The sequence below is a fragment of the Pelobates fuscus genome, chromosome 12, assembly GCF_036172605.1.
Source record: "Pelobates fuscus isolate aPelFus1 chromosome 12, aPelFus1.pri, whole genome shotgun sequence".
NCBI classification, from domain to species: domain Eukaryota; kingdom Metazoa; phylum Chordata; class Amphibia; order Anura; family Pelobatidae; genus Pelobates; species Pelobates fuscus.
In genome coordinates, this window is record NC_086328.1 from 19,520,704 (window position 1) to 19,592,792 (window position 72,089).

A 72,089-nucleotide genomic window follows, 5' to 3' on the forward strand; every position below is an offset into this window, starting at 1 on the left:
AGCAGATAGAGACCATCTCAGTGTATACCAGTTATAAAGCAGAGAGGGACCATCTCAGTGTATACCAGTTATAAAGCAGAGAGATACCATCTCAGTGTATACCAGTTATAAAGCAGAGAGAGACCATCTCAGTGTATACCAGTTATAAAGCAGAGATAGGACCATCTCAGTGTATACCAGTTATAAAGCAGAGAGGGGCCATCTCAGTGTATACCAGTTATAAAGCAGAGAGGGACCATCTCAGTGTATACCAGTTATAAGGCAGAGAGGGGCCATCTCAGTGTATACCAGTTATAAAGCAGAGAGGGACCATCTCAGTGTATACCAGTTATAAAGCAGAGAGGGGCCATCTCAGTGTATACCAGTTATAAAGCAGAGAGGGACCATCTCAGTGTATACCAGTTATAAGGCAGAGAGGGGCCATCTCAGTGTATACCAGTTATAAAGCAGAGAGGGACCATCTCAGTGTATACCAGTTATAAGGCAGAGAGGGGCCATCTCAGTGTATACCAGTTATAAAGCAGAGAGGGACCATCTCAGTGTATACCAGTTATAAAGCAGAGAGGGGCCATCTCAGTGTATACCAGTTATAAAGCAGAGAGGGACCATCTCAGTGTATACCAGTTATAAGGCAGAGAGGGGCCATCTCAGTGTATACCAGTTATAAAGCAGAGAGGGACCATCTCAGTGTATACCAGTTATAAAGCAGAGAGGGGCCATCTCAGTGTATACCAGTTATAAAGCAGAGAGGGACCATCTCAGTGTATACCAGTTATAAGGCAGAGAGGGGCCATCTCAGTGTATACCAGTTATAAAGCAGAGAGGGACCATCTCAGTGTATACCAGTTATAAAGCAGAGAGGGGCCATCTCAGTGTATACCAGTTATAAAGCAGAGAGGCACCATCTCAGTGTATACCAGTTATAAAGCAGAGAGGGACCATCTCAGTGTATACCAGTTATAAGGCAGAGAGGGGCCATCTCAGTGTATACCAGTTATAAAGCAGAGAGGGTTCATCTTAGTGTATACCAGTTATAAAGCAGAGAGGGGCCATCTCAGTGTATACCAGTTATAAAGCAGAAAGAGACCATCTCAGTGTATACCAGTTATAAAGCAGAGAGGGGCCATCTCAGTGTATACCAGTTATAAAGCAGAGAGGGACCATCTCAGTGTATACCAGTTATAAGGCAGAGAGGGGCCATCTCAGTGTATACCAGTTATAAAGCAGAGAGGGACCATCTCAGTGTATACCAGTTATAAAGCAGAGAGGGGCCATCTCAGTGTATACCAGTTATAAAGCAGAGAGGCACCATCTCAGTGTATACCAGTTATAAAGCAGAGAGGGACCATCTCAGTGTATACCAGTTATAAGGCAGAGAGGGGCCATCTCAGTGTATACCAGTTATAAAGCAGAAAGGGTTCATCTTAGTGTATACCAGTTATAAAGCAGAGAGGGGCCATCTCAGTGTATACCAGTTATAAAGCAGAAAGAGACCATCTCAGTGTATACCAGTTATAAAGCAGAGAGGGGCCATCTCAGTGTATACCAGTTATAAAGCAGAGAGGGGTCATCTCAGTGTATACCAGTTATAAAGCAGAGTCTGTAAATAACCCTCTTTGTGTATGTTATTTTCTGACCAAACAAGACTTAAAGATGGCTGCCCACATAGATGTCAAGAGATACACTGATAAAAGGCATTTTTCCTAATATATGTTTAAGGTCGTAGGCCTGTATTTGTGGGAGGAGTTCCTATAAAACGCTACTCCTCTCTCCTTACCTTTTCCATGTCACACATGTCATGTGTCCTTAAGGGGTTAAAGGACATGTTCATAACACACAAAGCTATTCAATAACGTGTAAACTGGAATTCTAATCAAGTTTCACAGTTTTTGCCTAAAACAACTGTATTTAGAACATGAAGAATTTGTCCAAATTTGGCTATTATGGACTAGAATTTAAATATGACTTTTAATCAATGCTGCATTCCTAACAGTTTAAGGAATAACTCTATGACCAATTAGAAATGAAAATGCTTGTATGGGTTAACACTGCTGCCCCCTAGTGACCAATATGTTAACTGGTGAATCTGTATTATTTTTGCAATACACATGACATTCACATTAACAAAACAGGCCATTTTGGCTGATACAAATTTTGTTGCAACACTTGATATTGGGACTGGATTTCTACCAGCGTTCCAGTCACAGACATCTGTTTTGAAAAATCTCACTTTGCAGCTAGATTCTGTCTGTGTTACTGTAGAATTCAAAGAGGGTATTTTCATTCATACCACAGTGACCGAGTCAAACCCTATAATCAAATTAAGGATGTAGTTGCAGAACATTTCGGATGCTGCAAAATTGAATTATATTACATAGTGATGTTTAAAGTCAATATTAATTCTGGGCTCCATTTATTTGTAGATAAAAAATAAAACCACGTTGAACAGGGCAGTAAAATGGGGTCATTCATATTTAAATATAATGCCTTTACAGACCGCTTCTGTAAGCTTTTTCCTTTGCAGCAGGATGCCTGCAACCCGTCATAAAACCATACTGTTTCTATTATCTGTAGACTATCGTTAGGGAATAGATTGACAATAAATGTAAATGAGAAAAAAAAAAACAAACAAAAAAAACCCACTATTTGACTGTTCTCATGTTTCTTATTAAACCCAAAATTATTAAAAACAATGGCCTCAATTTAAAAAAAATTGGCTAAGCGTTTCAAATGATTTAATTTTTTTGGGGAAAAAAAAATAAATTCTCAAATTATTTTTATTTTATATATCAAAAATATCATATATAAAGATATCAAGAAATTAAATCACTTGAAAAGTTTATAAATAAAAAAAAGAGTAAATATTTGAAAAGCTTTCACAAAAATATACAGGGCGGGGGCGGGGCCGGGCCGCCGAGCTGAGCGGTCGCAGGACGGCTCGGCTCCTGCAAACAGAGGCATAAATGGCCTGAAAAATCGTGATTCCAGGGGAGAATTACCGGCACAACTGCGACCCTCGACGGAACCGGGCTACCTGGGCTGGGGAGAGGCTTGCTCTCGCAGTTTAAGTCCCTCAGCGGTTGGGGCCCGCTGCAACAGGCGGGACCTATGAGGGCGGTGAGTGAAGCGGACGGCCGCCGCGACACTATCCTGCCCGACAGAGCCCGACAAGCGAGGACTACCTGCGGACCGAGCCCTGTTCCCCCCCCTCTGGACCGGGGGGGTGATCCCGGTCCAAGCCACGCTAAGCTACACAGAAGGCTGAAGAAGCAGTGACATGCAGTCCTGAGACCCGCGCGCAAGATGGCGGAGACCATGTGCGCAGGGCCTGTACTCCAGAGCACAGGACGATCGGCAGCCACCACCTGAGCTTGCACACGGGTAATGAAAGACAGAACCCGCACGTACATCCTGACCTACTTACCACCCAGCGGTTCCTGTGAACCTGGACCAACAAGAAGCCTCCCCACACTTGAGACCCCACAAAGCCTGCTGCACCGCAACTAGCCTGCTCACCGACGGGCAAAACAGACCAAAGAGTCCAACCATGGCCCACCGGAGACAGAACACCGAGGGGATACTGACCCTGCCACGCGGATAGCTTCAACACCAGAGAGACTCACACACAGCGCCAGCAGCTCAGCAGAGCAGCATCGGGTGAGCTCTGCTGAAACTACACAGAGGCTTAGGCTCCGCTTCCAAGCGCCGGAGGGGGCTCCTGAGCAGTGGAACAGAGCGGTCTCTCTGGGCACCGGGCTGTATTTCCCTACTGACTCTCTCTACCTAATCCCTTCTGCAGCTATCAGAGCAAAGACGGGCGATCTACACAGGACTCTCGCTACACAGTTGGCTCTTATGTTTTTTGCTGATTGCATATACCTCTAATCTATGCTAAATAATATGTTTTCACATACCCACTAGCTGGCCCCTAGACAGCATGCAACTGGCGGGGATTTTTTTACACATAATGTAATCTGCTTGTGTGCTCTTCACATACTGCCACTGAACCATAGCCTGCTACTCTGCTGACTGCATGTCACATTAGGATATTCTACATATTTAGTTTTTTTTTTTTTTTTCTTTTTTTTTTTTAACATTCTTTATTTTTGTTTTGCATGAAATCACAGTCTGGCGTGCTGCGCCACAGAAGCTGCAGCCAGCCATCCAGTCAATAACATAGAGTGACATGGTATGAGAAATGCAGTACATTTATCCAAAGTGGTATAAGAGAAAAAGAAAAAAGGAAATTAGCAAATTTAATATTGCAGACATGGAAAGTAAACACATTATGTTTTTAGATTCTAGCCGAACTATTCACATTGTGACTCCAGTGTATTTATAGGGTATCACACATATAAAACCTTTTCGTTTAACGAAGATCGTCTATGTTATGCGGCTGCGTATGCTTTTTATTCTTAAACGACTTAATATGGTGTAACTCACGTCAGTAAGGTGTTTATTGTTAAAAAAGATTGTACATTCTGGCACCTTGTCTAAATTTAGTGAGGCATTCAGGGGCCCTTCGCCTGTGTACAGTGCCTTTCCCCAAGACAGTGGTTCGAACCCCCTGAGTGACCTGCAGAGGTAACTGGTTGATACTCCTTTTCTTATTTGGGACAATTACCGAAGTGGGTCCGACAGTTAAGTGTTCGAGTCGAGAAGTAAATGACAGTTCTCTTTAAGAGCCTAAGAGGGTAACGAAAATTATGACCTACTAAAAGGTTCCTTCTGGACACATTGAAACACCACATTGCAGTTGAACTCTAAAGTGTTCTGAGAACATGTTGGGGTTTGCAGTGCTGAATTGCTAAGCTGCCTAGTAGACAACGCTGCCCCATAATTATGAGTGCACAGTGAACTGTACAAGTTGTAAGACCCTGCCTGGTTCGCCATGGAATGGGGTGCCTCCCCTGTCACCTTATGGGGGCCTGTTCCCAGCACTGGCAATTTACTATGCTGTCGAGATAGCTGGTATGTATATTGGTGCAGGTAGTGCAGGTGTGGGCTTAGGATTTGAAAACAGGGAGCAAAATAAAATAAATATACAAAAATTGAGTCATATTCTCTGGGCTATTTCCTATCATATATTCATAGGCTCAAGTCCTAAGAACGTTTCACTTCGTCTAACAACATGTCTAATACTAGGCAAGTAAATATATAGCAGATGAGTTCAATACATAATGATAGATGCCCATTGAATTCTCTTTGTCAGGTTAGCAGGTATTAAGTAACTAAATTCTACACATATATCTCTGCTCCTAGCAACATGTTAAATAATAGGTACTTTAGTTCATAATTAGCTGTTTCTCGCGGTGGTGTGCTGAAGGAATCAGGAGTGGTTCGTAGGATGATTGAAGCACAAGTTGCAGCGTTCCAAACACCCCCAGTCCATATAGTCTGCCGGTCAATAGGTTTACATCTCAGTCTTTGGGGGGAAGATAATTGATTCTGAGGAGTGATTGCATCTGAGGGCTCTGTCTTGTGTAAACTGTGGGGGTGGGTGTCCGGTTCGATAAGCGTGGTGACTCTTCCTGCCAATATAGTAGCACTGCTTCTGAGCGTAGGCTCCGCCCAGCCTGAAGACCAGGCAATCAATAGTTTTGTGCAGTCAGGGACCCCCCAAAATCAGTGCACTGCTCCCAACTCCTTTTGGGGGTCAGCGTTGTGATCCCGGACTGTTAGAACAGCTTTTAAGTACATTGGTTATCCCTGCCAGCTAGGTCGCCTCGCCCTGGGTTTTCAAGACTGTCAGTATCAGTCGCCAGATCCTTGTATATAGACTCTAACCTGGGCGGGGGTGGGACAGGTTTGCCTTTGGGGTTACCCCGTCCGTTGTGGTTTTCTGTGTGTCCGAGATCCCTAGTTGGGTGTCCGGGAGCTTTAATGCCGCTAAGAATGCGGTAGGGTCCTCTCCCGCCGATACGGTGAGCACTTCATCTCCGCGGGTCACCACCAGGGTTCCCGATAGTCCCCATCGGTATCTCACGCCATTTTCTCTCAGATGCCTGGTGACAACCTGCAGCTTGCGTCGTTCCAGTAGAACCGAGAAGGGTAAGTCATCATAAATCTTAAGATGGTGGTTTTCTACTTGGATCGTAGGTTGTCTCCTGGCTTGGGTTATTATCGCCCCTTTGAGTGATACATCCCGGGTGATTGCAATTATGTCCCTGGGGGCATCTACAGGTGCCGTTGGGGCCTTCCGAATCCTGAACGCGGAGACCAGTGAGGGCTCTCCGTTTTCTCCTGTTATGCCCAGTGTTTCTGCCGCTTTATTTGCGTATCGTAGTAAGGCCTCTGGGCCTACCGTTTCTGGTGCACCGCGAATGCGTATGTTTCGTCTGCGGTGTCGCGCCTCCAGGGAGCCCACGGTGCGTGCTAGCCTCTGCACCTGTTGCGAGAGAGCTTCAACTTGGGAGCTTGTGGCTTTGAGCTGCCCGTCCCTAGCTTCCTCTCGGGTTTCCACCTCCTCGATTCTCCTTGTGATGCTTCCCATCTCAGCTTGCACTGCCGCCAGGTCTGCCTTCCAGACCGCACGTAAGTCTAGTAGGAGTTTTTTTATGTCTCCCTTAGTGGAGGGCGAGGTGTCGGAGTCTGAGTCGGCTTTTCGGTGTACACCACTCGTGGTCTGCGGTCCCCCGGATCTCCCTTCCTCGTGGGAGTCCTCCGACTCGCTGGAACCTTGTGGTTCTTCCAGCGCCATCTTGGGTCGGGCCTGTTGTTGCGGCCTGTCGAATGACCATCGGATGTCTGGCAGGTTAGAGCACTCTGCATGCGCCGTTCTTCTATTTTTTCGGCCCATAACTGACCCGGGAGGGTTAGGGTCGCAGTGGGTTAAGTTGTGTGTTCAGTTTTTGCCTTTCGTCGTGGTTTTTAATCGATTTTAGAGTGGTGGAGGACGGAGCTCTCCACCAGCACGTCTGATCAGGTTCACAGCTGGCCACGCCCCCTCTACATATTTAGTTTATGACCAGACCTAGTAGTATAACCTTAACCTGTTAACACTAACGCACTATTTCTATATATGGATAAGCAATCTCTATGTCATAGTTGGCCGTCATTGTAATATAACTACAACCTGCTGTGTGACTAGTTGAGCTAAGCGCAATCTTAGCCTAGCATTTTATATACTAATGCGACACTTATCAGCTTGTTATCTCTGTAATCTCAAAAAAAAAAAAGTGCATTGTCCATCTACTACCCACTGTAACTTATGTTTAGAATTCAACGTATGGACTGCCGTTGGGGTACCATATGTATGCCTGTACCAATCAAAAGCACTGCAAAAATAAAGAATTAAAAAAAAAAAAAATATATATATACAGGGCGATATCCTTAAAACACATTATTGGCAGAGAAAGAGAGACTTATTTGCTAAAGTGTGAATTGTAAATGTAAAAGTGAAAGTAGATTTTACGCCAAAATGAGTGAATTTCAACACAGTTGACCAGCAGAATTTTACCATGATTATGGCTTAAAAGTTTTTAATTCTCTTTCAAATCTCAGCAATTCACAGTTTAGTAAATAAAAATAATTATAATATAAGAATCAGTTTTTAATGGATATGAAAACATTTCTATTTTTTCCAAGTATCATAACAAGACCTAAGGGACATTTATCTACTGAAAGAGATTTCCCCTCTGTCCTTTTCTGTCCCAATGTCCTGCTTTTGTAGGAGTTTAGTATTCTAAATGTATACCAGAGCGTCAGAACAATAATATAGTAATATGTCTTTAAAGGGACACTCCAGACGTCTAAAAAAACTTTATCTTGCTGAAAAGTTTATGTGTTAAGAGCGTGTCTTCTTTTTATCATTTTAGAAATAGTGCAGGTTTCAGTAGAGGTTTTGTATAAATTATAAATTGTACTGGTTACACCACCTGGCTTTTCAAGCAGACAGCCAGTCCTGTTAGTCTCAGGTTTGTTTAGCTTATTGGCACTGAACTCAAGAGGTAGCAATTGCCCAGAGCACCTGCCTTGCAAAGACTTCTCATTGGGAAGTTTGTGATTGGACAGATGCAGAAAGTCTGGGCGGGGTTAGAAGGGGAGGGCTTGCAAAGGCTGCAGACAAGAGATCTTTATCTTTTGCAAGCTGTTTTTATATATACTCCCAAGGAAACAATGCATAATTCACTGGGGCTGCGTCTACTAAACAGATTTGTATTTATTTTGTATTTGGACAGTGGAGTGTCCCTTTAAATTGCAATAAATATGTTTAGAAATCAGTCTAAATAAATAAGATACATTGTTCTTGTTCTAAATTACATTATAGTTGCATAAACTGTTATTAGGAAATGTCGCTCTTTGTCCATTTGAAATGTTCCGGTTATTCTATAGAGATACTAATGTCCAAGATGGAAAGATATATTAATCATATCTTCTGCTACTGTGGCATTTCTTGAGAGGTAAACCAGCCACAACATTTAGTAATTTCATTAATTGATGTAATCAGCTGAAATGCAAAGGTCAGACTTCAACGCAATTGGTTTTCGTCTTCCACCAACACACTGAATTGCCAGACCTCTTCTCTCTGTAATCAGGCCTAATGTATAAAGTACCCAATACACAAACATTATCATTAAGGATATAACAGAAAGAAAATACTTTGGTGGGGAAGGAAGGAGCTTCCCGTGGTGGTAAGGAACTGAAAGTGGGACTCATTCATATACTAAGAGTGAGTCACTTCTGAAGATTTATTAAGCTAAACCGGTAGGAGCGTCGACCGTCAAATGTAATTTCTACTCCAATCTAAATTAAAGAACAGATATGTTTCACAGGCAAAATAGGATCGCATATACACAGAGAAAATTAATTTGCTAAAAAAAAATATATACAAATATAACAGTAGCACAAGGCTCCAGGAATACGAATATCCCACAAAATAAAAAAATAATTTTAAAAGCTCAATACAAACAAATAAAAGAAAATCTAGGATCATGACTATACATCGCTGAAATCACATGGAAAAATAAATAAATAAAAATCAGTTTTCTTCCAAGTTGACAATCTGTAGCCTGGGACTGGCACGTTTGATATCAATGTGTTCTTGGGAGTATCTTTATTCTTGTTAATTTTTTTAGACTAAAGCACACTTGGTACAATATGGAATATTTCTATGTCCGCAATTCTTCTTCAGGACTCTTGGTGCACATTTAAGGACGCTATCGCCCTTTGCTTGTGAATACTAAGAGATTATTTACTGGTAACCACCTTTGCGGTGACACTTTTGTATTAGTGCTGTAGTAGAAGGGATGAAGTTAGATTGCAAAAAACAAAAAGGATTTTAGTCTCTTTACTTCCCCATATATTCTCCTAGGAGGTGCTACAGGGTTTTGAATAAGGTACCCATTTCATTACACTTCCGCATTATTAGTAAACCTTGGGAAAAAGCCAAAACAGTCAAGGTTAGTAAGTATAAACCTTACTAAAGGAATCTCTTAGCCTTAATTTTATGCTGCAGATCGCTTTCTGTCAGGGCTGTCAGATATTTTGGGGCCCTAAATCTGCCTACAAGGCATGTCACTCATTCCACCATCACCATAAGACCTGACAGAGGAGCACACATACATCCTCCCGGGCTCAGTCTGCAGAAGCATGTGATGGCGTGGGGAGGGAGGCCTTAGATTTTTAGATGTATAGCGACATTCTCTCTCTCTCTATAAATTGAATTACATTTTTTTTGTTTTGCCATATGGGGCCAGGACAGGTTTACTGCCTGCACCCTCCTGATGGCGGCCCTCCTTCCCGTCATTGGAAAAGTGAGGTCAAAATTGATGAAGTGAAGACACTAATGCAAATGGTGTGAGTTTATATATCTAAAAGGTTTTACATCATTATTTCTGTTATAAACATGACTGTAAGTGTTAGAGAACATAATCTAAATCAATTTACTAATGAAAATATCGCTACATATATTTTTTTTATAAAATATTTTACCAGGAAGGATACATTGAGATTTCTCTTGTTTTCAAGTATGTCCTGGGCCCACATAGATCTTCAGACCTGCTCCATGTTAAATTAAAAAAATCACAAAAAAATGGATATTCCTTATTACCTATTGATGTCCAGATGGTAAGCCCTGCTTTAAGTCTCAACTTCCCTATACATTATCCTCCCTTTTAGTGGAATCTGATTTGGATCCTAGAATCCCGGGTTAAAGGGAAACTATAGTGCCAGGAAAGTACTACAACTCCCTATAGTGCTCCCCTATGTCAAGGTGGGGTGGGTTGAAAATAGAGAATTCAATGTTATCCTCGCAGAGAGGTGGATCCCACAAACATATGGTCAAAGATGGATTTGAATGCAAATCAGCCCAGAGAAGGAAATGGCAAAACGGTGTGTCTGTGTGTAAGAATTGTATATTAAACATTAACTACAGTATAATCCTTGGACAGATTCATGTCAAGGAGCCTGATGGATCCCTGTCAGATTATAACAAATAAAACGAAAACAAACATTTACATATAATCCAGATCAGAAATCGAAGTCTGTTCCATATGCAATTTTAGAAACTATTATAACATAAATAGTAAAAGGTGTATTATACTTTAATCATTACAGTGTATAAGATGGGATTTAAATCATATATATTTATTTTAATTTTTTTTTTTTTTTTTTTTTTAAACTAGGAACACTTTTTTTCCCCTCAAACAAATTATGTTTAACAATGAAAGCTAAACAATACCACCAGAACAACTTATCAAAATGGGTTATTTGTGCAAGTTTCTGTGATTTATACATTTTATGTGATAAGAATCCATAATATGCCATTTCAGCTTCCTTCCAATAAGGCATGGATAAGAAATGTTGTGAGCGTGCATGTTCTGCTTGTCTGCATATGTGTACGACTGTGTCGATTTATTCCTCAGGGACAGTCTCAGTCTCCAGTAATAATACAAGGGAACCAATGCTTACAAATTTGCAAAAACAAATAAAAATACATGCACTACAGAGCTACAATTTCATTGTACCAATGGATGATGGGAAAAATGGATTTGCAAGAAATGCCCCGTTGTGCCTTTTCAGGAGGTGGGATGTCAGTGTAGCTTAGAATAAATGTGTGCTGTCAGTGATTTGTTTTATAATTTAACATATACGAATGTGACGTTTACTTAAATTTATCAATACATTTTATTTAATAAATAAAAAATATGAATACCATTTCAGCCTAGGGGTAGAATTTTTTAATGTGGGTTCATAGACCCCTAATTCTTAGACATTTGTGAGCCGTCCATTTTAAAGGATGAGATTTCAGCAAATTGAATGAGGTTCTCACAAGGTTCGATGCATCTACCAGGGCACATAGTTGGCCAATGGTGAGAATATTAAACATTATATTAAGAGCCAAATGACATACGCTTCATTTTAATTCAGGTAAGACTTCCATTAATAATGTATGTTGGAGACACCGATTAAAAGGTCTGTAATGTTAATTAAATAGACCATTCCATAAAGTTTGATTAGATTTTGTCCATTAAAAGTAATATATATGGAGCATTAATAAATGCAGTAATTACATAAGTGCTACAATGAATTTGCTTTTCAGATCTGTTCAATATAAGACAGGTCAGACAAACTAGGATTAATTAAGAATTAGTGACAGAGATATGGCTCTGCTATCATTAATGAGGAGTATTAAAAATCGGCTTGCGTTGTTATTGCTAATTTATGTGTATGCTTAGCTATGTATCTTATATTTAGGTTTTGGGAGTGCCAGCAACTGTGCGATACTATCCTTGCCTCACCCTTTATCAATTCAGATAGACCATGTGCTCCCCATTCCCACTATTTTTCTAATTGGAAATTGGACCCACCCGGAGAAGCTTCTGGATAGCCCTCCTGAAATGCGAAATGGTCCCAAGCACAGCCTGCAAACAATTTACTATAACACACACACACACACACAATATATAAAGCTGGGCATAAATACACAGCCTTCATGGACATATGCCTTACTGCTATAATGTAACATATGTAATACCAGGGTCATTCGTATTGTTCAGCAAGAGAGCCTGATGTTTTGTCAGGGCATGTCCTACCCAAAAAAAATAGCTTAAAAACAAAGAAACTAAAACTCCCTTAATTATGATGGGAATATTGCAACCTGTAACAGAGATTAGACTATTGTGTTTAACTGTTACACAATGTGGGGATGTCAAGTTGGGCCAGGACCCCTTTCTGGATCAATCGCATACTGCTCTCAATTTATAGCAGTGATGGCCAAACAGTTGGTTCCTTGATTTTATACATATCTCATGACGTTTTGACAGACTATATCATGCCGATGCATCATGGGAGTTGTAGTTTGACAACATATGTAGCTCTATCTATTGGCCATTCCATGTTGAGTTTGACCATCTCATACCGAAACCTATTGGAACTTTATAGTTATAAATAGAGATAATACAATTGCATTGCTGCTTATTAGTGGTACTCTTCCATGACATGTCACGATTCCCTTTTATTCCAGAAGTTTGGTCCTTAAGGGGTTAGAGCCATCCCAAACCTTAAAGGAACACTATAGGATTAGGAACACAAACATGTTAAAACACAATCTAGTGCCCCTGCCCTCCCTTACCCGCTAGATATAGTAAACATCTTACCTTTACTCCAGTCTGCTGCTGCTGGCTCTGCCCCTGATCTGGTTGCTTGGCTGACATCATCAGAAGTGATGCTCAAAGGAAAGCATTGGATTGGCTGAGACCGTCAATGAGGCAGATCAGGGGCAGAGCCAGCACAAGCCAAACACAGCCCTGGCCAATCAGCATCTCCTTCTAGAGATGCATTGAATTAATGTATCTATATGAGGAAAGTTCAGTGTGTGTATGCAGAGGGTGGAGACACTGAATATCAGTCACACTGTGCAGCACTGCCCCAGGAAGCACCTCTAGCAGCTGAGGAGTGACCAGTGGAGATATCACTAGGTTGTAATGTAAACTCTAAACAGTGTTTACTTAAAAAAAGCCTGAAGGGAATGATTGTACTCACCAGAACACATACAATAATGTCCCTTTAATGCACATCACCATTTTGGACCAAGCATCCCCATCCTGGCTGGTTATCAAAGACTTGCCGTTATTGGTGTAGCTCCTCTATTTGGGTTGATTGACAGCTGCACTTTTTTTTTTTTTTTTTTTACAAATAAAAGTTAAAAGCAGGTTAAGCAGGTGGAATTTATAGGTCACATGAATCATCACGAGTAAAAGGAAGAAAACGTGTTTTGTGTAAAACAATTTAAAAATAGATGCAAACGATACTGGTACACAGCAAGTACTAGATACAATTACCAGCTGTGACGATACTGGATATCACTGCAAGGGAGAAGTACGAAATGATCTAAGAAAAGGCAAGAATAAAGGATCGAGACAATATAAGATCACATTGTACTCGGGTTACAGGAGGTTTGTAAATGAGGTAATACTGGTAGCTGTGATACGTCTAATACTATGGACGAGGAAAACCTGAAAGAAACGCATATGGCCTATTGAAAACATATGAAAGGAGGGGGGATTCCTCAGTTTCTGCCTTGCAGAGGTAATGGATAATAGAAATATTCTAGCCAGTTAAAGGGACACTTTAGTGTTAGAAATACAAACCTATATTCCAAACGCAATTGTTTATTTGTCAGTAGCATCTTTAAAGAGGAGCACTGGGTACCGTTGGCAAATGCATGGCGCACGCCGTGATCTCCCTTTGCAATGCATTGAGTCTCTATGACAAGCCAGCTCAGAACGACACAAAGCATGCACACAGGGCATCGCGGTGTGCCTCGGCACGAGAGTTGGGAAGGAACAGTCCCAGTACTCCTAGCCAGAGAACTACTGGTGAACTACTTAAACACACTACAACAACTTAAACAAAATTAAGTTGTTATACTGTCTACAGTGTTCCTTTGAAGGGAAAACCTCTAATGAAACCCCGAATGAAAACGTGCGTCTATGTTTTCACTGGGGTATATATAAAACAGCTTGCAAAACCTGCAGTTCTCTTGTCTGTCTTTGCAAACCCTCCCCTCTTAACCCCACCCAGACTTTCTATGACTGTCCAATCAAAGACATCCCAATGCAGCTCAATTAGTAGTCTTTGCAAGGCAGGACAAAACTTGACGGTGGTAGCTCCGCCTCTTGTCAAGTTGTGTCAAGCGAAGGGAAAATATGTAAAACAAAGTAGTTGCTACTTTCTTATGATTAATTTTAACGATGTTGGAATTTAACTGAAATTCCAACAGTCAATATGAGAATTTTTTATGAAATACAATTTTTTGTTTTAAAATTTGTGTTGACATCATTATGGATTCATTGAGCGTGTGACCCCATGGGAATATCAAACAATAATTATGACCGTGGTCTTAAAATGTCCACCTTTCTCCTGCTACTTCCCCTTTTTATGTAAGTTGTTAGTTATTCCTAAGTAGAGGTTACACACAAAGAAATTCGGATCTCTTTGATTTTAATAGCCCTTGGGTATGGCACTTCGTTTAACTGGTTCCTATGCAATCTAATTTTAGTAAGTAAAGTATTGTTGTTTCTCAACATATTATGCCTTTGCGGTCATATATAGAAAACACATAAAAGTCAACCTTTCACATATATAGTTACGTTTTTTTTCAAAACAGAAGCAACGTAAAATACCAGACGTGACTTCCAGTTGTGTCTCAGAAAACTCTAAAACCATTTTCTTTTTCTGAATAGCAAATATGGAAACTTTTTATTCTATAAACTGTGTGTCGAAATAAAGGCTAAAATTGATTTTGTTCTTCCTTATAAATCTGGCAAAACAAATATAATTTTAAAAAAGGTACACTATAGTCAACAGAACTACTACAGGAAAACACAAAAATGGATAAGCGCTAAGGACACAATTGACTAGACTTAGGCAGCAAACACAGGGTATAAGGGAAACCCTCAAACCCTAAAAATAGACAGCATAGAATACAAGAAAAGAGGTTGCGCCAAAAGGTGTAAAACGATAAAATGTAAATTTTAAAAAGTCCACATAACCACAGTTCAAATACCGCAATTCCAGCTGTTTATGGATTTTTGGGGAATGTTGGTTCTTGGTTAAGGTGCTTGCAAATATATGTAGGGAGACACAAAGTGGCATAATAGTGCAGACTGTTTTGGCAGGAAAATAGGACTCACAACAGTAGTATATGAGGTAAAACTCACATGTTATGGAGCTTAAATTAGCTCTAAGTAAGATTGCTTGCAGCTGTACAATCCCCACTGATGGATATAACTTATGAAGTGAATATCTCAATGTGCAGGTAGGCATATGTAAGAAAAAGAAGATATCCATTAGTGCTCACTGTAAACATATGTGATGCAGCACAAAAATGTATTACACTCACATTTGATAGAGCGTTAAGTCACTCAAATATAAGCGAATGGGTGGCATAATCCCCACCAGGTATATGTTGGTAAATAGTTGTCCAGATCTGAAGTAAGGTGTGCCAAGAACAAATACAATTTAAAATTGCATACAAAGTGTAATAAATGATCACAATAAAGGGAATTAAAACCAAATATACTTTAATGCTAAAAAGAATAAAACATAAATGGTACAATATTACACAACGCATTTCACCAATAAAGGCTTTTTGAAAGCCTTTAAAGGAACACTATAGTCACCAGCACAACTACAGCTTACTGCATTTGTTCTGGTGAGTATAATCATTCCTGCAGACACTGAACTTTCCTCATAGAGATGTATTGATTCAACTAATCTCTATGAGGAGATGTTGATTGGGCTGTGTTTGACTTGTGTTGGCTCTGCGCGCTGATCTTCCTCCTTAACAGTCTCAGCCAATCCTATGGGGAAGCATTGTGATTGGCTCAGACCACCACTTCTGATGATGTCAGCATGCAGAAGCAGCAGCTGCAAACTTGAATTCAAGTAAAAATATACTAATTTTAGGGAGCAAAAGGGAGCTAGAGGGTGTTTCTGACCCGGTAGTGTTCCTTTAAGGTGGTAGATCGTGGTAATATAGCCTGTCCCTGAAGGCAGAGCAGTGTAAACACTACATATGCAGTGTTTAACATTAAAGCCCAGTATTACCTCTAGAGGGTGTTACTCAGAGAGACGCAAGAGAGTGAATGCCTAAATTCGGTCCTGGAGATGCTGAATGCTTCCCACAGAGATGCATAAACTCAATGTGTCACTAGGAGGAGCTGCCGATTGGCACAGAGTGGAGATTTGTCATGCATGCGCACTAGACTCCCAATGCTTCCCTATAAATCTCAGATGTCACTAGGAGGAGCTGCCGATTGGCACAGAGTGGAGATTTTTTTCATGCATGCGCACTAGACTCCCAATGCTTCCCTATAAATCTCAGATACAGATGCAGTGTGGCTGCAAAGAGACTGTCTTGCTGAGGGAAATAAGGCGAGTTAAACTTCTTTTTAGAATGCTGATGAGTTGTTTGTGTGTGTTGGAGGGTTAATACTCACAGGCAGGGAGGTTAGATGATTAAGTGTTTCCATTGTATTTCAGTTATAGCTAATTTTAGATTTTTCATCAGAAAAGTAGTAGGGAGATGCCAACAATCGGGAGCCTTTACATTTTATCCCATACCCCCGTATCCAGCACGAGATTAAGGGACTAGGCTTATAGTTGCCAAGACTTTTACAAGAGCTCTCAGCAGATAGATTAGGCGCAGGGTACTCTGTGTATCATAACAACTTTGCATTCATACAATGTTGGTATGGTGCAGTGCATAGACTCACCATTTAACTATTACAATGTGCTTGGATTTTCCCTTGGGAAACAAAACTTCAGATACAATGCATAAATAGTGCATATATAAATAAATCACAAGGTATAAAATCATTATCACGTGAACAAATTAATGATGCATCAAAAAATAATTTATTTTTTTTGTAAGAGAATGAAGATACATTTTATTCCATATAAAGTTCCGATATTTAACTAAACAAGTTATCGTTCAGAACAGAGAAAGATCAACTTAGGAATTCCTAGTTTAAATAAAAAAAATACAGGGGGAAGGGGACCCCACCTCCCGAGAAAAAACTAAACCAAAAATGCCACCCACACAAAACCACGAAAGCCAGGCTCTGCAATGTACTGTTGCTATATGAAAGGGTATTTCCTTTAATGGCTACTTTGCATGCTTTTAGCATTTCAGCCGTATCACATCCCTTTGAAAATGAATATGCACCGGAGAGAAGACATTAATTGTTCCACTCGTTAGATGAGGGTGTGCTGCTTCAGCCCTTTAAATTCTCCATCTTTGCAATCTTATTATAACACTGAAATTTCTTACATTCCAAACATTTTAGGACATCGTAAACTATAGCAGCAGCTTTAATGGTACAGGATATTGTGTGTCATCTAAAAGGAAATAAAAATGTTTTACTTTCACGCGAGTTATTAGTTGTACGAGAGCTTCATCATCACTCAATTCCAGCAGCCCTTGAAACTCCTCCAACAGCCGAAATATACGATATTACCCTCATACGACTTACTGCTTTTTCTCCCAGCTTCCCACATATCTCCATAAAAAGACTCCGCAATGTATCCGAAGCTGCCTTTTGTGCTTTATTATACGGTTACAGGTCTATGCTTCCTTTGCTTTTAAACTTCTTAGCGGACCGCTCGCTTGATCTCATCTGTAGCTTGCTTCCGTAGATGTACGAGATAAATCCGTCAATTTCCATGCTAAAGACGCAGTTTAACTTGGGAACGACTGTTACGAAAAAGCAGAAAAAAAAAAAAAAAGTACCCCATAAATTAGATGGAAGGTTTCCTATTGGGAAAGGCATTGGACAAAGTCTTCAAATTGCATTGATAAATTCTCATTAAGAGGCCAAATATTCTCAAGGTAACTACAAATTAATAGTTCCCTTATGCAGCAGGTATTACAGATCCTGTCCTGTTCGGACTGGTTATATCTTCATATAGGTATCTAAAACAGTTCTACTACAAGAACAGATCTTTGCAACAATCAGTTTGAAATAATATTCTGAATAGATATTTTAATCTAAATGTAGGATAAATAGGAAGACCGGGATAAAATTTATGTAATCACTTAACTGCAATACTATAAAATCATCTTCCCTCCTTTTAGAACGTTTGGACCCCTTGGTGGGAGTATGCTTTTTCTGAATAATTTTGGGTTTAGAACCTATTTTCTAGCTGGTTCATTGTGGTGGTAACCTTACCCTTTGTATCCTCCCTACTTCCTTTTTTCATCCCATATTAAACTTTAAAAATTGTAAGAGTAGATTGTTCCATTTCTCTCATAAAACACACATGGTTTGTTTTGGGCTTATCTCTTCAAATAAGGTGAAAAAAAATAAAATAAAAAGTTGTGACCGTTTTTTTTTTGTTTTTTTAACATGTGTTATGGTCAATTTGGATTTGCGTCACAATATTTTGAAAGGATGCCACAGATTAACTATAAAGTAAATAAAATAAAAAATGTTTTATGAGAGCTTATCAGAATTTGATATTTCCACAGTTGAACCGATTAGCTCAATGCAATCCACTGTATAGGGAAGACAGAATGTTGTGTTTGCTAATGTACACTAAGTATATATGAAAACAAGATTTTGCTGAGACCAAATAAATCTTCCCATAGAGCAGACAGAAAATAACTGTTGTCCATCACCTATACAAGAAGGAATCTAATGGCAAGGCCGACTAAAATGTGTGCCTGCCGAGATACACATGTATATGTCCGTCTGAAAAATCACAAATACACTCTTTAAAAGATTTCTAAGTATAAAGCAAACATCTAAAACCTACATTAATCATACAAAAAAAAATATAAAGCATATACTTCTTATAAGTAATTTACTATTTAATTTGCAAACAGTGAACACTTCTCTTCCCCCCCCCCCCTCCCCGAAGCTTGAAATCTGACATCCAATTACCAATTATTTCACTAAGATGGGGTAAGTCATTTTATAAACAAGATTCCCCACCTGTTATATCTCATAGCTAAACCACACTATACAAAACTTTCATTATGGGTAATCAAGACACACATTACAAGTAAACGTTACGACGGATGCACCTTTTAATTTATCTTCTTTGGTGATTATTTTGAAAACATGTTTCGTTTCCTGTAAGATTATTCCTGTTATACCCACATACGACGGACATTTGGATTTTGATACTGCAGAAATAAAACAAACAAAAATACAGCGGTCACAATATAGTTGTAGTGCAGATCACCATGCTTTTTAGTGCATTAAAAGATGTGAGATATATATATATATATATATACGTATACACACACCCACAAACACACATATACAAATCATATGGCCTACTTACAGGTTTTAGAGAATTATAGAAACAATAGATAAAAACACAAGTTTGGAGTTTCTGAGTGTCAGTATCATAACAGAGTGTATGCAGTGTCATTTCATCATTGTTTATAGTGTTTTGTCATTACATTTTCAGGAAGCAGTGAAAATGATGGCTACGAAGATGTCTCACTAACCTTAGGGATGTCCTACCTCTAGTGATGACATTAACAATAGTGCCAATATTAATGCCGCTACATTCCTGTCTCTCGAACAGTCTCCTTTACCCACTTCAACGTGTAATGAGAGGGGTCTATGACTGCATAGAATCTGTGCGAGCGTCTGTGTACAGGGGCTGGGGGGCTCTATATGCTTTTGTGTTCCCCTCTCACAATGCTCTGATTTTTCTAAAAGAGCTGGATATGCAAGGGAGCATTGACAGTGATCTGCTCCCACAAGAGATGCAGACCACAAGCTCCCACATGTCAATGACAGTGGCAAGAAGTGGGGCAGGTAGATAAAAAAGCTAGTAGAGCTGCAGAGTGCCATGTTTGGACATACCATCTAGGTAAATGAATTTGTCTTATGGTAGCATTGGCCCTGGTTACATAGAGGCTGATATTACTTGTCTATATAAATAAACTCATTTAAAGGAACCAAGTCGTTGTAACTGTTGGTTGCTAGATCAACACATTTGACCGGATGGAGTCTGGTGAAGAAAAGGAAAGAAATTAGATGGAGCCAGGTCCAATCTTCTTCTGTAAGACAGCAACTAGCGAACTCTACCCAGATTTTAATCTGTACTTTCAACCAGTGATGGACCATGAGAATCTGAGCAACATCAGTTACAGGTTAGATGTATATTAAAATCAGTGCAGTGTACAAACCCATTACTAGAGCTCCATGAAGATCAGCCTTCAGTATTCTGCTCTGGATCATCTGCGGCTGCCTAGAACGTAAATAAAACAAAATTCTAAACATCTAGGCTCTCACTCAATGGATGGGCCCAGCAGCAAATCCGTGATCAGACACAGCAATATAGTACTGAGAATGGAACATATGCATATTTATGGTACCTTGTAGTATAGAACGCTTTGCCTGACAAGACTTCATCACTCCCCCACCCAACGTTTATTCTCAGTGCCAGGAGTCTAAAAACACATTGCAATAACCCAGACGCCGAAAAGGAAAAAATAAAAGTAAAACAATGTAAAGTCAAGCTCACCTATCAAGTTTCGTCAAGGTTGTAGTTTGTAGCAGTAAAACTCAAGACATAGAAAGAAAAATTTTAAATTTGAAGGAACAGCAGGGTCTCTGACCACAGGCACGTGACAGGATCAAGGTAAGCTGTCAAACCATTCTTAAAGGGTTTTTTAAAGCAGTTTGACCACTGTTCTGAAGTGGTCATAGTGCTTGAAGTCTGTATGGACACCTTTCAGTATGAAGTTGATGTACCAAGTATGTGCATATTCCCAGCACAGATGCTCATTTAGTGGCTGAGAGCACTCAGCTGACGCTCTTAGCCAATAAACTAGCGGCAGTATCGGCACTCCGCTTCCGGGCCCTGCAGAACCCAGATGCGCGCCACCAATCTCAGAGGAGGCTCAGCGTCCACCAAGACCCAGGCAAGAAGAAAACATTGCAGAACGGTATGTCCCATGACTGGGGAAATGTCACCTGGGTACTCCACCATCATAACTTCTATAGTGACCTGTAGCTGTTTGGATGCTGGAGTAACCCTTTAAACAGTTTACAAATTACTCTGAGTTGCTGCCAGGTGCCTTCTGGCACTATAACCACTGCATTGGACTGCACTGGTTATGGTGCTTAGAATGTTCCTTTAACATAAGCTGTTAAAACTTGAAAACATTTTGCATCTGAAACAGTTAGCAATTTTGATTTCTGTTTTTTGTAATTTTTATAATTTAAATTTAATTTAAATGAGATACTCACGCATCTGCTCGGAATCCGTTACACAATTCCCTCATATACTGTTTCCACAGGTCATGCAGAGGGAGAAACAGGTTGTACCTGCCAATAAGAGAAATACAGGTTAGGATAAAATAAAAATAAATAAATAAATAAAATGGTCCAATGTTGAACACGTTCCAATTGAGCTCACTTTTGATGTTCTGGTTTAATTTCAAAAATTCTCATCTCTCTTTTTTCCTTTGCATTTAAACCTTTGGATTTGCAATGTTTCCTTTTCTTCTTTTTGTAACTGTACTCTAAAACGACTGCCTTCCGCTCCAAGTTCTCCTGCAGGGAATTCTTCTTCAGGTTGGGCATGCTGTGCTTCAGAAACGCATTCACAAAAGCGTCAGCCCTTTTCATGGACGGAAGCTAAAAAAAATAAAAAAAAATTAAGAGCTTTAATTTGAATGTTCGGTAGAGCACAGAGCCAGTAAATAATCAGAAGTATAGGTTAAGGATAGAAGGCTGACACACATTACTACAAAACAGGCACATTCCATTGGTTTGTAATCGATGCCGGGAGCTGCCGAAGTTGAGCTGTCTGTGTTTTATTGTACTGTAACTCATTAAACACTTTCTAACTACGAGTTCAATGGTAACCCAATAGCTTTTCATTACAGACAGTCATGTTTACCTCATCACTTCTATATATGAAAATATTAAGGACCACAAGTTTGTTTTCGTGGCACTATAGTGGTCCTTTAATATTTTCATAGTGTTAATAGGTCCATCCCACCCTCATGGCCCCCCTCCTGCCGGGACTGAAGTGGGAGGAAGGGGTTAAAATCTTACCTTTCTCCAGCGCTGGGGACTCTCCTCCTCCTTCCGATGTCAATCGACTGAATGCGCATGCGCAGCAAGAGCCACGTGTGCGCATTCAGTCAGTCCACAGGAAAGCATTTCTCAATGCTGGCGTCTTCTCACAGCGCTTTTCACTGTGGCGTCTTCTCACAGTGAAAAGCGCGGAAGCGCCTCTAGCGGCTGTAAATGAGACAGCCACTAGAGGCTGGATTAACCCTAATGTAAACATAGCAGTTTCTCTGAAACTGCTATGTTTACAGCAGGCAGGGTTAACCCTAGATAGACCTGGCACCCAGACCACTTCATTAAGCTGAAGTGGTCCGGTGCCTATAGTGTTTTTTTTAAGTTACAGCATCTTCATGCAAAAGCAGAGGGATGATGACCGAATACGTTTCACACTCTCAGACCTGCTTTCGCTACAGATCCCCTTAATTCCATTATTGTTTTTCAATAAAGCAGACTTTATATCAGGGCTTGACAAATTTGCTTGGAATCTAGGAGCCATCTAGAAAAGTTAGGAGCCTGAGAAATCAACACCAAAAATACAATTCTTAAAGGGACACTATAGTCACCAGAACCACTACAGCTTAATGCAGTTGTTATGAAGTCTATATCCTGTCCCTGAACGCTTTTCAATGTAAACACTGACTTTTCAGACAAAAGGCAGTGTTTACATTGCTGCCTGGTAACACCTCTAACAACAGTCACTCAGACGGCTTCTAGAGGTGCTTCCTGGGTCAGTGCTTCACAATGTGCAGCACCTACATTAATGGTCCCTATAGAGATGCATCGATTCAATGCACCTCTATGAGAAAATAAACGGGCATGGTGGCATTTTGCCGTGCAATAGTCTTCCAATGCTTTCCTATGTGGAAGCATTGGATTAGCTGAGATCATCAAAAAAGAAGGAAAAAAAAATAAAAAAAGGTGAGTAAAAACACCTTTGCCATGTGATTGGAGGGTAGACACACTCACAGACATACAGACCAACTCACTCACAAGTAATTACCCAATTTAAATCCACCCAGCATCCTTACTTCTGGAGAGCTGGAGTGGATAGACTTTCCCTGGGGTCCAGTGGGGCTGCTGTCATCTCCCTCTCGCGCACTGTTTAGTGAGACGGGATGACCTCATAACCCGGCTCCCGGCGTCACTGCAAGACGCGCGAGGGAGCAGAGCAGGGAGATTACAGCTCCCTCACCGCGGCATTAAGTCATCCATCTGCCCGCCTCCCTCTGCTCAACGTTACCCGGCTGCCCCCTCTGTCAGCCGCCTGCCTCCCTCTCACAGCTCTCCATGGGCTAGCCGCCCCCCTCCCTCAGCAATACATGAGCCGGCCTCCCTCCCTTACCTCTCAAAGAGCTGGCCAGCCGCCTCCCTCAGTGATTCGACTGTGCGCCTCTGCTCTCAGGCAGCCGGTGACCTTGGGGGCTGAACAGGCTCACATATTCCAGGCGCCAGGACAAATTTCCTGGTCACCATGGCGACCTGGGGTTTGACAAGCCCTGCTTTATATGAATACAAGAACACTGTGCACAGAAGTGGAATTCTCTCATTTGGTCACATCGAGTCACAATGAGGCCGTATATGCTGCAGTCTCCCGACTTCGGTCTGCTAAGTGAGCCATTGAGTAATTAGGGCTCTAGAAGAGAACTGCCAGTCGTGATTTATACTACTTGCCTCTGGACTGACTCTTGTTGATATCCGTGGTTATAATGCATTTACCTAGGCAGGTTTACTTTAAAATGATCTAGAGCAAAGTCTGGTGGATAACGTACCCAGGGTTATATCAAGACCTTGCTCCATAAACACCCTGCCAATCCAAGGGTGTTTTTTTTTTTTTTTTTAAATGGGAAAAAAGCAACAAGCTTGCAAGAAATACTACTATCTCGTCTAGTTCTTACACAGCTCAACTCACCTCTACTCCAAGATCCTTGGCCTCATTAGGAGGCAACCTCTTGTAGATTAAATCTGAGGGAAAGAAAAAAAAACATTTTTTTTTTAATAAACACACTTTACAAAAGAAAAAAAGTGCACGTTGAGTTTTTCAAGATTAAGTATCTATAGACATCGTCTGAGCTCCATCAGCCAAATCAGGCCCACTCTAGCAGGAGAAGCTGGATTGCGCTGTAGAGTAATGCGAATCAATGCGGGATTACGCTTACTGGCTGACCGTGCACAGCCGATGCCATTAGCCAATAACTCGTCTCAACAAAAACATACGGTTTCTCCAGCTAGGGAAGAAAATATGCAGCTCAGGTACCTGTTGGGACAGAGTGTTCCTTTAAGCAGTTAATTGCCATTAATAAAAAAAATAAAAATAATAAATATCAATAATTAGGATCCAAATCAGTATAGAATACATAGGATAAGAGAACCAAGTCTATCAAGTTGGACCATCCACACGTCAGCTTTTGCAGTTCATCCAAAAAGAAAAAAACCCGCTCACCACAGTTTAAAGCCATTTCCAACAAATATTACACAAATTCATCTTGACCTTTTCTACATGTCTCAACTAAATCGGATTAAAAAAAAAGAAAAAGAAAAAGAAAAGAAAACTGAACACTTTAAGCAAATGATTTCACATCCTTGTAAATAATTCCCTGTCCCTCCGCAACTTACAATGTCAGATCGGGAAACAAAACAAAAAACCTTTCTGTACTTTGTCTGTTACACATTGTACATCAGCGGTTTTCTTTAAGGTGAGAAATTGCTGCAGCAAAAATCAGCCTGAATGTATTCATTTTAATAGTGTATTGGATAATAAACGACTCTAAATAAGTTGTTAGCGGATGTCATAGTATAACTTCACTTTTCCAGTAACAATTCAGAACTGGTCTCTATTAATACCAGGTTGGCTCCTTGTACAAGTGTGTGTGTGTTTCTGTTAGCGAGTGTGTGTGTGTGTTTCTGTTAGCGAGTGTGTGTGTGTGTTTCTGTTAGCGAGTGTGTGTGTGTGTTTCTGTTAGCGAGTGTGTGTGTGTGTGTTTCTGTTAGCGAGTGTGTGTGTGTGTTTCTGTTAGCGAGTGTGTGTGTGTTTCTGTTAGCGAGAGTGTGTGTGTGTTTCTGTTAGCGAGTGTGTGTGTGTGTTTCTGTTAGCGAGTGTGTGTGTGTTTCTGTTAGCGAGTGTGTGTGTGTTTCTGTTAGCGAGTGTGTGTGTTTCTGTTAGCGAGTGTGTGTGTGTTTCTGTTAGCGAGTGTGTGTGTGTTTCTGTTAGCGAGTGTGTGTGTTTCTGTTAGCGAGTGTGTGTGTGTTTCTGTTAGCGAGTGTGTGTTTCTGTTAGCGAGTGTATGCGTATCTGTCAGTGAATGTGTGTGTGTGTGTGTGTGTATTTAGAATGCGGGGCGGGGGGAAAGGTTGGGTGGGGGTGGCGCGGGGGGGGGGGGGGGGGCTTGGGCGCCTGAGTTTTGTCCTGCCTAGGGCAGCACAAAACCAGGATACACCACTGGATATGGTAACATGCATTCTGGGAATTGTAGTTGATCAATATCTGTTGTATAGCCACATATAAAAAGGTATCGGAAGGTTTATGCAAAGAGAAACTTACGGTTACACTACAGTTTTGAGCCCACGATAAATTGAATACATTTAACTGATAAAATCTACCCTTCTGACACTTTATAAAAATGTTTAATGGTGTTACGGTTCAGATGCATCAATCTCCATTTAATATACATGGTTACATATGTACAATTTCTTACAGAATATTTATAGAGATATGAGCTGTTTATGGCAATTTATTTTTACTGTGAGCCTCCAAATTTATAGAACATATTAGCTTTTTTTTTATTGCTTGTTATAGTGAATAATATGCACAGATTTTTTTTATTGTAAAGCCAAGTGATGCTGAACATTTTCTACTGTATTTTCAACTATTTTAAGTTATGTTTATTTGATTTTGCCATCCGGTTTCCTGGGCATTTAGCATTCCTGCTACTACTAAACATTGCTTGTCTTTTATTTTCTGTTACTATTCCCCCCCCCCCCCCCTCTTTAGCATGAATCAGTAAATATTGTATTACACAACACAAAACAGTTTAGTTTGCAGTTATATATTTCGAAACATAAAACCAGTTTGATGCACTGGTATATACTAAAGTAGCCTTTGCTATAGTATGAGCCCTGCTTAAAGGGACACTAAGCATCAAAGCAACTTGAAGCTTAAAGTGATCCTATAAGGTTAAAAGGTCCCGCCCTCCCACTGGACACTTACCTTAAGCCAGCGTCGGGCTCCCATAGGAAAGCATTACTCAATGTTTTCCTATGGAAATCTTTTTTATTTGACGCTGGACTCCGTGAGGTCGTCTAGCGTCATTTCAGTGCGATTTACTCACTGAGAATCGCAGAAGCGGCCTCTAGTGGCTGTCAGGGCGACAGCCACTAGAGGCTGGATTATTCCTGCAATGTAAACATAGTAGTTTCTCTGAAACTGCTGTATTTTCAGCTGCAGCGTTAAAACTAGGGGGATCTGGCACCCAGACCACTTCATTGAGCTGAAGTGGTCTGGGTGCTTATAGTGGTCTTTTAATGAAGTAGTTTGAGTGCATAGATCGGGGGGGGGGGGGGGGAGCCTGTGGTCTTTCTGCTTCATTACCTGCCCTTTATGCATTAAATCACTTTGTTTAGGGAGCCCTAGGCACGCCTATCTGGCTGTGACACATCGACTCCATAAAAGAAAAAAAAAAAAAGAAAAACAATTGATTAATATTTACAGCACACAGTGTTTAATTTAGAAACGTCTATCTCTTGCTCTGTTGATTTAACGTGAAGCACAAACATGAGGCTGTTGCAAGCTATAGCAGGAAATAAACACAGCATGAGATGAGAACTTCAAATTCTATGCAATAAGGGAATTAAAAATCTTGTAACTCTCTTTCAGGAAGTAAATTGTAAGTCTAAGCCGGAGAGCTGTGGCTAGGGCTGAATAATGTACGTGATTTAAAAGGGAGCCTCCAGAGACAATAAAATCTTTATTGGAATAAAGTTGTTACGATGTGAGAAGCTCCCAGGCGCCGGCATACCTTCAGGGGTCAAACTGCTTAACAGTGTCTTCAGTCAGGAGACTGTCAGCTCTGACACTACACTTTTTTCACACCGTTCTGTGAATGGAAAGCTACGGATAAGCTGAGAGCATCAGCTGAGACTCTAAACCTATCAGGGGCGCCCCGTCCGATAGCTCCTGATTGAATCAAATGGAAGTGGTGGGGCAGAGTTTGGGGGTTAAACGGTTTCTTAACATTTTAAGCGCTGAAGTTAAGCCAGTGCCTTGGACCTGCTCACAACACAACTACTCCATTCCAATTAAGTTGTTATGGTGCCCAGAGTGTACCTTTAAAGGACCACTATAGTGTCAGGAAAACATACTCGTTTTCCTGGCACTATAGTGCCCTGAGGGTGCCCACACCCGCCGAGCTGGATGCAAAGGAAGGGGTTAAACACTCACCTTTCTCCAGCGCCAGGCTCCCTCGGTGCTGGAGAATCTCCTCCCTCTTCTTCCGTCATCGGCTGAATGCGAATGCGCGGCAAGAGCCGCGCGCGCATTCAGCCAGTCTCATAGGAAAGCACCTCTAGCGGCTGTCAATGAGACAGCCACTAGAGGCTGGATTAACCCTAAAGTAAACATAGCAGTTTCTCTGAAACAGCTATGTTTACAGCAGAAAGGGTTAATCCTAGGTGGACCTGGCACCCAGACCACTTAATTAAGCTGAAGTGGTCTGGGGGCCTATAGTGGTCCTTTAACTCCTAAATGGCAGATAATTGAGCAATTAGACTGCAGGGTCATGAGCGATACACTAAGACTGCTTTGTTAAACCTAAGTGGTTTTGGTTATTAAAGTGACACTATAGACACCAAGACCACTTTGTCTCATTGAAGTGGTCTGGGTGCACTGTTCCCTTAACCCTGCAGTTTTGTGTATAGGTTCCCTTAAGCAGTTTTGTGTATAGGTTATGCCTCTGAAGTATCCCATCACTATAGTGTTCTTTTAAAGCAGGCTTCCCCAAAATCCGGCCCTCCAGATGTTGCTGAACTACAACTCCCATGATTGTATGAATGAAAGATAGGCTGAGAATCATGGGAGTTGTAGTTCAGCAACATCTGAGGGGGCCAGTTTGATGTGTACTTTTTGGGGCGGGCCTAACCTTCATGGCTGCCAGACGTTTAAGTGAGCTCCTCACATAAGAAGTGTGAAACACGACATTAGAGCGAGGTGATATCCCCAAACACTGCCCAAAAGGCCTAAGCACCTACAACTAGCAACTGGGGAATGCTTTGCAGTGACTTCTTCATAACCCGAGGCCGGTTTAAGCTTTTGAGGCCTACTCACCCAGCAGGCCCCACGGAGTGGAGAGCTGGCCGGTCTCCCAGCCTGGGACTGCACGTGGGATACAGCTACCCAGTTTACACCCCCCCCCTCTGGACCGGTGTGGGATATCCGGTTCCCACTGGAGGACAAGCTAACGAACACCCGCAAGCACCATAGAGAATACACGCACAGTGGCAGCAAAACCTTGTAGCAATGTCAAAATGGCCGGCGCACAGACAGAGCTCACAGTACTAGATTAGGAGGTCAAGTTCCTAGCCACCTTTGACAGGATCTGCACAGAATTCTGGGCACGGGTCGAAACCTGCACGGAACCTCCGCAACTCCATAAACAAGCTGATGTACAGACTCTAGCCGCGGCAAGCCCGACCGCTTGCCCCACTTCCAAGTCACAGCTCGGGCTGGCACAAAATGCCCACCCACAGACACTCCTCACTGCACAGATTGGTGTCACTGGTGCACTCATCCGTCTTCCGAGCTCGTTTGGAGAAAATATCTCCTCCGCCGTCCATACAACCAGGGGGATAACCGGAATCTGGAGAACCCCTGGGCCCACGATCCTGAAGATGGGATCAATGAAGACAAGGCAAGAGCCCCTGCTAAAGCCTTGGGCCGTAGACGAGTGACATTCAGGACACACAGACCCATGAGATGATCACTCCACACTGTCTATGCAACTGGGAGATGCTTGGGAGTGGATGGTGCCCTGGACTCAGAGGACATCTCAGAGGAGCAAAGTGGACTTGCATCGGTAAATGGTGCGAGTAGGTAGCCCTCCCATATTTGGTCTAGAGGGGGACTCTTTGGGGTGGCCAGCCAGCAACATCGGCTAACTCACTGATTCTACCTACCTGCTGCCCCCACGCTAATACCAGTACGAATGCACCTGCCTACTACTCTACCTACCCACTTGGACTCACGCCAGCCTAGCCGCTCAGGGGGATCGGCTGTTCCGGCCTTACACCTGGACTCCCACCAGGCGTTTGTCTTTGTCTTAGTTGTTCTTGTTAGATGCCCGGTGGATATTAGCTCTCTCTCGTATGCCCTTACAGCCACCACCAGTTTAAAGCTAATTTAAAGAGTTGGTAGCTTCAGTGGATACTATTTTAGGCTACACAAGCGACTCTTACCCCACGACAGCTACTCTCAAAGCCTACTGTAGCTTATAATTCATAACGTTTACTAGTGAGCTACACTTAACCTGTTTAGAGTACTGCTAGATAGCCTAGATACCTTAGTTTGCGTAACATAAACCGGTCACAAATCTGCAAGTACCTAGCATGTATTAATCTTGTTCAAAACAAACAGTATACAATATTTATTTAGCTAGTATTTATAATTTAAAAATGAGGTATTACCAAACAACTGTGAAATACCAGGTCATATATGTGCCCAACGCTATGAATACTTTTCCTTTCTGTACCGTTATATTTTTGCCTCTTTCCTCTAAGTAGAATATGTATACTAAGCCATATCAAAGAAATATTTTTAGTTTGAAAGTATTTTATCAGGAAGAATTGCAGGGTCTTTCTATTTAATAATCGTCAAAATGCAGCCAAATGGAGCTTGGCTGTGCAATATAGTATGTTTCCATACCTCCCAACATCCTGGGCTGCAGAGTCAGGACGGAGAGAGCGGGTCCCTGAGGTGGTGTCACCCGTGACACCAAAAAACTAAATTGGGACAGAATCCCAAAATTGGTACAGTTGGGTGTCTTGAGTTTCAGCTAAAAGTTTTCCATGTCAGCTAGTCACAACGTGCTAATTTGGTTACTTCAGATGTATTTCCATTCAGCATATCAATTTGCTAATTACCAATTATTTCAACCAAATTTTCTGAATTGGCTTCATCCAATACCCCTGACAGAGCACGAGATTACTTCCATAAATTACTAGAGTTGTATCAAACCCTGTAACAATATCTCAAACCTAAACACCCCTCAACCCTGTTCTTATCATAATTTTTTTTTTTTTAAATTTGGTTACAGTTAAAAGGGCACTTAAGGTTTCTAAAGTCTTCCTTGTCCACATTTATAAAAACAAAAAGCAGATTTCAAGAGAAATTTGCACATTTATGGATTAATTATGGAACAGCCAGGAGGGCTTCCTGATTCATTCTGCACAATCTCTCCAGCAAAAGTGAAATGAAGCATTCTGTTGGGTGATCTCCACATTTGTTCAAACACTGACAGTCCCCATTTAAAGGAGTACTCCCTTCCGTGTGCTGTGGAGTGCCCGGACACTGCCCATTGTGAGTAGTCAAACCGTTTTGAACTCCCTGCCCCCACTACAGGTTTTGTGCATGAGCCAAGAGCTCAGCCCTGACACTCTCAGCCAATAGGCTAGCCCTAAATTGCAATCCTGAGCTCAGGTAAGCCAACATAAGGAGTTTCTGTCTCTTCAATTGGAGAAAGGGTGCAATTCCTAGCAGCCTAGGAGGCGGGCCGGGGTGGTGGTGGAGCCAAACGCTACTCTGGCCAGTCAGCATCTCCTCATGGAAATGCATTGAATCTATGCATCTCTAGGAGGAAAGTTCAGTATCTGCATGCAGAGTGTGGAGACACTGAATGTCAGTCACATTTTGCAGCACTGCCCCAGGAAGCACCTCTAGCAGCCATCTGAGGAGTGGCCAGTGGAGGTATCCCTAGGCTGCAATGTAAACATTGCCTTTTCTCTTAAAACAGTGTTTACTGCAAAAAGCCTGAAGAGACTGATTCTACTCACCAGAACAAAATAAATTAAGCTGTAGTTGTTTTGGTGACTGTAGTGTCTATTTAAGTTCAGAAACACCTCCAGGGGTGGGGCCTGACAGCCAAGATGGCCAGGCGTGTCTCACACTAGCTCTTGCTGATCTGATCTAAACTCTTTGTTTCTGTGCACACAAACCTGCATTTCAAACACAAAACCCTTTTCATAGGTGCTTAGAACTGGCAGCAGATCAACAGAGCTACTTAGATCGCCCGGCTCATGCCTGTACCGCATCTGTAGCATGCCTTGCCTTGCGGCCTTCTGAAGTGGCTGTCCTGAAAGCCGAGAGAAGCGGCCAATCTCCTGGCCCAGGGACAGCACCAAATTTCAGCTCGTGGTGGCCCCGTTACCCCCCTCCCGTTGGGTTGGCGGGGGATATCCCGGTCCCCACTGGGGCAGCTTAAACCACCACTGACCTCGAGCAAAACACTGCGGAGTTGACCGCGTGGGGGAGTCAAGATGGCCGCTGCACGTCTGCACCCTCACGTTACAACAAGCTCTGGAGATCAGGAGTGGAGATAGTAGTCCAAGGCAAAGTTTGACGCGCTCTGCTCAAAATTTTGGCACCGCCTGCACAGCAACCCCCCAACTTTTGTGGCACCAACAGTTACTGAAGCGACTCCTCGCTCTCGCACCGGGTTGGAGACTCCTTTGATACTTACCCCTCCAGGCACTTCACCAACGCCCACAGCTGCACCAGCTTCCCGTCATTCTTCTGGGCCGGGGGCCCGCCTGGAAAGTCAGCCAGGCTGCTGGTTATATACCCTAAGGGGCAACCGAGCTAAGAGGACCTGGCGGGCACAAGATTCAGCCTCTCACAGAAGGTGGATCTATGGACACGGGGCACTGGACCCTTTTCAAGCCCGGATGGCCTACTCCACTTTCTGAAGCATGGCAAATTGCAGAATATACACAGCACTTGGGCGGAGGGGGAGTATGACAGTCCTGAAGAAGACCAGTACTTTCAAGCCTGGACTATCAGTGGCATAGGGTGATATGCTATTAGGGCATCCAGGGCGGCATCGTAACACGCTCCTGTTTCCAGTACTCAGAGCGGTTCCTCACACGTTTGCCTTCTGTTTTATTTGTAACATGTAACCTCACGTTTCTTTTCTAGCCTGTCCAGTGGTCTTATTAATCCCTTTCATTGCCAGCACGTACAGCCTGTAGTTTTGAGCACTCATTCGTTCTCTGGCATGTCTCTTCTCACTATGCCAACACACTTACGTATTAATCTTGTTTCGTACATTAACCTGAAAATGTACAGTTCATGCCTATCTTTTCACATTTCTACCATAACAATTGTGCATGCCCTTGCTATTACCCCTAATGTACTGTGGGATGCTATGCCTGAGGGTTGCTGTTGGGGTACCTCAAGGTTGTATGTAATAACCTTATGCACTGCAAAAAAAAAAAGGAAAAATAAACACCTCCAAAATGATAAACAGCCAGGGAGGTTTGTTTCTTCCTTTCGTTACCTTGTGAGCCAACATAAATGGCAGACGCAATCTAGTTTAGTGAATCTTCCTTCTCCCACATTTCTCCTCAAAGACCTCACATCAGAACAGTGTTCTTCTTGAATGCTGTTTTAATGTGTGCATGCACAGTGACAGATTCACAGGCTACTCAATGATAAGCCTCTGGTTATTTTTTTTATTTATTTATTTAATTTTTTCTTGAAACTTTCACTTTATTTTAAACTTTGACCAATAATTGCTTCAGTTTTATAAAGATAAGTATAGCTCTTGCTTTTTGTTTTATTCTTTTTTTTTTTTAATTCTTTATTTTTGACAGTGCAGTGAGATGTATACACATTTCAAAAGGCATGAATATATATATTACTAGACATACATTCAAGTAAGGTAAAGAGTTATTCATACTGCACTGTTTTTTTTTAAATAAGTCAAGAAGAACATAGTATAGGACAAACGTGTGAGGGTCTCAGCCAGCCTGACAGCGTTTGGGGGTCATAGTCGTGTGCAGTGAGTGGATGGGTCTGAGATTGAGGCAGCTAGGCTCCCTATGCGTCAGCTAGGCGTGAGAGAGAGTGAGTGACACGTCAATGAGTATAAGGCCATCTATGTGGGCAGTTTAATGAATAAAATAAAAAAACGAAACAAAATGGTTTCAGAACGGGTGTCATTTATGGTGTCATTTATTAGGACCCTAGGGTACTTATGCGTTGTCTCTGATGTGGGTCGATTAGTTCCCTGTCAGGGGTAACCTCCCTCCTGTTTCCCGTATGCAGTTGCTTACTGTTCTGAAGCATGGCGCTAGGGTAGTGTGTGGGAGGTGGGGGAGGGGGGGGGTTGCTTCGCGCATGGTGCGGTCATGTTTAGCAGAGCAGAGGGTGTGGGTGTTAGTATGTGCCAACTTGCTGCAGGTAATAGTTATGTCGGTCTTAGCATATTGACCATTAAAAACAAAGGTAACACATTAAACTTAAATAAAATGAGTAAACAACATGTTGAACTTGATCAGCCAAGGAACAGAGTACTTTCATGTGGCCTGGCAGGGCAGGTGTCTGAGCGTCTATCGGTGTTGGGGTTGGAAGTGACCCGATAGTCCTTCAAGGAAGGGCAGCCAGATGGGCTTTTACGCTCAGGTCAGTTGCTCCAGCCCTGGGCGTCTTGTCGTGCGGGGTATGAATTCCTCGATGGCAGAGGGGTCTAAGTGAGTCAGTCCCGTACCTGCCACACTCTTCGTTCCTGTGATACCAAGCTTGCCCATGAAAGCGTCCAGTTCTGCATAGCTCCGTGCCTTATAGGCAGTGTTTAGGTGGGTGAACATCAGTTGTCTAGGTGTACCCCAGTGGTATGGAATATTCTGCGATTGAAGGAGCTGTAGAAGCGGCCTCAGGGACCTGCGCCATGCAATGGTGTTCCGGGTGAGGTCTGGGAATGTCGTCAAAGATGAGCCTTCAAAACATAATGGGGTCTTTCCCTTTATGGCTTGGAGCAGGAGGGCCTTATCCGACATGGATTGAAAACGGATGATAAGGTCTGCGGTTGCGGACATGGGCGCTGTGGGAGGTTTCGGTAGACGGAACAGGCCATCTAATCTCACCGTTTTTGCTTGCTTGGGTGGCAGCAATGTGCTGAACAGCCTGCGGATGTAATGTGGTAAGTCCGCCAGGTCGATCGAGTCTGGAACGCCGCGGAGTTTGAGGTTGTATCGCCGTTTTTGGTCTTCCATGGCATCCATTCTATCTGTGGTAAGTAATTGTAGTTTGGAAATTTCAGCTATTTGGTTCTCTACCACCGTGAGTCTGGAGTCCTGTGTGCTTGTTGTGGCCTCTAGGAGTGTGATCCGTGAGGTGGCCTTTTCAACCGCCGTTTTAAAGTCCGCCATGTCCGCTGCAATGTTTGTTCGCAGCTCGGCAAGCATGTCCTTGAGCTGGGCGGCAGTTACCGGCTCGGTTGAGGCTTGTTGAGGGATCGTGGGGTATCTCCTCTCCCATATCGAACGGGTTATCTCCCGATGAGTAAGAGGTCTCGTCTCCCTCCAGCGCCATCTTGTTCCAAGCGGCCCTCTGGGCACCCCGCAGTAGTTCGCCTATGTCTCGGCTTGTTGGGGATCGATCACCCTTGGGTTTTTTATTCTTCCGACCCATATTCCTTACTGCACCTCTGATGACTGGTTTTGCCGGAAAAAATCGCCCTTTTCACTGAGTTTTGTCAGTTTTGAGGCTGATTGTGCTCGGAGCTCGGGGAAAACGTGTCCGCTCTGTTCCTCAGCTGGCTCCGCCCCTGGTTATTTTTTAATGAAGAGACTGAGAGTGTCTAGTCTACTGAGGAAGAATGGGATAGCTTGCAAAGCCTGCAGTCTTGAACTGCAACTTTTGAAAGCCTTTAAAAAAAAAAAATAAAAAAAAAATTATATATATATATATATATATATATATATATATATTTAAATGCATGCGTGTATTAATTTGGGAGTATATCTACTAAAATAGTTTTTTTAAACGTGGATTGCATTGTGGTATAGTCTTTTAATAAACTATATCAATTAATATCTTTATTAACAGGCAAATCCTGTACTTACTAATAACTGGGAGCTTCTTAACCCCTTAAGGACACATGACATGTCATGATTCCCTTTTATTCCAGAAGTTTGGTCCTTAAGGGGTTAAAGGACATGAACCTCGGTTACTTGGCTAAGGAAAGTGCCAACATATTCAACTTTCATAATAAAAATATAAATCAAATTAAAAAGAGAAACACAACTAACTGGTTTTTGAAAACACAAACATTGTGTCCATCCCAGTCCACTGTGCACATACATATTTTTAAATTCATTAATGTGCAGGGTAAAATACTTTTGTGCATTTAGTAATTATCTCAGCTTCTGCACAACATCTTGCCATTAGGACACTCACTGACTTAGTGAATGCAATCAGCTTTTAAATCAAACAGGATTAATGCCCATGGACCTGCACACTACACATTACTGTCCAAGACTTACAAAGGGAGATAAGTCACAAACAATCATTTAGAGATGTACCTCAATTTATGGAACACAAGAGGAATCATGCTCAATAATTTACATATAATTACTCACCAGACATCTTCTTTACAGTAAAAATCAAAAAAGTCCAGCACACCTCCCTTCAAAGGGTCAGCACTTCAACTTTATTGGGTCATATACACAGAAAATCTCCCTGCTGTAACATGTGCAGCTGCAATGTTGTCCGGTTCCTACTGATGACATCACTTGGGGGGCGTCGCACTCTAATGACATCTTCGACAGTGTCCATGGAAACCTGTATCAGTCTTTGAAACCTTGTAATAGTGAGAAACCAACCCTTTCATCAATGGCAGTTGAGAACTACGAATCCCTTGACACTGTGCGCTCAGAGATCTGGCAAAGCATCATGGGATTTGTAGTTTACAGCCATTGGAGAGCCAAATACCACACTTTTCTGCTGTTATTCAATAAACACAAAATAAAAACAACCTTACTAATAATTCTCACACATTTTAAAGTGTCAGAAAAAAATAATAGTATTACATGCAGGTAATAAATATTAAATACCTCCCAATTGTCCCTATTTGGGTGGGACAGTCCCTAATTTGAGCCCTAATTCCCCTGTCTCTCTATTCTGTGCGCTTCCTTTCTTGGAGCTCCATGTTGTTGATGTGTCTGAGTGTATGACAGAGTTCAACAGCAATAATACTTCAAGTAACGTGTCTCTAAATTGCAGTAAACGTGTTTAGAAATCAGTGTGTATAATAAGACATTAATTTCTAAAATGTCTCAGAACAGCCCCGCCGGTGATGACACTCCCTCACAACCTGAAAATTGAAGCGAATCTATAGTGTTAGGAATACAAATTTTTAGTGTGCGATCGATACATGCGCAGCACAGCGCCTATATCAGGCAGGTACATTTTAGCACTTTAATGTGAGTTGGGTATCAGTGGTGACACTGTTGGCACAAATATAGAAAGACCTTCAATCAGAGAGCTGTGTCTTTACCATAGAACATACATTAGTTCACAAAAATAATTATATTGGGAAGTGAATATAGTAAAACAAGAAAAAAAAAATCTGAAAATAGGAAAGCTATAAGATATAGAAGGAGAATTTATAGAATGGAGTTAATGAGAGAAATGTAAGGAAAAGGAAAACATGCACATATTCCATTAGCCCCGTTTTATGCCCCCAATTCAACATGTTGAATGTCTCAGATTGAGGCTTCAGTCACCACTGCACTGCTTCTGATTCCTCTAGTTCCTGGAGTCTGTAGGTATTATACAGAGAGCAGCACTATACAGGGAGCACTGACTGTCCAAGCTTATTATACACGCAGACCTGTATTATACAGAGATGTGAATGAACAAAAATGGAATACAGCTGAATGATACAGAGAGCCGCACTATACAGGGAGCACGGAATGTCCTGGTATATTATACACAAAATGACCTGTATTATACAGAGAGCAACACTATACAGGGAGCACGGACTGTCCAAGCTTATTATACACGCAGTCGCAGACCTGTATTATACAGCGAGCAGCACTATACAGGGAGCACTGACTGTCCCAGGATATTATACAGAGAGCAGCACTATACAGGGAGCACTGACTGTCCCGGGATATTATACACACAATGACCTGTATTATACAGAGAGCAGCACTATACAGGGAGCTCTGACTGTCCCAGAATATTATACACACAGACCTGTTTTATGCAGAGAGTAGCACTATACAGGGAGCACGGACTGTCCCAGCTTATTATACACGCAGACCTGTATTATACAGAGAGCAGCACTATACAGGGAGCACTGACTGTCCCGGTATATTATTCATACAGACCTGTATTATACAGAGAGCAGCACTATACAGGGAGCTCTGACTGTCCCAGAATATTATACACACAGACCTGTATTATACAGAGAGCAGCACTATACAGGGAGCTCTGACTGTCCCAGAATATTATACACACAGGCCTGTTTTATGCAGAGAGCAGCACTATACAGGGAGCACTGACTGACCCAGAATATTATACACACAGGCCTGTTTTATGCAGAGAGCAGCACTATACAGGGAGCACTGACTGTCGCGGAATATTATACACACAGACCTGTATTATACAGAGAGCAGCACTATACAGGGAGCACTGACTGTCGCGGAATATTATACACACAGACCTGTATTATACAGAGAGCCGCACTATACAGGGAGCACTGACTGTCGCAGAATATTATACACGCAGACCTGTATTATACAGAGAGCCGCACTATACAGGGAGCACTGACTGTCGCGGAATATTATACACACAGACCTGTATTATACAGAGAGCAGCACTATACAGGGAGCACTGACTGTCGCGGAATATTATACACACAGACCTGTATTATACAGAGAGCCACACTATACAGGGAGCACGGACTGTCACAGGATATTATACACGCAGACCTGTATTATACAGAGAGCCGCACTATACAGGGAGCACTGACTGTCGCGGAATATTATACACACAGACCTGTATTATACAGAGAGCAGCACTATACAGGGAGCACTGACTGTCGCGGAATATTATACACACAGACCTGTATTATACAGAGAGCAGCACTATACAGGGAGCACTGACTGTCGCGGAATATTATACACACAGACCTGTATTATACAGAGAGCCACACTATACAGGGAGCACTGACTGTCACAGGATATTATACACGCAGACCTGTATTATACAGAGAGCCGCACTATACAGGGAGCACTGACTGTCGCGGAATATTATACACACAGACCTGTATTATACAGAGAGCAGCACTATACAGGGAGCACTGACTGTCGCGGAATATTATACACACAGACCTGTATTATACAGAGAGCCGCACTATACAGGGAGCACTGACTGTCGCAGAATATTATACACGCAGACCTGTATTATACAGAGAGCCGCACTATACAGGGAGCACTGACTGTCGCGGAATATTATACACACAGACCTGTATTATACAGAGAGCAGCACTATACAGGGAGCACTGACTGTCGCGGAATATTATACACACAGACCTGTATTATACAGAGAGCCGCACTATACAGGGAGCACTGACTGTCGCAGAATATTATACACGCAGACCTGTATTATACAGAGAGCCGCACTATACAGGGAGCACTGACTGTCGCGGAATATTATACACACAGACCTGTATTATACAGAGAGCAGCACTATACAGGGAGCACTGACTGTCGCGGAATATTATACACGCAGACCCGTATTATACAGAGAGACGCACTATACAGGGAGCACTGACTGTCGCGGAATATTATACACACAGACCTGTATTATACAGAGAGCAGCACTATACAGGGAGCACTGACTGTACCATGCTATTATACACACAGGCCTGTATAATACAGAGAGCCGCACTATACAGGTAGCACTGCTTATTCTGGGATATTTTACAGACACAGACCTGTATTATACAGAGAGCAGTACTATACAGGGAGCACTGGCTGTCCAGGGTTTTTATACACACAGACCTGTATTATACAGAGAGCAGCACTATACAGGGAGCACTGACTGTCCCAGAATATTATACACACAGACCTGTATTATACAGAGAGCAGCACTATACAGGGAGCTCTGACTGTACCATGCTATTATACACACAGACCTGTATAATACAGAGAGCCGCACTATACAGGTAGCACTGCTTATTCTGGGATATTATACAGACACAGACCTGTATTATACAGAGAGCCGCACTATACAGGTAGCACTGCTTATTCTGGGATATTTTACAGACACAGACCTGTATTATACAGAGAGCGGTACTATACAGGGAGCACTGGCTGTCCAGGGTTTTTATACACACAGACCTGTATTATACAGAGAGCAGCACTATACAGGCAGTGGTGTATCCTGGTTTTGTGCTGCCCTAGGCAGGACAAAACTCAGGCGCCCCACCTCCCCGCGCCACCCCCACCCAACCTTTCCCCCCGCCCCGCATTCTAAATACACACACACACATTCACTGACAGATACACTAGCTAACAGAAACACACACTCGCTAACAGAAACACACACACACCAACAGACACACTCACACTCAGTAACAGACAAACATACTCACTAACAGACACACACTAACAGACACACACTCACTCACAAGCAGACACACACTCACTCACTAGCAGACACACACTCACTCACTAACATACACACACACTCACAGGCAAACACACACACTAACAGACACACACAGTCACACACTAACAGACACACACACACTAACAGACACACACACTAACAGACACACACACACACACACTAACAGACACACACAGTCACACACTAACAGACACACACACACTAACAGACACACACACTAACATACACACACACTAATAGACACAAACACTAACAGACACACACACTGACACACACACTAACAGACACACACTAACAGACACAAACACTAACAGACACACACACTGACACACACACACTAACAGACACAGACACACACTAACAGACACACACACTAACAGACACACACACTAACAGACACAGACACACACTAACAGACACACACACTAACAGACACACACACTAACAGATGTTAACACATGTTTTTTAAATTTATTTTTAACACATTTAAAAAAAAAAAAAAATTTAACACATTATTTTTTTATTTATTTTACCTTTGGGAATGCTGGGGAGGGGGGGTGTCTCTTCCTCCCTGGTGGTCCAGTGGCTGCTGGGCGAGCGGGCGGCACTGCCTGGCGGGCGGCCGGCTGGCCGGCCGGCGAGGGAGCAGTTCCCCTGAGCTGTCTGCTCAGCTCCCTCGCGCGCCTCAGAGTGAGTCTGGGAGCCGGAATATGACGTCATATTCCGGCTCCGCCTCCCAGCCTCACTCTGCGGCTGGCGAGGGAGCTGAGCAGACAGCTCAGGGGAAGTGCTCCCTCGCCGGCCGGCCGCCCGCCCGATCGCCCAGCAGCCCGCCGGCATGTCTGTTAGCCGCAAAGCTAACAAGACATTTGCCTTGGGCATTTGGGGGCGGCTTTTTTTGCCGCCCCCTGGAAAATGCCGCCCAAGGCAAATGCCTTGTTTGCCTCGCGGCTAATACGCCCCTGTATACAGGGAGCACTGACTGTCCCAGAATATTATACACACAGACCTGTATTATACAGAGAGCAGCACTATACATGGAGCTCTGACTGTACCATGCTATTATACACACAGACCTGTATAATACAGAGAGCCGCACTATACAGGTAGCACTACTTATTCTGGGATATTTTACAGACACAGACCTGTATTATACAGAGAGCAGTACTATACAGGGAGCACTGGCTGTCCAGGGTTTTTATACACACAGACCTATATTATACAGAGAGCAGTACTATACAGGGAGCACTGGCTGTCCAGGGTTTTTATACACACAGGCCTATATTATACAGAGAGCAGCACTATACAGGGAGCATTGACACAACCCGGCAAGTTAAGCTGATGCTGGAGAAAAGGTGAATAATTAATTAATTTTGAAATGTATTTAATTTTGTTTACTTTACATGGGGGCATAATTGATAAGAGGTATCAGGGGTATAGCGTTAGGAATACAAATATGTTCATATGAATCCCAGATGATCAGCTTCAATTCTCTGATCTGCCTCCTGTTGCATCTGAATGTTGCATATTGCAAGTCAGCAATCTTCACGCACTACCCATCAGGATAAAGAAGCGATATCTGGACACAAAATATGGCAAGTCTGGCAAACTTAGGTGGAAAAAAACATTTCAAGTGACTATCTACCTTACTGCCTACCTTTAGTATGTTCCAAATATTGATTGCTGGATACTCTGAAAATTTCCCAGATTAAAATCTTTAGTTTTGTACAATAATCACCATCATTGCAGCTACATACCACGTGCGCTTATATAGCAGCTGTGATTACATATAATCCAAATTAACGTACATAATGTAAAAAAAAGTATAGCTCGTTAACCAGTTAATTTAATTTTATAACAACAGGAGATATGTAATTTAAGCTACCACTTGCATTAATGTAAGTCATTACCTCAGCTAATAAAAATATGAAGTACATTTTCTTATATATGTGAGTCTGTGAGTACAATAACAGAAAATATAGATAGAAAAGGCTATTTCTCTTTGTAATAAATAAATTTTAAAGAAACATACTTATGGCGCAACTGTATATTTTAGTGTTCTATTAAGCAATTCTTTTGATTTACCGCTTTATGATGCATTATGGGGATGGCGCTTTTAACTTAAATATCCTAAAAAGCCATTGTTTGCTGCAATTCCTCAGAATCATCAAGGAAATGGAGTATTCAAAGCCAATCCCAGTACACCCGATATTTGAAGGAGGATTGCAGTGCGTGGTTTAAAACGTCAGGGAAATTATAATAATTATTATTTTATTTTTTTATTATTTATATAGCGCCATCAGATTCCGTAGCGCTGTATAATGGATATACACCAAGATGGCTCTGGACACATAGAATATTTTCCAAGCATTTTTTCCAATATTTGTGTAAAGGTATTTTAATAGCACCTATTTCAGAATCAGAATATGGGGATTTAATCACACTATATGGACATATTAAGAATAATCCCAAATATTATATCTTTTATATTATTATTATTATTATTTTTTTTAAATCCTTTCAAACATTTCATAAAACAAATAACATAAAATCGTAAAGCTTTTGGTGCAGGCTGCTGGAGATAGTTTTGTACTTATAATACTTCTGAGGGGTTGTTGAGCAATTTTTGAAAAGGAAGTATCTCGCAATCGTGAGAAGCATTTTTGGTTATATGTCCTACATCGCACCACAAGCTATTTGTGTTTCAGTATGAGACATGGTGCAATGTGGTCTTTATACGCCATATCTCGTACTGGAAGTTCTAGGAGGCCGGGAATGTGGGCCCGTCACGTGTTTATAGTATGACGTCTGTGACATATACAGAGAGGTTTGTTTATGTTTCCACGGATTTATTTTAGACGAAGGAGGAAGTGAAAAGTGCAAAGGAGAACCGTTTCCCACAGATATCTGAGAGCACCAGTTCCACTTTTAAATAACATCACTTTTGTCAAGATATTGAGGTATTGAACTACATTTCCCAGAATGCTGTTCCAGTCTTAAAGCATCTTCGTAGGTGAAGTGCTGTAGTCCGCTCACACATTAGGTGTAATGTGCAAAATTAGGCTTTACATTTTTATTTTTTTTTAAATTGTATTTGTGCAGAACACATATAAAGATCAATGTGGAAAAACATCCCCACATTATTTTGTAATACAGAACAAAAAAGTCACTCAGGATAGTTATAAGCCGTGCTCTGAAAGAAAGGCCTCAAAAAACTGCAAATTATGGCAATTGTCCCAAAGTTCATTGTATAGTTTGCTGAAAAGTACACTCTAGGGACCACAACCAATTATAATTACAATTATTTATATATCTCCAACATATTCTGCAGCGCTGTATTCCAATACCTAGATAAGACAAACATTTAATTATAACAAAATACGTATGATACGAGAAAAGTAGGTGAAAAGGACTCTGTCCAAACAAGTTTACAATCTAAAGGCTACTACAACAAGCTGTAGTGGTTGTGGTGGCGAGAGTTCCCAGGCGCAGTTTGGCATTAATCTGTCAGACTATTGAGAAGAGTTCCACACATATTTTGCTGTGTCAGACACCCGCGGCTCTTTCAGACTGAGTTAATCTGATAGGTGTAGGTGTAAACTTCCATATTATCAAACCAACTGGCTCTAGTTTTTGTTCTATTAATCTTCAAAAATGTTTTTTTTTTTTTGCTCCAAAAATATCTGTGGATTTAGATTTCTGTATGTTTTAGGCTCATTCATCCTGGTAAAATATTTTAGAAATAAATAAAGTAAATAAATCATCTAAAGCCCATTTGAAAAGTAGAAAGCTGAGAATGAATCTACAACTCCCAGAGGTCTGTGCTATGTCATAATACATTATTTATGGGACAGGCTCAGGGGCGGACTGACTGGTCGGGCACTTCGGACATGGGCCGAGGGCCCGGCCGGAGAGGGGCCCGCCGCCAGGGCCGCCATCAGGGGGCCCGGCGGCAGGGCCGGATTGCACCACCGCGGCCGCGGCATCTGGGGTCTGTGCACTTAGGTGCCACCGGGTGGCCGGTCCGGTGGCACAGTGAGGGGGCCGGCCGCGGTAGATGCTGGAGCCGCCGGGTGGCAGCCTCGCCGGTCCGGCGGCACTCCTGTCACTAACGCTGAGGACGGAAGGAGGGAGGAGCATTTCTCTCTCTCTCATGCTCCCTTGCGGTTCCCACAATTCCCAGCACAGGATGTGGGAACCGCAAGGGAACATGAGAGAGAGACATGTTCCTCCCTCCTTCCGTCCTCAGCATTACTGACAGGACAGGAGTGCCTCCGGACCGGCGAGGCTGCCACCCGGCAGCTCCAGCATGTACCGCGGCCGGCCCCCTCTGACTTCTGTTGGTAAATGGGAGGGGGGTAATAAAACAGAGAGGGGGAATAGATAGAGGCAGGGGGAAGAGGGAAGAAACAGACAGTGGGAAAATAGAGAGACAGGGGGAGGGGAAGGAAAGAGACAGAGGGGGTGGGGAGAGAGTGACACAGGGAAAGGAGCGAGAAAGAGACGGGGGAAGAGTGCGACACAGGGGGAGAAAGAGGGGGAATAGAGAGATGGTGGAGGGGGGAGAAAGAGACAGAGGGGACGAGAGACACAGGGAGAAAGGAGAGAGACACACAAGGGGAGGGGGAGAAAGAGGCAGAGGGGGAAGAGAGACTGGGAAGGAGAGGGGAGACATGGACACAGAGGAGCAGTGAGGGGGAGAAAGAAACATACAGAGGGACTGGGGGAGACAAAAAGGCACACAGAGGGGCTGTATATATCATTGGTGGATCCCCCCAGCTGATCTCTCTCCCCGGTCTGCAGGCACCGTGCGGGCAGCCGGCAGGGGAGGGAAGAAGAGAGGACCCGGGAGATTAGCCTGCAGCTCCTCTGGGTCCTTCTCACGCGAGCACAGAGCGTTGCCGCGGCACCATAACCTGGCACCATAACCACTACACAGAGCAGCAGTGGTTATTGTGCATGGATTATTTCTTTAAATCTACAAGTGCCCCCGTAGCCAGCAAGCACACAGGCCAGCCAGCCCACAGGCCAACCAGGCCAGCAGCCAGCCCACAGGCCACCAGTTAGCCAGCCCACAGGCCAGCCAGGCCAGCCAGGCCAGCAGCCAGCCACAGGCCAGTAGCCAGCCCACAGACCTACAGCAAGCCACAGGCTTACAGCCAGCAAGCCCACAGCCTGCCAGTCATAGCCAGCAAGCCACAGCCTGCCAGCCGCAGCCAGCAAGCCACAGCCTGCCAGCCGCAGCCAGCAAGCCCACAGCCTACTGGCCGCAGCCAGCAAGCCCACAGCCTGCCGGCAGTAGCCAGCAAGCCCACAGTCTGCCGGCAGTAGCCAGCAACCCCACAGCCTGCCGGCAGTAGCCAGCAAGCCCACAGCCTGCCGGCAGTAGCCAGCAAGCCCAGAGCCTGCCGGGAAGCCACAACCTGCCAGCCGCAGCCAGCAAGCCCACAGCCTTCCAGCAAGCCCACAGACTGCCAGCCAGCAACAGTAATTAAGGAAAGAGGAGCCAACTTGGCCTCGGTATCAGCAAGCTATGTTGTGTTGCTATATTGTAAATAGGAACCAGAGTGTTGGAGATACCCCCCTCCAGGCCCCCATTAGACTCCAATGTAGTAGGCCTGGAGTAGATTCTTTCTAACACTCTCTCAGGGCCGTCTTTAATTTTGATTGGACCCTGGGCAAGCATTTACTTGGGCCCCCCTGACTACATATAGATACGCACAAATACACTACCTGACACACACACGCAGATACACACTGACTGCATATAGATACACACAAGAACATACAGATACACACAGACTACAAATAGATACACTAACACACACATACAAACACTGGCATACATGCAGATACAAAGGTACACACACTGACTTCATATAGATACACCGACACACACACTGACACACAGATACACAACCTGACACACATGCAGATATACAGATACAAACACTGACACATACAGATACACACACAAACACAAATGGACAACATACAGATACAGAGACACATTCTGACAGACTTACTGACACAGACAGCCATACTGAAACACACATACACAAAGACATACTGAACCACACAGACACTGATGGACTCACACACACAGACATACAGATACACTGACAGACATACTGGCACATATACACACAGACAGATGGACATACTGAAACATACATACACTGACAGACATATTGACAAACACAGACATACAGAACCACAAGGACACTGACAGACTCACACATAGACATACAGACATTCTGGCACACATACAGACAGACATACTGAAACACACACACAGACACACTGACAGACTCACACACACACACACACAGACAGACATACTGACACACACACACACACACACACACAGACATACTGACACACTGACAGACTCACACACAGACATACTGACACACTGACAGACTCTCTCACACACACACACACACATACATACTGACAGACACACACACAAACAGACATACTGACACACTGACAGACTCACACACACACACATACACACACAGACATACTGACACACTGACAGACTCTCTCACACACACTGACAGACGCACACACACACACAGGCATACTGACAGACACACACACACACACACACACACACAGACATACTGACACACTGACAGACTCTCTCTCTCTCTCTCACACACACACACACACACACACACAGACATACTGACAGACTCACACACACACACACCCACCCACACACACAGACATACTGACACACTGACAGACATACACACATACACTGACAGACATGCACACATACATACATACATACATACTGAAGCACACAGACACTGACAGACTCACACACACAGACATACAGATACACTGACAGACATACTGGCACACTAACATATACACACTGACCAACTCTCTCTCTCTCTCACACACACACACACACACACACACACACACACACACACACACACACACACACACACACAGACACAGACATACTGACACACTGACAGACTCTCACACACACACAGACACAGACATACTGACAGACTCACACACACATACAGACATACTGACACACTGACAGACACACACACACACACACACACACACATACTGACACACTGACAGACTCTCACACACACACACAGACATACTGACACACTGACAGACTCACACACAGACATACTGACACACTGACAGGCACACACACACACACACACACACACACACACAGACATACTGACAGACATACACACATACATACATACATACTGAAGCACATAGACACTGACAGACACACACACAGACATACAGATACACTGACAGACATACTGGCACACTAACACATACACACACTCAGATACTCATGCAAAATGTCATAACCACCCTCCAGTTTCTTACCTTTTCCTGGAGGGTGGCTTCCCTGGGGTCCAGTGGGCTGGCTGGGGTGGCTGGGAGTTAAGCTCTTCCAGGATGGCCCCCTCCGGAACAGCTTCTTCCTCCCGCGCGGCTCCTGTTTCTGTGGGAGGAAGTGATTTGCGGCTGTCACTTCCTCCCAGTCGGCTGCCGGAAAGCAAGGGCCCGGTCGCGCTGTTAAAGCGCCACAGCGCCCGACCGGGCCCCTGCTGACATAGGCCCACCGGGTGGCCCTAAGTGCATGGGCCACCCGATGGGCCCCCATAGTTTGCGGGCAGAGGGCAAACGGAGCAGCTGTCTTGGGCCCCCCAGCAGGGACAGGGCCCGGGGCAGCTGCCCCGTTTGCCCCGCGTTGAAGATGGCCCTGCACTCTCTAAAGGACACTGAGATAGCCTATGCTAGAAAGACCTCCCCTCCATGGCACATTAGCCCTCAATTGTAGTCTCTAATGGGGCCTGGAGGTGACTGTTTCCAGCAGATGCTATCTAATGGACGCTGAAATGGCCTCTGCTAGATAGACCCCCTTCCAAGCCTATTAGACTCCATTGTAGTCTCTAATGGGGCCTGGAGGGGATTCTTTCTAACACACTCTCTAAAGGACACTGAGATAGCCTCTGCTAGAAAGACCCCCCTCCATGGCCCATTAGCCCTCAATTGTAGTCTCTACTGGGGCCTCAAAGGGAATTATTGCACTTTTGTTCCTTGTGTCTAAAGATTGTGTAGGGTGTGGCTGGAGGCAGGACAAGAGTGGGGCTTGCTGCAGAGCATGGGTGGGGCCTGTAAGGGGGCCCTTGATTTATTTTGCCCGTGGCCCCTGAGGGTTCTCAGTGTGCCCCTGGACAGGCTCAGCAATGCTACAGGCAGTTGAGTGTATGGCTCTTTAAGCAGCATTCTGATCGGTGATAGTTGACTGCAGAAGCTGCACAGATGATGTTTTGCAGCAAATCAGTATCTTTTTTAATTTTTCACTTTATTTATTGTTATCTGTATAACACAGATAAGGATTAAATAGGGATAATAATGAGGATAGGTCAAATCCAGCAGGAAATTTCACTAGATTTTTGAATATAGAATTTTTCACTAGAATAGTTTCATTCCATTAGTATCTCAACTCAGGAAGATTATATACTAAAATTGCTATAATATTTGCATTGGTCTCGCTGCCTCATTGTGTTGCCTAATTTGCTGGGTACTCTTCGAAATTCTCCCACGTGTGTTCTGTACAGAACTCATAATAACATAAGAGGCATTGCCCACAGTCTTAATGTAAAATAGAAGATAGGGGGCGTGGCTGACCGCCGGACAAGATGGCCGCATAAGGACTTGCTCCGGCACAGAGCTCCAACAACCAAGCTTCCAAAGGCATAAATAACAGAAAACAACAACCCCTGCGGGGATGTCTACTCACAGAACGAAGAAATCGGTCACAAAACCGGACAAAATAAATTTCTTTGGCCACAAAACGCAATCTTCGCGGGCGGCATCACCACGAGGCGCTCAAGATGGCGGAGAGGACTCAGACACGAGCCTCACCATGGCGGAGAACACACACACGGAACACATCACCAAAAGCTTCTTAGCACAAGCCCTGGATATACAGTCCAACAAACTGATAGCCTCCTGGCAAAAAACGGCTGACAGGCTATCGAAAGAACTGCAGGACATAGGAACTCGTACGTCGCAATTAGAAGACAAAATGGGGGACCTCGCTACCACCCAAAACAACACAGATGATCAGGTCAGGCGCCTAGAAGGGAAAGTGGAAATGCTGGAAGCACGGATGGCTGACGCGGAGGACAGAGCACGAAGAAACAACATCAGGCTCCGGGGGGTGCCCGAGTCGGTACAACAAGCGGACCTCCAGGCCTACGCAAGAGGCCTGATGAAGGCCTACGCGCCGGATATCCCGGCTGATATGTTATTAATAGACCGCATTCATCGCATCCCCAAGCCTGCCTACTTACCTGACACCACGCCGCGAGACGTGCTGTTCCGCGCTCACTATTTCCACATCAAGGAATTAGTTCTCAAGGCGAGCCGCAATCGAGAACACGCGCACGAAGATTTTCCCACAGTTAAAATTTTCAACGATCTGTCTGCAGCTACACTGAAACGGAGACGAGCCTTCCAACCGATGGCAGAAGCGCTACGGAAACATGGAACTAGGTACCGGTGGGGATACCCGACCAAAATGCTGGTCCAACATGGCGGGGGATTCAAACCTGTCCTCTCTCCAGAGGAGGGCATCAACCTATTAAAAGAATGGAACATTCCCTTTTCACCCGCCGAAAAAACCTCACAACCCAAGAAGAAAACTGATGAGGAGTGGACCAAGGTCCGCAAATGACTCTTTCAACGAATGGGACATTAATCGCAAGTATTATTCGCCACACACAACAACAACGCAACACCACACACCTTTACACATATATTCAATAACAACTACACATAGCCTACTTACAGCAATTTTTACATCCTCATGCATACTGACACGGCAAAGGTATAGGAATACGGCGGTTGACTCAGTTACTGAGCCGCGGAGCACACGGGGATCTACCTACCCCAGCCACAGAACTCATTCCAGAGACTAAAGATAAACGGACTGGCTACGGCAATCAGGCTCAGATAGGATGATAGTAATGATGTGACATTATTGTAATAACATGTTATGTGATGCTCTGGTCTGGTCTTCAAACACAGGCCACTGGGCCGCAAGCGAGCTCGGAGTCTCGCAATGAAAGGCCAACATGACAAATACTGTGACATAGTGTTCTCCAAGGTATAACCCGGGCCGTGGTCCACAACAACAACATGGGTCTTGACTATGGGGGGATACCAGTCATTGCTAGATGGCGGAGCGTGACTGACGAAGCAGGCTAGCATCGCCCCTATGCAGGGCCATAAGGGCTGTGCATACGGGCCATGGGCCGGGCAGAGGCTACGCGACGCACTAATGGAGCAAGGCTACTTCTGGGAATAGCCCCGGACCCACAAGACCCAAAAAAAAACGGCGATATATGATGGTTCAAACCAAATAACCTCTCTGAATGGGGAAACAAAACAATGATAGACGTTCTCTAGAATTTCCCTTAAATCACGCCTTTAAGCAATAACACATACACAATAAGGAGCTCGACAGCCACTTATGGGAGAGATGGAAAACTCCCGTCCTCGAGGTGTGGATTGTCCACATCATACCCTCCTAGGAGGAATTCATGTATATACCACCCAAGTTTTTTCACCCTGGTTCCTTTCCCCTTTTCCCACTGAACCCCAGGAGAGTATAGCCTCACTAGAGATGCACAAACTTCCCGCAAACGATCACCACCAAGCTTACAAAAAGGTACACACACTAGGTCCGCAGTGGGCTTTTACCCAGCAGCTCAAATCATACCAATGTCTATAACGATACGAACCCATAACACCCGAGGACTAAATCACCCGCATAAACGTCGCATTCTCTTAGAAGCAGCAAAGCGAGATAAAATAGACATACTGTGTGTCCAGGAGACGCATTTTGTGAAAAACAGGGTCCCTAACTTTGGGCTCCGAGACTTCCCAACTCAGTTTCATGCCACGCATACCTCCAAGTCCAAGGGAGTATCATTTCTTGTACACACCTCCTTGACGTTCGAGCTTCTAAAAGTCAGCAAAGATACACAGGGGAGATATATAATCCTGCACTGCATGATAAACAATACGGAATATATCTTTGTAGGCATATACAGCCCAAATACAAACCAAAAGCAATTCCTACAAAAAATTCTGAATAAACTCCCTCAGCAGACACAGGGGGATATGGTCATATGTGGAGACCTAAACCACGTACTAGACCCTTATATGGATAAAACTTACACAGATACCCTCCACCGACAACATGCAAAAACCACACAGAGCACAGCGATAAATAAACTACTAGCAGAACGCAACTTACGTGATGCATGGCGTTCACTACACCCTATGGATAAGGAATTTACTTATTATTCACAGGTCCACAAATCATTCTCAAGAATAGACCATATCCTGGTATCAGGAACGTTGACTTCAAGAATCACCCAATGCACCATTGGGGACATAGTGTGGTCCGACCATGCACCACTCACGATGACGCTGAGAGGCTCCTTCCCCCACAGGGGCGGAGCACCTTGGCGTCTGAACGACGCTCTACTACACGATCCCATTTTCTTGACCCAAATGACCCAAGATCTGGAATTATACTTTCAGACCAACGACACCCCGGACATATCCCCCACCTCCCTGTGGCAGGCACATAAACCAACAATTAGAGGAATAATAATAAGCAGAGCCTCATACATCAGACGAAAATCCAACGCAGAATACATAACATTACTGCGTACTATTCGGAATGCCACAACTGCACATACAGTAAATCCAGACGCAACCCACCTTGCGACAATTGCGCAAGCCACGCAACGTTTAAACGACATACAAATAGCCAAAACATCACACACTCTGCAACGCCTAAAAATGAGACAATACACACAGGGCAATAGAGCGGGGAAGGCACTGGCAGCAATGCTGCGGAAACAGCAGGCTCAGTCCAAAATCCCTTACCTAATCACCAGTAAAGGAGGGAAAATATACAATCCCCAGGATATTAATGATGAAATGGCCAAATTCTACCACACCTTATATAATCTAAAACAGGATGACGGCACACATCAACCCACGGACACTGAAATAGAGGACTTCTTAGACCCCATACACCTGCCAACACTAACTCAGCAACAAAAACAAACGATCCAATCACCGGTAACTATTCACGAAATACAACAAACAATAGCTGCTCTCCCGACCGGGAAATCCCCGGGGCCAGACGGCCTAACAAACCATTACTACAAAACATTCACCAGCATACTAGCCCCCCGCCTGGCCCCAGTCTACAACCATATTATAACTACAGGCAAGATACCAAAAGAAATGCTCACGGCACATGTAGTAACACTCCCCAAACCAGGGAAACCCCCAAATAAAAGTCAAAACTTGCGCCCAATCTCGCTCCTCAACACGGACACGAAAATTTTAGCCAAGATATTCGCCAACAGACTGTCCGCAACCATTCCCACACTAGTGCATGCGGACCAAGTAGGCTTTGTGAGTGGTCGCCAGGGAGCGGATGGGGTGAGGAAGGTACTGGACTTGCTGGGTGGGCTGCGTGGAGGAGGTACGCCTAGTGTATTAGTATCACTGGATGCTGAGAAGGCATTTGATCGTCTCCACTGGCCCTTCCTCCACGCGGTCCTAGGGAGGTTTGGATTCCCCCCGCAGTTCACGACTCTCATCAAGGCATTATATTCAAGCCCCTCGGCCCAGGTGGTAAATGGTGGCTTTTCCTCAGCCAACTTTACCATATCCAATGGCTCACGACAAGGCTGCCCCCTGTCCCCAATACTGTACATCCTGGCCCTGGAACCCCTTACACACTTGATCAGGAACAACCCCCAAATACAGGGAATCAAAGTTAGAAACACAGAACACAAAATAACGTTATTTGCAGATGACATCCTCCTCACGCTACAGAACCCCCAAAATTCGTTACCTGCACTACACCACCTAATCCGCCAATATGGCAACTGCTCGTATTACAAATTGAATATCTCCAAAACACAAGCAATGGGCATAAACATTCCACAACCGGAGCTGGGCACTCTTAAAAAGATGTTCGCATACGAATGGCGAACGGATAATCTCAAATTCCTAGGGGTAGCAATAACAAAAACGTTAGCAGGCATACACAAAGCCAACTACAACCCGCTACTCATAGAACTCAAAAACCTCATACACAGTTGGAAGGGGAAATTTGTCTCTTGGGCGGGTAGAATAGCTGCTGCAAAAATGCTGCTTCTTCCAAGACTACAATACTTATTCAGAACTATCCCACTAGCGGTCCCTACCAGTTACCTACGCGAAGCGCAATCAGTAATCAACTCATTTATTTGGAATGGTACAAAACCGAGGATTGCCAAATCTACCCTTTATAAAACGTTCCCATTGGGAGGTATGGGCCTACCGAACTTAACCAACTATTATAAAGCAGCCGTCATAGGCCAAGTGTTAGCTACTAGTGGTGACCCCAATCCCCCACAATGGGTGCAAATAGAAGCAGCCTATACTAATGGCTTCACACTACCGACCCTGGCCTGGATGTCTAGGAAATTTAGGCCTAAACATAAGGATACCCTTCCCACAACACAGCTTACGCTACAAACTTGGGACAAATTCGGGGATGCACATCTCCTGAAAGGGGGCGTCTCCCTAGCAATGCCTTTGGCATCGGTGTCTTTAGCAATACCAGGCTTCAACATCAGGCTGTGGCACAGCCACAATATCACACATCTTTTTCACATATATCAGGGCCCCACACTGAAACCATTTGCGGAACTTCAAAAACAATATAAACTACCAGACACAGCACAATTTTCGCACAGACAGCTTTTGTCATGGTTTAGGACCCAAACAATATGCTCGTACAACAGTGTAAATGGTCTACAGCTGACGGAGGTAGAAAAAATATGTCTTAAACTGAGACCACGGAGAAAACTGATTTCCACGGTCTATGCCATGCTTAGCGCCAACGAAGGTCCTCATGTCCCCACGTTTATAAAAGCTTGGAACCGAGAACTCAGAGTCCACATCACTGAGGGCCAATGGGGCCAAATACTCCGGGCACATAAGAATCTTTCCCTGTGCACTTCCCATATGGAAATAATGCGCAAAATTCTGTACAGGTGGTACATGGTACCAGTAAGGCTTAACAAAGGTAACCCCACCATACCGGACTCATGTTGGCGCTGCATGGGGGACAAAGGAACCATGCTCCACATATGGTGGTCTTGCCCAATAATGCAGCAATATTGGACAGACGTAATCCATGTAATACAGGCTTGCACAGGAGTCCTCCTCCAGCGAACCCCAGAAGTTTTCCTGTTGCAACTATTTCCAAATGGCCTCACAAAAGCCCACCAATATCTTATTTATCAAATCATAGTTGCAGCCCTCCAAACGATTAGCAGACACTGGCGGGACCCATGCCCACCAAAAATAGCCAAATGCATTGCTGCGATAGAACTCTCAAAACTATACGAAAAAATGGCAAGGAGTACCGCACAACCGAAGCCAGCCATAACTATAGCTTGGGAACTATGGGAGAAATACCTCGCCACCTCACAGGGCTGAAACCCTGAGCTAGCAATATGCAAATCCACCCATCAATACGAGACAAAAACGCAACTCCATCAGCTGTGACCATAAGTACGTAGCTCTAGCCACATAGCAACCAGATGAATGTAATTACTGAGAGTAACATAAGGTAACCACGCAACCTACACTAAATGTGATTCTACAATTTGCAATGACAACTACGCAACAAATGTCAAGTTTCTGGTGAACACAACTTTACCCCTAAACTCTCCTTTCCCCCCCCCTCCCCTCTCTCCTACCTTCCCTTCATTAACACGTTATTGTTAACAAAAGTTAAAGTATCAACTTGTTCGAAAAGCACAAAATATATTGTAAGAATTGCGCAACAACTGAACAAAATTGTCATTACGTGAATTGATGCCTTGTTGTACTAAACACTGCAATGCATGTTGATATTATAAAATGCAAATAAAAAAAATAAAAAATAAAAAATAGAAGATAGGGGACTGTGAAATATCTCACCAATTAGTAAGGTACAAAAGCAGCCACGGAAACGTAGCCATGTCCTAATTACTGTTAAAGCCCAGTGCTGAAAAACAGAATTAATGGAGCACAGTGATTAGGATTTATTACGCCGAGTGAAGTGTACTTGGAGTGGGCGATTTCACGCAAAGAAAGCAAGGGTCTAATCACATATATTCTCAATAGTAGGAACTAGTCTCATTTGCCTTCCTACCATCGAAACATGTTGCGTTATTGTGTACACACAGAGTTTGAATCTGAAGAGGCACTTAGTGGTTTTAAATACAAAGAATCCATTCATTCAATTAGGATTGGGGAGCGGAAATACATTTCTTCTGAGTAGGCTGAGAACCTATTTGTAGTTTTACTTAAGAACAAGTGAAAATAACACCGCCGAACGAAATCCTGCAATTGCCACCACTTTATTTTGTTTGTTTTTCTTAATGAGAATTGAAACTGTACATATTTATTGATTTAGAAACAATGTACCCAGTATGGTACATGGGACAACAACGTCACAAATGGAACATGGCAAAACAAATTGGTACAAATAATGCTAACGGCAATGCTTCAACTTGTGTTGATACAAAAAGAGCACGTTTAGAAATGTTCATATATATATATATATATATATATATATATATATATATGAAACATGGGGTGTATTTATTGTATATATATATATATATATAAATATATGCTCCACTAGATGAGCTTTTTAATGCTTATAAAGTTTATAGAATTATTAATCCCAGGGAAAGTGTAAGGTTTTTAGTTACAAAATATTATACATTGCATAAAACTACCGCTGCTTGCAATGCACCCTCATTTTGACAGGTAACCTAATGCATGCTCCTAAATAATGAATAGGGTCTATGGAATATCTGTCCATAAAGACTCGTAGCAAATCTAGGTTTTTAAGGAATGGTTTGTTCCCTCTCCATTTGGAGGAATAAGAGAGAAGTTGCTCAAACTGTCCTTGGCCTCTCCCATCCCCTGACGCATAGGGCAGGGGACAATATAAAGGTGAGGAATGATTTGCAGAACCCCTGAATAATAAGAATACGAAATGTACTGCCTTACTTCTCTTCCCTCAACCCATGTGCAGGTTTGTAACTATAAGCCAATATCTCGCCCCAGAACGCAAATATATTGGGATAATATAATAACAGTGCTGATTCTATCTCAATTTGCTTAGCTGTCATTCCGAACAGAAGGGGTAATGGGGAAAAAAAGAGCTCGGTGCAAACGGGCTCTACTTAAAACGTAATTCAAAAAGGTTTTATAGTACAGAAAAAGCCATTGCGTTTTTGTTAGCGGTTGGCTGTAGTGGCTGCCTTAGAGTTAATGAGATCTGATGCTTCCTTGAATCAGTGACAGTCCTGCCACAGACACCAGGATAAGAAAGATTGTTATATGAGGTTATAAATAATTCTTTTATATCTACTTCTGTTTTTTATATCGAGTGTCTAAAACACCCTTACATAATACAATATTAGAGAGTACGTACAAACCTGGATTGTGATATTATGGCCTTGTATAAGGTGGCATGTAGTTAACATCATTACTCTAAATCTATCAACATTGTTTGCAATAATAATAATAATAATAATAATTATTATTATTATTGCCATTTATATTGCGCCAACAGATTCCGTTGCACTTTACACTATTATGATAGGGAGGATTTAACTATAAATAGGACAATTACAAGAAAACTTACAGGAACAATAGGTTAAAGAGGACCCTGCTCAAACAAGCTTACAGTATATAGGAACGAGCTTACAGTCTATAAGGTGGGGTACAAAACACATTAGGATAATATATCAACATCCTCACTTTTTTGCAAAGTTAAACCCGGAATAATTGTTTATAAATGTTTATGGTTAAAATGGTATTTTACTTAAATATGCAAATTACTTTTAATAATACATTTTAATTAGTATTGTTTTATCTAAAGCTCAACCAGCAACTTTTTCTAAAGTGGAAATTAAAAATGTCTATGCTTGACGTTATAGAGCGTGCTTATTTTAGTAAAAACGATTAATTTTCATGGTTTTGTTAAATAGCTAGCAGAAGTGTATATAAAATCAAAGTACCTCTGCCGAATTAAATGGGCAATGGAGTATATTAAATTATCTGTGTTCACAGTTTTTCTGCTTCTTATAAGAACACTCATGCCTGTTGCTGAAAGCTTGGGAAGTTGGGTACAGAGTAACTTAATTAAGGCTAACCTGAGATTTTGTGCAGGGAGAGTGCCTGAGATGTTATACAAATCACTGGATTGTGGAAGCTAATTTGCATGAAATGCCATGTTGTGCCTTCTTAGAATGTAGTTGTAATAGGATTGAAAATGTTATTACTAACATCTAAACAAAAAAGGTATAATAATTTATCATTAAATAAGATGCACAATTAATAACTTTTTTATTCGTTGGATTAAACAAAAATAAAACAAACTCATAAACACAGTCAATTCATAACTTCTTTATTTCCCTTTTCTATCCCTTACTTTTTGCCGTTATACAGTGTCATGACTTAAACATAGAAGGCATTCCCAAATCTATCATTACGATCCACTAAAAGCTGGAAATTGATGGAGATTTTTGCAGCCAGCTTTGCCGGTTTGTAGCTGCGGGAGTGTATCTTCTTGGTTTGGCCAACAACCTGAATTAGCAGACTCACCTTACTTTAGATAATGTATATTGCTCACTCTCAGTATCCTTCGAATGCAGGGGAAACGGCTCTCACACAGCTACTTAAACCAAGCAGGAAAAAAGCAAACATATTGATAAATACGTTGCAAACCTATAATTTGCGTGCCTTTGCCATGTGTGGTCAAATAAATGATATATAAAATATTCATATATTATCATTTTATCAAACTTCGTCCCTGAAGATATCATAGGAATTGCAGAGCATGGGATTGTTTTCTGTACCAAAAATGGTGATATGTATCTTTAATTTTGTACATCTTGTAAGTGCGTTTATTTGTTAAAGTTGTAATACTTTTTAAAAGGTACACAACACACTATATATTGTTTTCCTTTTATTTCTACGCACATGAACAGAGAAGGTTATACCCTTATGTGGGAGACATGCTCTCTCTTTCTACAATTTTCTGAGTGCAATATAAAACACACTAAACCAGCAGGGTACACAATATTATTTAACGGATGCTTCCATTTTATGTCTGTAGATCTTTTGCTTTTTAATATTGGATTTTATTGGACAGACTTTATTACGTAAAAAACGGTAATCGTTCCTTTTTCATTTTTGCTCCCACTGGTCGGTGGATGGATAACAGGTCTTTGATAACAAATTTATGGTATTAATTATAGTTGGAGACAGACTGTATATCTGCTGTTCTGTCTTCTTTTCTTGCTAATGAACTAGACCAACCTACTCAATCATTTATTAAATTAGAGCGTGAGCTCTATTGACAAGACCCCCTCGTTCCTGTATGCCTAAAGCTGTTTTATTTTCACAAGGCTCAGCAGAAGACGTTGTTGCTTTATATGTGGAATAATTATATTATATAATAGCTATTTTATCTCTCTCTATATCTTCTGAAATGCGGTATACAGATTAAATAACAGCATTACAATGGAACCTTCAGTACGACCTTTCGTCACATTCAATGCCAGAAGAAAATATTTCTCAATATATCTATCACTGAAAAATGTTTAACATAGATGTAAGGGTTTAGGTAGTGTTGAAACAGACTTATTTACTATCCTATATTGACTGCTGTAGTCTCATAATCATACTTTTCATATGAGAATGTGCAGCACTGTATGCAATAAATCTCTCAGCACTGTGTCGTGGTTTTAAGCAAGCAAGCAAGCAAGCTGTAAAACGAAAATTATACTGCATCGTCTTATTTTTTTCTGAGAAGCCCATAGCTCCTCACCTTATTTCATATTGGAAGAATGTATTTCTAAATTCACCAAACTCACCTGTCTTTTCTTATGTTGACTATCAATACACACATCTACCATTGCTAAGTCCATATTATCAGATATAAGTGTGTAATAGGCATATTTACCAAAAAATAAGTTGGGTACATACTGTGTATTCAGAAACAGTAGCATAAACATGGTCTGTAATCTCCAAAGGCCTCGTACCTTTAATAAGGCTCCTCTGATGATCATCATGTGTACAGGGCCGGACTGGGGATTCCAAAGCAGCCCTGGAAAAAAAATCTATGCCAGCCCCATAAGTCATGGCGCCATGTATTGTCGCATGTAATATGTAAGGCTATGTCTTGCCACCCTAGATGATTGATATATATACAGTTGCAAGAAAAAGTATGTGAACCCTTTGGAATGATATGGATTTCTGCACAAATTGGTCATAAAATGTGATCTGATCATCATCCAAGTCACAACAATAGACAATCACAGTCTGTTTAAACTAATAACACACAAAGCATGAAATGTTGCCATGTTTTTATTGAACACACCATGTAAACGATCACAGTGCAGGTGGAAAAAGTATGTGAACCCTTGGATTTAATAACTGGTTAAACCTCCTTTGGCAGCAATAACTTCAACCAAACGTTTCCTGTAGTTGCAGATCCGACGTGCACAACGGTCAGGAGTAATTCTTGACCATTCCTCTTTACAGAACTGTTTCAGTTCAGCAATATTCTTGGGATGTCTGGTGTGAATCGCTTTCTTGAGGTCATGCCACAGCATCTCAATCGGGTTGAGGTCAGGACTCCAACTGGGCCACTTCAGAAGGCGTATTTTCTTCTGTTTAAGTCATTCTGTTGTTGATTTACTTCTATGCTTTGGGTCACTGTCCTGTTGCAACACCCATCTTCTGTTAAGCTTCAGCTGGTAGACAGATGGCCTTAAGTTCTCCTGCAAAATGTCTTGATAAACTTGGGAATTAATTTTTCCTTCAATGATAGCAATCCGTCCAGGCCCTGACGCAGCAAAGCAGCCCCAAACCATAATGCCCCCACCACCATACTTCAAGTTGGGATGAGGTTTTGATGTTGGTGTGCTGTGGCTCTTTTTCGCCAAACATAGTTTTGTGTGTTTCGTCCAAACAACTCAACTATGGTTTCATCTGTCCACAGAATATTTTGCCAGTACTGCTGTGGAACATCCAGGTGCTCTTGTGCAAACTGTAAACGTGCAGCAATGTTTTGTTTGGACAGCAGTGACTTCCTCTGTGGTATCGTCCCATGAATCCATTCTTGTTTAGTGTTTTATGTATTGTAGATTCGCTAACAGGGATGTTAGCATTTGCCAGTGACTTTTGTAAGTCTTTAGCTGACACTCTAGGTCTAGGATTCTTCTTCAACTCATTGAGCAGTCTGTGCTCTTGCAGTCATCTAGTCATCCTAGGGAGAGTAGCAGTAGTGCTGAACTTTCTCCATTTATAGACAATTTGTCTTACCGTGGACTGATGAACAGCAAGGCTTTTGGAGATACTTTTATAACCCTTTCCAGCTTTATGCAAGTCAACAATTCTTAATCGTAGGTCTTCTGAGAGCTCTTTTGTGCGAGGCATCATTCACATCAGGCAATGCTTCTTGTGAAAAGCAATCCCAGAACTGGTGTGTGTTTTTTATAGGGCAGGGCAGCTGTAACCAACACCTCCAATCTCATCTCATTGATTGGACTCCAGTTGGCTGACATCTCACTCCAATTAGCTCTTGGAGATGTCATTAGTCTAGGGGTTCACATACTTTTTCCACCTGCACTGTCAATGTTTACATGGTGTGTTCAATAAAAACATGGCAACATTTAATTCTTTGTGTGTTATTAGTTTAAGCAGACTGTGCAGAAATCCATATCATTCCAAAGGGTTCACATACTTTTTCTTGCAACTGTATATATATATATATATATATATATATATATATATATATATATATATATATTGCTTTTTCCAATATAAAATATTGGTCCTTTCAGAGTAACATTTTTAATTATACAGTAAGCATACTCACATGCAGACACAGACAATCTCACTGACACAAGCTGATTGATACACAGCCTCATAGACAAACAATCTCACTGATATACATAAGGTTATTGACATAAAAACACAAGCTCACTCAGTAGCAGGCACACACACACACACACACACACACACACACACACAAGCAAGCCCACTCACTAGCAGGCGCGCACACACACACACACACAGCTTAATGTAGTGTCTGGTGTCTATAGCCTGTCCCTGCAGGCTTTTCAATGTAAACACTGACTTTTTAGAGAAAAGGCAGTGTTTACATTGCTTCCTAGTGACAGACACTCAGACGGTCACTAGAAGTGCTTTCTGTGTCAGTGCGGATTGGCTGAGATCATCAAGCTTGATGATCTCAGCCATAGAGGCAGGGCCAGTCAAGGGGAGACCAGCACGACGTGGGGGAAAAAAAAGGTGAGTAAAAACACACATACATACACACATACACATACCATGACAGACACACACCTTAAAAAGACACACCATAACACAGACAGACCATGACACAAACACACACACACACTGTGACACAGACCCACATTACATGACACAGACACACACACACACCATGACACACACACCACGACACAGAGAGACCGTGACACAGACACACACACACACACCATGACACAGACAGACACACACACACAATGACACAGACAGACACACACACACCATGACACAGACAGACACACACACCATGACACAGACACACACACATACACTCACACTGACACACATCATTTCTACCTTTGTGCTGGCGGCCGCATGGGGAGCTCAGTCTGATGGTGGCCGCATGGGGGAGCTGGCTGTTCTGGTGGGCCGTCGGCACCTGGGGCCAGGCAGGCAGCTGGCTCACCTGCGGCCGCAGAGGGAGCTCTTTTGGCGGCCGCAGGGGGAGCTCTTTTGGCGGCCGCAGGGGGAGCTCTTTTGGCGGCCGCAGGGGGAGCTCTTTTGGCGGCCGCAGACGGAGCTGGCTGTTTTGCCTCTGCTCCCCCGTGTCAGGATCGGGACAGGGATCCAACACGCAGAGTACAAACAGTAGCCAGATACGTATACCGGACCTTAGAATGGCCGGACTAACGTAAGTAGTACAGTATAGAATGGTCAAAGACAAGCCGAGGTCGAGGGTAACAGAAGACAGGTAAGCGAGAGACAAGCCGAATCAAGGGTAACAGAGATAAGCAGAGTAAGGTAAACAAGCCGGGTCAAAACCAAAAGGGATAATAGAATACACAAGCACTGAGTGACTAGAACAAGCTAGAACCACGACAGGGCATTGAGCTAATGAAAGAAGCTCTGTTAAATACCCTGTTCAGAGCAGTAACCACGCCTCCGAGGCGTCCTGATTGGTCCTGCAGCAATTGAGTGACAGGTCGTTCCGGAGGAGTGTCCTGATGACAACTTCCTGCCTAGATGCTGTAAAAGGCAGTCACTCCCTCGCGGCCGGCCTTGCATGACCGGATAAACCGTGGGAAAGGGAGCCATCAGGCCGTCTGGATGGAGGAACAGCTAAGTCTCTACCTCTTTCGGAGGTAGAGACCGCAGGTACCCTGACAGTACCCCCCCTCTCAGATACGCCCACCGGGCGGAATACACCAGGGCGAGAAGGGAATTGAGAGTGAAACGCCCTGCGGAGACGGGGAGCATGCACCTCCTCCTGAGGTACCCAACTTCTCTCCTCAGGACCATAACCCTTCCAATCGACCAGATATTGCAGTTTCCCCCGGGAGATTCGAGAATCAACGATGGAATTGACCTCATACTCCTCCTGACCCTCCACCTGAACTGAGCGGGGAGGGGCGATCGTGGAGGAGAACCTGTTACATATTAATGGTTTTAGCAAGGAAACATGAAATGAATTAGGAATGCGTAAGGAATTAGGCAACGCTAAACGATACGCAACTGGGTTAATTTGAGACAGTACCCTGTAAGGTCCAATATATCGAGGAGCAAACTTCATGGACGGCACTTTTAACCGAATGTTTCTAGTACTTAACCATACTCTATCGCCTGGAACAAACACCGGTGCTGCCCTTCTACGTTTGTCAGCGTGTTTTTTAACCAGCGTAGAATTGTGCAGAAGGATTTGTCGAGTTTGATCCCACAACTCTCTTAAATTGGCAACATGAACATCCACCGACGGTATCCCTTGAGAAGAAGACTCCGAAGGAAGGATGGAAGGATGAAAGCCATAATTCAAGAAAAAAGGGCTAGAATGCGTAGAATCACAAATGAGATTGTTATGTGCAAACTCCGCCCAAGGAATCAAACTGACCCAATCGTCCTGGTGTTCTGAAACGAAACAACGTAAATATTGTTCAACTTTTTGGTTAGTGCGTTCAGCAGCTCCATTGGACTGAGGATGATAGGCAGAGGAGAAATTCAATTTGATGCCTAGTTGGGAGCAGAATGATCTCCAAAAACGTGAAACAAATTGGCAGCCTCTGTCAGAGACAATTTGGGAAGGTATCCCATGCAAACGGAAAATCTCCCTGGCGAATATCTCCGCTAATTCGGGCGAAGATGGGAGTTTAGGTAAGGGAATGAAGTGAGCCATTTTAGTAAATCTGTCTACCACAGTGAGGATGACAGTCTGCTTTTTAGAGATAGGCAAATCAACAATGAAGTCCATTGCCAGGCAGGACCAAGGCTTTTCAGGAACCTCTAAAGGGTGCAGAAATCCGCATGGAAGCGAATGGGGTAGCTTGGTCTTGGTACAAACTTCACATGCCCCGATGAATTCTTTAATATCCTTGCGTAAGTCAGGCCACCAAAAATCTTTAGAGACCAGCGCATAAGTCTTGCGGATGCCAGGATGCCCAGCCACCTTGCTGTTATGGAAACAGCGTAGCACCTCCAGTTGGAGAGCGGCAGGAACGAAGTGTCGATCCCCAGGAGTCTGTTTGGGTGCCAAATGCTGAAACTTCATGATCTCAGAAAGCAATGGAGAGTGAATCCTGAGATTCATGTTCGCGATGATATTCCCCTTAGGAACTATGGAGGACAGAAGTGGTTCAGTTATAGTGGATGGTTCATATTGACGAGACAAAGCATCGGCTTTAGAGTTCTTAGAACCAGGTCTATACGTAAGTACATAATTAAAGTGAGTGAGGAACAAAGCCCAGCGAGCCTGCCTGGCGGACAAGCGCTTAGCCTCCCCAATATAAGACAAGTTCTTATGATCCGTTAGGATAGTAACAGGGTGTAGTGTCCCTTCCAGTAAATGTCTCCACTCCTTTAAAGCCTTAATGACCGCTAACAGTTCCCTCTCCCCGATGTCATATCTGCTCTCAGGCCCAGAAAATTTTTTGGAGAAGAAACCACAAGGGTGTAACGGTTTATCCACCCCTAACCTTTGAGACAGAACAGCCCCAACTCCTGTCTCAGAAGCATCGACCTCGAGCAAGAAAGGCAGAGTCGTATCAGGATGAACTAGAATGGGAGCTGAGGCAAAAAGGTCCTTGAGAGTCTTAAAAGCACCAAGAGCTTCCTCAGACCAGAACTTAGTATCAGCCCCTTGTTTGGTCATATTGGTAATAGGCGCAATGATAGAGGAGTAACCCTTAATGAAGCGCCTATAGTAGTTGGAAAAACCAATAAACCTTTGGATAGCCTTGAGTCCTTTGGGCAAAGGCCAGTCTAAAATAGATTGGAGTTTACCAGGATCCATTTTAAAACCTTCCCCAGAAATCACGTACCCAAGAAAGTCTACCTGAGACTGATCAAAACTGCACTTTTCCAATTTGCAGTATAGACCATGTTGCAGAAGTTTGTGTAACACCTTTCTGACCTGTCTATGGTGAGTCTCAATCTCCTTAGAGTGTATTAGTATGTCGTCCAGGTAAACAATAACACAATCATGCTGAAACTCCCTAAGTACCTCATTAATCAACTCTTGAAATACTGCAGGAGCATTGCATAGTCCAAATGGCATAAAAGTGTATTCGTAATGGCCATACCGGGTATTGAATGCCGTCATCCACTCGTGACCTTGCTGGATTCTCACCAAATTGTAAGCCCCTCTGAGATCTAACTTGGTGAAGATTTTGGAGCCCTTAAGACGATCAAATAACTCGGTAATCAGTGGGATAGGATAGGCATTTCTGACAGTTATTTTATTCAAGCCTCGGTAATCGATACAAGGTCTCAGCGTGCCATCCTTCTTCTTAATGAAAAAGAACCCCGCCCCGGCCGGAGAAGAAGACCTCCTGATGAATCCCTTTTCTAAATTCTCCTGAATATACTCCTCTAGAACCGAGTTTTCCTGAACAGACAAAGGATATACATGGCCCCTCGGAGGCATAGTCCCGGGTAGAAGCTTAATTTTACAGTCAAATGACCTGTGTGGTGGCAAAGAATCGGCATTCTTCTTGTCAAACACTGCCCTTAAGTCTAGGTAAAGGTCTGGTATTTGTCTTTCTGTGGACTGAGTAGGATTCTCCTGTATGTTAATATTAGCTAATGGAGAAACTTTGCACAGACACCAATCCTGGCAGCCCTGGCCCCACGAGAGTATCTCCCCTAACTCCCAATCAATAATAGGGTTATGTTCTTTCAACCATGGGTACCCCAGAACTATGGGAACGGAAGGAGACGAAATGAGCAGAAGAGATAAATTCTCCACGTGTAGGATACCAACATTTAACTCAATGGGTATGGTCTCACGAAAGATGTCTAGTACAGGGTCTAATAGTGGTCTACCATCTATGGCCTCAACGGCCAAGGGTGTCTCCCTTAGCTGGGATGGGAAATTGTTTTTACTAGCAAAGGCTTGGTCGATAAAATTCTCAGCAGCACCAGAATCTATCAAAGCCATAGCCCTTACTACTTCCCCCCCGCAAGTTAAGGAAACTGGTAGCAGAAGCCTGTGATCTTTATAATTAGGAGTAGAGGACAAAATAGAAACACCCAAGGCCTGTCCTCTAGAGAGACTTAGGTGCGAGCGTTTCCCGGGCGGTTAGAACAGTTCGAGAGTAAATGACCCTTAGCTCCACAATACATACACAAACCCTCTCTTCTCCTGTACTGTCTTTCCTCCTCAGAGAGGCGGGTATACCCTATCTGCATAGGTTTAGGAAGCAAAGATACCGTGGAGTCAGGACTTGGAAAAGCGGGGGCTAACCTAAAAGAAGGTCTCCGGTTCCTCTCTCGAGTGTTCTGTCTCTCTCTTAAACGTTCATCTATACGAGAGATGAACGAAATTAAATCCTCTAAATTCTCAGGGAGTTCTCTGGTAGCAACCTCATCAAGGATTACTTCAGATAAGCCATTCAAAAATACATCCATATACGCCTGCTCATTCCACTTGACCTCTGACGCCAGAGACCTGAACTCTAGTGCATAATCCACCAGTGTTTGGTTCTCCTGTCTCAGACGCAACAGTAATCTGGCTGCATTAACCTTTCTACCTGGAGGGTCAAATGTTCTTCTAAAAGCAGCTACAAAGGCGTTATAGTTATAAACTAATGGGTTATCGTTCTCCCATAATGGGTTGGCCCATCTCAGAGCTTTCTCAATAAGTAGGGTGATAATAAATCCTACCTTTGCCCTATCTGTAGGATAAGAGCGAGGTTGCAATTCAAAATGGATACTAATTTGGTTTAAGAAACCACGACACTTCTCAGGAGCCCCACCATAGCGTACTGGGGGGGTAATGCGAGAAGAAGCACCCACTGTGGCTACCTCTAGACCTGAACCGACAGGAGAAACAGAGGTATTACGTATCTCCTCTGGTGGGTTATTGGCACGAGATAATAGAGCCTGTAGCGCAAGCGCCATCTGATCCATTCTGTGATCCATGGCTTCAAACCTAGGATCAGGAGAGGCAAGCTGACTGTTTGTACTCGCAGGATCCATTGGCCCTGTCGTAATGTCAGGATCGGGACAGGGATCCAACACGCAGAGTACAAACAGTAGCCAGATACGTATACCGGACCTTAGAATGGCCGGACTAACGTAAGTAGTGATGTGGGATTATTAAAAATCTTTATTGTACTTGTATTGAATTATTGCACTAACTCCATTTTAACTTTATACTGTGACAATCCTCCATTTTGTCCTCCTAACCTGACTTCTTCAATCCTCCATTTTGTCCTCATAACCTAACTTGTTCATTTTAAAACTACCTTACATGACAGAATTTCCCAGCACATCTAATACAATAGACAAAGACTGTATTTTCTATAAAGACATGATTAACACAGGAATTGCTGACTTTTCCTTAAACCTGCAACATAGTATAATTTGAAGGCCATGAGAACACAGTAGTAATGAAATGTTCTATTCATAAGAGACCTTGCACCTGGCCACGAGGCCTGAGATCACCGACCGTGTAAAATGACGCCCAAGACCCCCTTGTCCCCCACCCGTGTCCAGAACAATCCCACCTCTTGGTGGGTGGACACGGGACTAACCACTTAGTTTTTGAGCCAATTAATAATATTGATAGGTGGACACTAATCCCGACACTTAACAATTAATCCAATTAATGATGTTTATTTGCTGATATTCTAATAATCAATAATGACGTCAAATGTCTCTTAAAAGGACCTGCGCGTCCGCTTTTTAATCACTTGCCAATAAATTTTCTCGAAGTTACTTTAACCTGAACCTTGTGTGTCAGACTTAATTACTTCAGCGTATATACGCAATTCAATTTTATTAATTTGGACAGGAACAGATAGACATTTAAACATTTTGGTTTACTGCTAAAAAGTACCATAACAACTTGGCGCCCAACGTGGGGCATCGGGCTATGTCCGGCCGGTGAGCCGTCCTAAGGAAGACAAGGGTGGACGGAGGAATCCAGGGGGAAGGAAAGGAGATTGATCACCTCCAGGTACACGGTAGAGACTTCTGCAGAGCCACCGGTATGTTCCGGCCCCTTTGATTGACCCGTCCACGTGTCTGTGACTGCTTCCCGGGAGGACATCAAAGACAGGTAATATCTTGCCCGGTGCCTCGTTACTCACTTGTTTACCTGCATTTTAGTCTATCTGTTGCCTGGGTGTGTTTGAATTGTTTGCCTGTTTCCCCATTTTGAGATAAAGGGGGGGGTGGACCTGCAGGGGATTTGCCTGGGGTTCTGTCTTGCTTGTTTTCCCCTTTTTGGGATAAAGGGGGGTGGACCTGAGGGGACTTGCCTGGGTCTTCAGTATATCTGTCTATCTGTTTGTATTTTACCCCTTTTGGGATAAAGGGGGGTGGACCTGAGGGGATTTGCCTGGGTCTCCTGTTGCCTGTTTTACCCCTTTTAGGAACCACGGTGCTGTGGTTGTAGGGAAAAAGGGGGGTTGACCTGTGGATGTGTTCCTGGGGGGTCATCTTTTCCTGTTTAACTCTTTTAGGAGCCTCGTGGCTGGGGCTGTAGGGAAAAAGAGGTGTGTTGGATCTGTGGAGATTGTGTAGACTCATAGTTTCCTGGGGATCCTTCTTGTGTCACTTTGATAGCCTAGCTAGCTTCTCTGTGCATGTTACTCTGCTTGCAGAGTGGTGGTACCCTCCAGCTTTGAGCGCTGAGCTGGAGCCATTCCAATTTTTTCTTATTTGTGGTGGATGAATTCGGGCAGGCATTGCTGTTTTCATCGCCACGGAGTAGTGAGACTTATAAAGTGGGTTTTCATAGGGGCACTACAAGGGTGAGGGTAGCGCAGACACCATTAGTGGGCTGCTGTGTCGAGGGAGGCTGGCGGAATTCGGACCGGTGTCAGTTGTTTTCCGCGGCTGCAGGTAGTGGAGACACTACGGGGTTGAGGGAGGTGACTTTGGAGTAAGCACACGAGTAAAGGAAAGGAATTACTGTTGATTTCATTTGAACTGTGATGCATGCACTGTATTTCAACTGTATTGTTGTCTTGTATGTTTAATGAGGAGTCTCATGAACTCCTGTGTCTGTCTCTAAGGATTTTTCCTTGCCTTTCATCTTTTCTACACTTTCTATATTATTATACTATCCACTCCCATTCCTCTTAAAAGAGAAGTGATTGGTCACACACTTCTCACCTCGCTCCAATCCGTGTCTACCACCCCGGGTAGGCGGATTCAGTGACTGGTCTACGTTTTGGGAAGACGCACCTGAGAAAGTCCCACGGTTCTCGGGTGGCAGTCGAGCATTGTAGACGTTCTTGTTCAGTTTTCTCTCCCTCTCTCTATATCTAGGACGCTGGTATAGGGGTAAAGGGACTATGGGACAGGATTTAGATAAGCCCAGCAAGGGCTGGTTAGCATGTGATTTAGTAGAGAACAGAGAGGGTGAAGAGATGGTTAAGGGTGTTGAAAAGATTGCAAAAGTATGTAAAATTGCTGTACCGACATGTGGAAGATTGCAACCAGAAAGTTGGCGCAAGTTACTGGCAGAAATGAAAGGCAAGCTTACAGATAATGGCTTATTAAAGACTGCTGAGGCATGGTACAGAGTAGCGAAGGCTATTCAGTTAGAAGGTTGGGTTGAGGAAGAGATAAATCACAAAGGTGTGAAATTGTTTGTGTATCATAAGAATTGTGTTGCTGGGGTTTACCCTCAGCCAGCGCCCCAAAATGGCGCCCAGGGGATGTCTATCCCCAAGGTTCAGTCAGCAGTAGGTGATAGCCAGCTGACTATGTTCCCTACTCCCGATCCTCCCGAATCCCATCCCATCACCTCCCCTGTCTGCCCGGTCCTGAATTCTGACGGATCTTTCTTTACCCCTTCCCCGTCTCTAACAGTCCCATCATCCTCATCCATCCCCACGCTCCCTTCCATGCCTAATCCTAACATCTCATCTGCCATTTCCTCCCTACAAACCCTCTCCATGGCTAATCCCCTCCCGTCAGCATCCGCCCAACTAACCACCCCTCCCTCCCTTGCTACGACTCCTCTTTCTGCATCCATCCCTACCAATCCCGTCCTGTCTCCTCCCATAACCAGCTCCGCCCCAGTCCAATATCCTACCTCCTTAAATGTACCTACCCACCCTACTCTTCTGCCCTCCCCTGCCTGGCCCTACCCCTTCCCATATCCCATGGCCCTGCCCTATCCCGGTTACCCTCCCTTTCCCCAAGCCACTCCCCAGGTTCCGGTCATGCCCAGTCCGGCTCCGTCTGCCCCGGAAGTGCCCATATCAAACATGGCCGCCACTTCTTCCCTTAATCCTAATGCAACTCCTTTCCCCGCCTCCAATATGGCGGCCCCCAGTTCAGCCCTGATGCCGGTAATCCCCGGTGACTACCTGTCCCCAGGTTATGACTCGCTAGCCACCCCTGCATCTGGGGCTCTTTCCCAACCCCCGATCCTTTCACCTCACGCGGGCCCTGCACCGCGCAAGAGAGCCAATATCATAGAATTCGATGACGACGAGGAGGACAGGGTGTCCCATGTCTCATCGGAGGTTGCTCCGTGGGCCTCAGTTCATCGTTCTATCGATGACCCCTTTGGCCACAAGGGTCGGGGAGAACGGGCCCCTCCTAAATATGTTGCTTTCAACCCCACTCAAGCTAGTGCTCTAATGAAATCACTCCCTGACCCAGAAAAGCAGCCTATGCCCTTCTACCGAGGGATAGTTCAAATCCAAAAGACTTATTCCGCCGCATGGCGTGATCTACTGAGCATTTGTGCTATTAAAGCAGGGGATGCATATTGGCCAAGCATGGCCCGACACCTCAGTACAGATCTGCTCAGCAGTGACGTTGATTACCCCTCTGGAGTAACTTTTTGTAGTCAATTAAGAGACTGGGCTAAGGACAAACTTGCAGATCAGGCTGCTGGCCTTACTGATGTTATGCAAGATAAAGGAGAATCAGTGGAAAGGTTTCATGCAAGACTGTATCAAATGTTTACAGATTTGGGGTTTGATCTTACTGACAAGATTCATTCACAAATGTTGTCTGGTGCGTTTGTCCAAGGTGTTAAAGACTCTATACGCAAGGGAATTATTGCTGCCCGCCCAGAATATAAGGTTGTTCCTCTGGATACCCTGCTCTTAGTTGCCAGAGGGTTAGAATCTGCCCAGACCCCAAGAAGACCCACTTCAGCTCCTCTCATGGTCTCCCGCTCTACCCCTGTTCCCAAGGGTGTCCGACCGGAGGATGGCCATTGCTTTAATTGTAAGGCTAAGGGACATTTTAAAAGTGATTGCCCAGAACCCAAGAGAGAGCCAAGAAAGCCATCCAGGCCTGCCCCGGCCCCCAAGGCCGAGAAAGAGGTTCCGATAATTGAGGAACCCGATGATTAGGAAATTGGCAAGCCTGTGTCTGTAACCCCTGTAATGGCAGTGTCTACAGGGGATAAGGGGGGGCCACTTGCCACAGTGACTTTGCCCATTGAAGGCCACCCTACCACATTTCTAGTTGACACAGGTGCAGCCCGTAGTGTTCTGCGAGAACAAGACCTGCCAGACCCATCCTTCCTGTCCAATATTGATGTTTCTTGTGTTGGAGTGGATGGCCAGCCAAGGCATAGCCCTCTAACAACTCCACTACGAGTTGGCTCTAGCCTGCTTGCTCGTTTTGTGGTATCCTCCACATGCCCAATTAACCTGTTAGGTGCTGATGTCCTTTCACGCCTGCAAGCCTCTATCACCTTTACCCCAGACGGTCAGGTAGAAATGTCTACACCCCTATCTGAATCAGACACCTCAGCCTTGTGCTCATTGCCTCTGATGCTGCATTTAGAAAAACCCCGTGAGAAAGCAGCAGAATTAAGGCCCAATTTCCCAGAGGTATTAAAAACACAGGTGCCCGCTAAGTTATGGTCCTCAGGCCCAGAGGACATAGGTCACCTAAATGTTCCCCCTGTGGTGGTAAAGCTTATCCCAGGAGCTAAGTTACCAAGAAAACCACAATATCCTTTAAAACCAGCACAGGCTGCAGCCATTTCTACCCAGATCAAGGCACTCTTGGAGAAGGGTGCCTTGGTAAAATGTAAATCTGAATGCAATACCCCACTATTTCCTGTGAAAAAGAAAACTCCAAAAGGTGAGCCAGAGAAGTACAGGATGGTTCAGGATCTCCGTGCTGTCAATGAAGCCACTGTCCTGGACACCCCTCTTGTACCAAATCCCCATACTCTGCTCTCTGGAGTCCCACCATCTGCAAAATTTTTCACAGTCATTGACCTAGCAAATGCCTTTTTCAGTGTCCCACTGGACCCATCCTGCCAATACCTGTTTGCTTTCACCCATGAGATGCAACAGTATACCTGGACTGTCATGCCCCAAGGGGCACAACATTCTCCAAGTCAATTTGCAAAGGCCATGGCCACCATCCTTGACCCATGGCAAGCTGAGCACCCAGAAGTT

At 43.5% G+C, this 72,089-nt stretch overlaps 1 protein-coding gene across 1 annotated transcript; it reads right to left on the reverse strand.

The window, feature by feature from the left end:
* Positions 1–16,898: 16,898 nt before the first annotated feature.
* Positions 16,899–35,814, reverse strand: POP4 (POP4 homolog, ribonuclease P/MRP subunit). Its single transcript, XM_063438798.1, has 7 exons — positions 35,676–35,814; positions 23,962–24,014; positions 21,391–21,611; positions 21,222–21,299; positions 20,156–20,217; positions 19,034–19,135; positions 16,899–17,701 (listed from the first exon to the last, which is right to left on the reverse strand). The coding sequence occupies exons 1-7, from the start codon at positions 35,680–35,682 to the stop codon at positions 17,565–17,567; spliced, it is 660 nt and encodes a 219-aa protein (XP_063294868.1). The 5' UTR covers positions 35,683–35,814; the 3' UTR covers positions 16,899–17,564.
* Between the last annotated feature and the right edge of the window lie 36,275 nt (positions 35,815–72,089).

Excerpts from the sequence above, each read along its gene's own strand:
- POP4 (XM_063438798.1), bottom strand. Across the intron at positions 21,612-23,961 it reads CCAAGGATCTTGGAGTAGAG|CTTCCGTCCATGAAAAGGGC; the intron begins GTGAGTTGAGCT and ends TATTTTTTTTAG. Across the intron at positions 19,136-20,155 it reads TCATGGAGCTCTAGTAATGG|TATCAAAATCCAAATGTCCG; the intron begins GTTTGTACACTG and ends TTATTTCTGCAG.